Consider the following 72,089-nt stretch of genomic DNA (forward strand, 5'->3'; position numbering starts at 1 on the left):
GTGTTGATAGAACGGGACTGATTTCCCCCTGGACTGGACCAAGATCACAAGCAGCTTCTGGGTTGTGATTCAAGGGACAAAAGAGTTAACAAGGCAGGTTCATGAGCAAATGTGTCCCCAGACCAATCCCCCTGAGCAAAGGGAGACAGGGCAGCCATCCCCATGGGACCAGAGCAGTGACTGTCCCGGTCACCTGCCAGCCTTCTGGCCGGGAGTTGGTACCCCCAAGCAGCCTCTTTGGCTTAGTAAAACTCTCCACTTCTAGATCCAGAAGCCACAGAAGCAACTTTGTGTTTGGCAAAGGGAAACCAGGTGGGGTTTCTCCCCTTCCTGTTAGAGATGTAATTATGACAGGGACAGTGGTCACTGCTTAAAAAGCCTATCTTTAGATAATTGACTGAGTGCTTAATTTCATGCGTTTCATGACCTTGATAGCTAAATGGTGATTGAATGAAAGATGTTTAAATGCTGTTACTTCATATTCAAGAAGCATAGGGAAATGTATCCTTCAGATGCCCATCTCCACGGGGAAGTGGGGAGAATTTCTGAACAGCCATCTGAATGACTAGGGAGTCTAATCACAGCCCAGGGACGTCACATTTCAGCACTAACTGAACAAAGAGCTAGATTATGCAGCTCATTAGCATCACACATCCAAATAGATCCCAGCCGTCCAAATCTGCTTTCGTTCAAAATTGCTGTTTGTGTAACGTAAATAATACCATAGGACTTACTGATATAAACATCCTATTTGGTAGAAAAGCATTCATAGAAACAAAAGCCCAATGCTGAGACTGAGAAACATCCAAGAAACACCTTGCCGTATTTGGATGCTCTCATGGACCCTTGCTGGACAGCTGACAGCTGCTGGGCTCTGTCTCGCTTTGATGGCGATTCAGCAGGCAGAACTCCTAGACACCTAGGAGTGAGCAGCAGATGGCTTTCTCCCGGAGAATAGATAATACAATACATTGGTCAATAGGACACGTGCTGTTAGGATTTAAAAACAGCACACACACACACACACATACACACACTTGTGGGTGTTTTCAAGTTGAAAGGGATCTTTGATGACCATCTAGTTCAACCCAAGACCCACCTTGGGCCACACAGTTAGTTAGAGGCAGACCCAGAACATGAAACCAGCTTTCCTGGACTGCTGAATCAGCTCTTTCCAGTTTGTTGAGCTGTCACTTAGGGAACAGATTTTAATCACCTGATTTTTTTGTTGTTGTTGTTTTGTTTTGTTTTTTTAATCAACAGACGCATTCAACTTGCTTCACACTTGTGACAGGCGTCTCTCAAGTACAAGATGGAAAAGCCACCATCTTTCAGAGCTCCACCCACTCCAGGCTCCAGGATGGAGTTACTGTTGATCCATGATGGAGGGTGGGTGAGGGGGCAGGCAGGATTTTGAAAAATCTGAAAGACAACCTGGAAACGACTCTAGAATGTCCTAGTGATCACAAGAGCTCCAGGAAGCATTACGGGTTTGTGGCCCACAGGCTTTAGTGACTGAGTGATCAGGAGAAGACATTTTGGTTGGGGACAGAATGGGGGAGAAACACTCCCTTCATCAGGGGAAATCCACAGAAAAGGGAAGTCTGGGAGTGTGTTTAATTATGCCTAGTGTTCCATTATTAGAATGCTAAGCATGTGGGAGGTATTTATATCCTGCTCAAAGTCATCACCAAGGTCTGATGTTTCACACGTCTGCAATTCAAAATATTGCAACCTCCGGCATAAATGGGTTAACTACATTGCAGACACCTACTGAGTATTGACTCTATGGAATGCATTGTGTCTTTTCATGAAAAGGATGATAAAGGGAGGTGTGGGTGCATAGGAGTGGGGATTGCAGAGTAGGGATGGTGCTTAGAATTAAAGTCACTTGCCTTGGGGTTCTATGTCAGGTACGCTGGTAGACTCAGAATGAGAATAGAGCAGGGTCAAGGTACCGGATCTCAGATGCAGAGAATAGACAGACCACCTTCCTTTTCATTTTCAATTATAAGTTATTAAGGACAAGGAACATGAGCATGTTGTCTACTTCTTAGAATTCCCCACAACTTCTAGAAAAGTATCCTGTATATACCAGATGCATAGTAAATATTTGTTGAGAAAGGAAATAATGAATCGGGTTAAAGAGTGATTCATTTATTTGGACTCTTTGGGGGATATTAGTCATGTCCCTCTCTTCTTAAATATGTTGCTGGACATAATTTTACCTTTTTTGAGATGTAGCATTGATTATTTTACTGTGTACACTGTGCAACTTTGAAGTTTTTGACGTGTGAGCTGTTTGCCCCTACAGATAGGGGATTTTTTTTTTTTACTCTTGAGTTTTTTCTGTTTCCATCCTTAACTTGCCCATCACCCTGAGTGTGAAGCAGACATGCTCTAGGGGCCTGGAAACAACAGTGAACAAGACTGATGTGTTTCTTTCCTTACGGGGCTTCCAGTCTAATCTGGAACGCAAACAAACCAAGTGAATCATTACCACCTGAGCCAGTTCTATGAAGAAAACTGCTAAGATAGAGATAATATTCAAGGATAATATTCATCTCTACAAAAAATTTAATTAGCTGGGCATACTGGCGCATTCGTGTAATCCCAGCTACTCAGGAGGCTGAGATGGGAGGATGGCTTGAGCTTGGGAAGTCGAGGCTGCAGTGAGCCGTGATTGTGCCACTGCACTCCAGCCTGGGCAACAGAGTAAGATCCTGTCTCAAAAAATAAAAAATAAAAAAGGACTAAAGGCTGCCAACAAATATCAGAAACAACCATTTGTTATAAACTGCCACTGACTGGAAGCCTTACTGATAATATAAACAGTTGATGAACTTTGTATGTTACTGTATTATATACTATATTCTTACAATAAAGTAAGCTAGAGAAAAGAAAATGTTAAGGAAATCATAAGGAAGAGACAATGGATTTACTATTTATTAAGTGGAAATGGATTATCATAAAGGTCGTCATCCTCATTGTCTTTGCATGAGTAGGCTGCAGAGGAGGAAGAGGGGTTGCTTCTGCTGTGCCAGGGGTGACAGCAGTGGAGGAGTTGGAGGAAGTGGAAGGGGAGGCAGGAGAGACAGGCACACTCCGTGTTGTAACTTTTACTGAGAAAATATTGTGGTTGCAGCAGTTCAACCCCGTGTTGTTCAAGGTTAAGTGTAATTAATCAGGAATCCTGTCTCCTTTCATCTTGTGATGCTGGCCTCTATCTAATTAGGTGAAGAGAGGACTGGAGGCTCATTTGAGAAATTTTAAAAGGCCAATCCTGGAAGATGGTTACAATCACTTCTACCCCATCACATCAGTCAGAACCCAAACACACAGCCTCCAACTAACCTCGAGGAAGACTAGGAAGTGATGTCTCCCTGTGTGTCCAGGAAGAGGAAAGCAGATTGCTGGAGATATAGCTGGTTTCCATCCTAGGAAGCTCTTCATTTAGTGGCCCAGAAAGATCAGCAGATGCAAAAGTATGTTTATTATTAGGAGGACCAACTGTAAAAAATTGTTAGAGAGGCAGAAACAAAGATGGGAGCCCGCAGAGATGAGATTGATTAATTCTGATTAATCAGTAGGGGATAGCGGACACAGGGAGGTTGCTAGAGGAACTGGGTTTGATCAGGGTGTTAATGCATTAATAGATATTTAAATGGTGGACATAAAGTACTGCAGTTAGACAAAGGCACAGATGTCAGCACTTCATACCAGGCAGAAATAGTGAAGGACTTGGTAAGACTGGAGGAAACAGGAGTGGAGGACAAATAGGGGTCAGATTCCCAACCAAGGGAATCTTGAGTGTTTTTAAAAACAGCTTGGATTTCGTCCTGCAGGCAATGTGACACCATGAAAGCTTTTTGAATACGTAGTGACATCATCAGATTTATGTTTTAAAAAGAGATTTTCTTTTCCATGCATTTGATTGTTGGCTGAGGTTGGTGGGAAGCTTAATGGCTGATAATTAGGGATGTTGCTGTTTCATAACAGGCAAATCTTGTCTTCCAAGAATTTAAAACACTTTGCATGCATTGCAGAAACTCATTAATCTTCAAAGGCTTCAGGAGTGGCACAGATGAATCCAATATTCCTATATGACCTACTTTACTGAACTGGAAAAACTGCATGCTGACAGCACAAATGATCTGTAAGAAGAGATGCAGGTTGTGTATGTCAGCCTCGCAGAGAACTCTTTCCAAATACCACTGGGAGAACCAGAGCAACATGACAACTCCACGGTATAGCCCAAAATACTGAAATTAGATTGCAGGGATGTGCAGAAACCCCTTGTGAATGTTGTCATTGGCACCTTTGAATTCTAACTTCAGCTTGTTACTGATCAGCTAATAATAGCCCGTATCTTAAACTATAACCAAAAGGTAAATATCCATTTATTCATGGATTCTCAATCCTTCTGCTGCTTTATAGTATTGAGAGTTAAATGCATTTGTTACAGTACTTGTCTAAATACTTGGAAATTTAGCTTAAGTCCTAACATAGATGAAGCTATTTTAGTTTCTTCTGTGCCTCCTCAACTAAGGTCCCAAACCAATGGTTTTCTTCCCCACACCCCCAGTCCGGAGGACAGTAGAAAATACGGCAACATGAAAATCCAGATTTTATATGATCTTTTTTCAGAGAAGTTTAGCACACTTCACTTGGATGAAGTTACACTTGGTTCTCCACCCAGTGGCCACTTCTTTCCTTCCTCCTTACAGTCAAGAGTCCTGATTTTGTCCAGATGTTCACTTTTTTCTAACCTGACTCAGGAGCAAACCCAAATTAGTCTAATCTTCTCATGACTACCCCGTGCCCCTTGTCAGCAATGAGTTTGGGGTGATCTCATCCTGGTCACTTGGGCGTGAGTAGCCCAACTCTGGGTCTGATCCTGCAAATGACGTTCTGGTGTAGCCCAACTCTGGGTCTGGTTACATCAGTGGCTTCACAATGTCATCGGGACCGTGGGCTCCTGTCTTCCTGCCCTGTCACCTTCAAGATACTAGCATTGCTTCCACTGGGCCCTCCAGGGCTGCAAGGTGGCCACTATGGTTCTAGGCACCATATCTTGACACAATAACAACCAATGGAAAAAGAGGAACAAATGTTTGCATTACTGCTCTTCAAAATCAAGGTAACATTTCCAAGATGGTCCCCAACAGGCCACTGCTCACGCAGTGATCTGGGCTACACTAGAACCTCCTGGCACTCCAGCCTGGGGAACAGAGTAAGATCCTGTCTCAAAAAATAAAAAATAAAAAAGGACTAAAGCCTGCCAACAAATATCAGAAACAACCATTTGTTTTAAACTGCCACTGACTGGAAGCCTTACTGATAATATAAACAGTTGATGAACACACACTTTGTATGTTACTGTATTATATACTATATTCTTACAATAAAGTAAGCTAGAGAAAAGAAAATGTTTAGGAAATCATAAGGAAGAGACAATGGATTTACTATTTATTAAGTGGAAATGGATTATCATAAAGGTCTTCATCCTCATTGTCTCTCTTTCTCTCTTTTTCTTTCTCTCTTTCTCTTTCTCTTTGTTTCTCTTTCTCTTTCTCCCTCTCTCCCTTTCTTTCTCTCTCTCTTTCTCTGTCTTTCTCTCTCTCTCTTTCTCTCTCTCTTTTTCTTTTCTCTTTCTCTCTTTTTCTCCGTTTTTCTCTCTCTTTCTCTTTCTCTCTTTCTCTTTCTCTCTCTTTCTCTTTCTCTCTCTTTTTCTCTCTCTTGCTCTCTCTTGCTCTCTTTCTCTTTCTCTCTCTTTCTCTTTCTCTTTCTCTCTCTTTCTCTCTCTTTCTCTTTCTCTCTCTTTCTCTCTTTCTTTCTCTCTCTTTCTCTCTTTCTCTCTCTTTCTCTCTCTCTCTTTCTCTCTCTCCTTTTATAAACTGTCCAGTTGGGAGTTTCGTTACTTGAAACAGAAACATCATAACCAACCACAATGGTAATTTTCACCATTTTTTTGCATCCCAATGAGAAAAGCAGATGGTGAAAGCAGAGCTCTCGCATTATAAAACTCTAGGATAGATCATCACCGGTACCCCCCGGAGTTTCACAAAGCAGGTTCCAGAAAGCAGTGAGCAAATGGCTTGCTGCAGGCCACAAAATGGATCAGCGCCAAAGCCAGAATCAAGCTGAGACAGTGTTTTCTCTAGAGGGCCAGCTAGAGTTTGGAGCCCGCCACACCAGGCTCGGGTTCTTTTTGGTTATGACTTTGACCACTGAGCATCTTTAAGCTTTAGCTTTTCTCATCTGTAAAATATACACCTCACGGGTTGTGAAAATACTAAATAATGCATGCTGAATTATCTAGCATAATGCTTACTGGTCCTTTCAGGAAAGGGCAGCTTTTATTTTATTTTATTTTATTTATGTATTTTTCTTTGTTTTTTGAGACTGGGTCTCACTTTGTCACCCAGGCTGGAGTGTAGTGGCGTGAACTGCAGCCTCAACCTCCCGGGCTGAATTGATTCTCCGGCCTCGGCCCCCAGAAGTAGCTGAGACTGCAGGCACACACCACCGAAACCGGCTAATTTTTGTATTTTTTTTGTAGAGATGGGGTTTTACCATCTTGCCCAGGCTGGTCTCTAACTCCTGAACTCTAGTGATCTGCCAGCCTCAGCCTTCCAAGGTGCTGGAATTACAGGTGTGAGCCACTGCACCTGGCCAGCAGCTTTTATTTTAATGACTGCAGTGATTCGTAGACTTTTTCTCCCTCAGACCCTTGATGGCAGCAAAGAACCTCTGGTCCATTTACCCTCCTATTGTCACTTGATACCATGAATTCACAGGACAGAAGGGAAGGATATGACTCCTTGGATGAGACTCAATTGAAAGCTATTGTTAGTAAGTCATTAATTCGTGCTTAAACACCCAAGTTTATACACCACCATATCATATCTGGGAAAGCTCAGATGATCAGAAAAGTTCCTGCAACCATACCTGAGAATATATTCTCTCAAGCTATACTGTCACTTACAAACTTAGAGGAAAAACTAGCTTTGTTAGTCATTTCGAGTACTGTGCTCCTTTCTACACATACCCCCTGTTAATTTTTTTCCTAACTACTAGTTAGCCTCCAGTTTGAGAGGAGGATAAAAAAACCCTGGACTGTTCTTGCTTTGAATGATAATTGTTAATTAGAACCCCATTTTATTATAATTGTACAATCATTATGCTGGGCACTTCATTAGAAGCATTGTAAAAATTCTGACAACTTGAATATGTTACACTGAATATAGAAATGAATCCGATTTAGAGCTCCACTGTTTCTTGAGGGTACTTTCTAATTAATATACATCTGAGAAGTCAGAAAAGGGAGAGTCTCCATATTTTATTCTGGGGGTCATGACTGGGGATGTGCTGTTTTTTTTTTTAAAGCAAAATTATTTTGAAATAGGGAGCTTTCTTTAGAACAGAAAGAAAAAACATGACCCATAAACCTGAAATAGTCACAATGAGGCCACATCTGTCTTTACAAACACAAGCAGCTCAGCATTATCAGCAACTAGTACTCAACCAAATCTTTTTAGAGGACTTTTGGGTAAAATCCTGTGAAGGACTTTGGGTAAAGACAGAAGATTGACTACTTTCATTTATCTCCTTTTCCTCTTGAAAGCCAACAAAAATAACAGCAATGGGGCTTAAACAGAGCATACGCCCACAAGGACAAAGAAAATGATGGAGGAGACAAGAACAACACAGTCCTGGAAGCTGGAGGGAGGAGGACACATTCAGCTGACTTTGCAGATCCAAAAATGCAGACTTCTTCTCAGCTGGTAGAGTGGGAGGTGAAAAGCAAACCTATTACACTGCAGAACACCCCAAATACTCAGGAATTGATGGTTCCAGGAATTGCAGGCAAAGGTGGGGCTATAAAAATTCAGCTGGGAGTCTGCTTAGGAAGCATTTGTCTTCCGTTTTCTCTTTCATCCTGCACAGCTGAGGCCCTGCCCATCATCCACACTGACACGAGTTGAGAGGTTTCTAATCTCTGGAGAGGGTGAAGCAGAGTTTCTCTGGACTGGGGAGACTCTAGAATTAGCTGATGGCAAAGATACCATAACAGGGCGATCAAATGGACATTTACATATTTAATGATAAGACCTACAAGCCCTCTTAGGTTACAAAAATACTGGCAGCCAGGCCTAGACCCTAAGCATGAGATAGCGAGAGCGGCCTTTGAGGAATCTGACCAGCCCAAGGAGAAGTACCGGAAGATACTGTTCTCAGGAAGTCCTTAAGAATTCAGCTGGTCAGAGCAATGGTTCTGGTTGAGTGGTTTTCTGATCTTTAGTATTATCATCACCTGGGACCTTGTTAAACATGAACATTCTTGCCCCCTGCTCCAGACTGACTGAATCTGAAACACTGAGGGTGGCAGCCTGAGATTTAGGTTTGGCAAGACCCCCAAGTACACACTGTAGTTTGAGAACCACTGCTCATCAGCAAAGCTTACTATGAATGCAAAGTTTCCTTGAAGTGTATGTCTTACATATATTGATTGATGTCTTATGTTTCCTTAAGTTGTATAAAACCACATTGTGGGGCCGGGTGCTGTGGCTCGTGCCTGTAATCCCAGTACTTTGGGAGGCCGAGACTGGTGGATCACCTGAAGTCTGGAGTTTGAGACTAGCCTGGCCAACGTGGCAAAACTCTGCCTCTACTAAAAATACAAAAATTAGCCAGGTGTAGTGGCAGGCACCTGTAATCCCAGCTACTCGGGAGGCTGAGGCAGCAGAATAGCTTGAACCTGGGAGGTGGAGGCTGCAGTGAGCTGAGATCAAGCCATTGCTCTCCAACCCGGGTGACAGAGCAAGACTCCATCTCAAAAAAAAAAAAAAAAGTTGTGGCCCGGCCACTTTTGGCACATGTTCTCAGGATCTCCTGAGGGCTGTGTCACAGGCCATTGGTCACTCATAGTGTGCTCAGAATAAATTTCTTCAAATATTTTACAGAGTTTGGCTCTTTTTGTTGACACATCCAATGTGGAGATGGAATAAACATAATCAAAGGTGAGGGTAAAATAAAGACATTTGGAAACATGCTGGGGTTTCAGAACTCTTGGATTGAGGGGCTAAATGTTGTCGAAAGACTTGGACAGTGCTCACTGTCATGGTATCAAGTGCCAGTTCACAGGGGCACTGATCAAAGAAGTGCATGAAGCAAAGACTTTGACCCTTTAGTCACTCTTTTGTCCCTCTTGTCTATTCTCACCTCGCTTCCATCCATGCTTCATCTTGTAACCAGAGAGTTCTTTCTAAACCACAGATTCAGTGAGGCCTGGGCCTTGCTTAAAGCCCTTTCACAGCTCTCCATTGCATTCAAGGTAAAGTTCAACATGGTGCACAACGGCTTTCCTAATCCACCCCTTCAGTGTTATCTCCTGCTAGTCTCCTCTAGGCAACCTTCACACCCACTTGTGGCAGGCTGGTAGCTCCTTACAGTGTGCTGTGGTTTCATGAGGCCACACCTTCACATATGCAGTTCTCTGTGCTCGGAACTTTCTCTTGTGCCCTAACCCAGCTGATGTAACAATAGGTCATTGTTATGTTGTAACCGCGTTTCCCACTCAGCTCTGGAGTCATCTCCCCTCTAGAGGCCTCTTTCTGCCTTTCAGTCAGATTGAGCTGCTGTTCCTCTGTGTCCCCCATGCATCCAGGGCTCTACCACAACACACCGATTGTAGCACAGCAATCGTTAGCTGTTTGTCTTCTCGACTCACATGTGAGATTCTTGAGGATAAGAAATGTTTTACGTTTCTTATGTAGACATCCTGAGGAATAGCATCCTTGGGATATGCCAGGGTCCCTGGGAAAGAGTAGGTGCCCAGTCTAAGTCTGTTGAATGAATGCCTATCAATACGCTTCTCTAATGGAGACATTGGGAACAATTCGTATGTCATGTCATTGTTAGAATTTAACTCATCAGTGCCCTGGGCTTAAGGGCAAATGGGGCAATGACACAGGGTATGTTGGGCCTACTATGAAGAGTGCCTATTGCCCTGTACTGTGTATGGCAGCAGGACACCAAGGAGAACCAGCAAGGTAGATAGAAGCAGGGATCTGATATTTTTTCACTGCCAACAGCACAATGTGGGATGTACAGAAGATGGCACTAAACATCAGCTCTGGAAAGCATGTCTCCACAATGAAAAAGTTTGAGGCCGGGTGCCGTGGCTCACGCCTGTAATCCCAGCACTTTGGGAAGCTGAGGCAGGCCGATCATGAGGTCAAGAGATCAAGACCATCAGCCAACATGATGAAACCCCATCTCTACTAAAAATACAAAAATTAGCTGGACATGGTGGTGTGCACCTGTAGTCCCAGCTACTCGGGAGACTGAGTGAGGAGAGTCGCTTGAACCCGGGAGGCAGAGGTTGCAGTGAGCCAAGATTGCACCACTGCACTCCAGCGTGGTGACAGAGCGAGACTCTGTCTCCAAAAAAAAAAAGGTTGCAGATCCAATCCAATAAACCCAGTTTATTAATTAGGAGTATTCTCTTTCCGTTGAATAAAGAAGTTTCCAAAACTGACACACCTTCGTTGAGTTTGCCAAATTTGGTTAGTGCCGCTCTTGATTACCAGAGCTACTCTTTTTCCAGAGTTTATTAGTCCCTGATTTCTGTTGGCCTACTGTAATATTAAGGAACATTAGAGTTGGTGACTGGAGGTCCCCATAACCTCACATTATTTTCTCCACTGGATGAAGACATTCCTCTAAGAGCCAAATCCGTAGTCATTATGAATCAGAGCCACGGACATCAATATATCGTGGAGCACAGCATGCTGGTCTCTGTTTAGAGAAACACTTGCATATTGTGCATTGCAGCAGATTCTCCCATCTCTTAAAGTTATATGCCAGTCTTTCTTTTAGTGTCTTACCTTGTTTCCAAGGATCTTCTGAACACCTTTAATGGCCTCATTTAGATTTCTGGAATTAAAAGACTTATAGATAATCTATTGCCCTGTAGTATTTACACTTCTCCCGTTGAAAGAGATGAGTTACCAACCTGTAAGACCTGAATGCAGGCTCTGATCACTGGGATCTCCTCCCCTGAGCACCGGGTCTGTAGACAAGTTATATGTCTCCTGGTTCTCACTCGTCCTGCCTTGGGCTGTGCCACTCATGGCTGACTCTCCCCTTGGATTCAACAAAAGCCATACCTAGGTAAGGTCAATTCAGAGATTATCCTCTCCCTCCACATGAGAAGGGGAGGGGAGAGAACACAGCAGAGTCAAACATCCATATAAAAGACTAGAAGTGCAATCTAGAAAATACACTGGCATCAGCACACAGGGCCTTATTTCTAACTCCATATCCGTGTACATCCTTCCCAAACATTTCTCTTAATGTTCTGTTCATCCTGTTCTTGCCTTTATTTTTAAAAGGCTGGTCTGGAGAATTGAAGAAAATCAACCCTTCAACCCGGCAGGGTCCCTGGAGAGTGGCTAGAGAGAGGTTAACCCTAAGATAAGACATCATGGGGGAACCTACTGCAAGCACAGAGCATCCAGACCAGACACTGTCACTTCAAGATGTCTTTTCAATATTTACACTTAGTTGCTGCCATGATCTTATTTCCCCTAGTTTGCATAGCAGACCATATCTCTGCTTGGGTGCCCAGTGTGCCATATATATATATATATATATATATATATATATATATATATATTTTTTTTTTTTTTTTTTTTGAGATGGAGTCTTGCTCTGTCACCCAGGCTGGAGTGCAATGGCTTGATCTCAGCTCACTGCAACCTCCGCCTCCCAGGTTCAAGCCATTCTCCTGCTCCTGCCTCAGCCTCCTGAGTAGTTGGGATTAGCGGGACAGGCCACCACACCCAGCTAATTTTTGTACTTTTAGTAGAGATGGAGTTTCACCATGTTGGTCAGCCTGGTCAGGAACTCCTGACCTCTTGGCCCACCTGCCTCAGCATCCCAAATTGCTGGGATTACAGGTGTGACCCACCACTCCTGGCTGCCCCATATTCTTAAGACACCAAGCAAAGCTTTCTGTTCTTCATGTTCTTCATCTTGGCTCAGTTCTAGGATTTCTATATAGCATTGACTTGGGGGATGGGCCAGGGGTCTGTCTGAAAGCTGAGTTTGCAAAGTAAGCAGCCTCTTAAAAACTTGTGTAGCAAAGTTATGGAATCAGCCTAGGTGCCCATCAGTGGTGGATTGGATACAGAAAATATATATACACACTGTGGAATACTATGCAGTCATGAAAAAGAATGAAATTATATCCTCTGCTGCAATGTGGATGCAGCTGGGGGCCATTATCCTAAGTGCATTAATGCAGGAACAGAAAACCTAATACTACGTGTTCTCACTTATAAGTGGGAGCTAAACATTGAGCACATATAGGAACAATAGACACTGGTGACTACTAGAGAGGGGAGGGAGGGAGAGAGGCAAGGGCTGAAAAACTACCTATTGGGTACCATGCTCAGTACCTGGGTGACAGGATCATTCTTACCCCAAACCTCAGCATCACACAATATACCCAGGTAACACACCTGCACATAAACCCTCTGAATCTAAAAGGAACATTGAAATAAAAAACCTAATGTTTGATACCATTTTCAATAATATTTTTCAAGACTTATTTACTCTAAATGTAAGATTAAATATTACTTGCTCCTATAAAATGTTATTTTTATCATTTTTATTTGGAGTGATTTGAAGGATTGAGGGAGATCAGGGCTGTGGGCCGCGGTTGGCCCTACTTGCTGGGGAGATGACAGGACAGAGGCATTCTTGGCAATGGGTAACCTTGGAGGCTACGTATAAGCCATTTCAGCTGCCTCTCAGTGAGTCCCCCGTTAGAAACTGCTCCCAGAAACTACCCAGTTGGGCCCTTTAAAGCAATTGTGTTGCAACACTACTTTGTCAAAGCCCTGCTCTTAAAGAGATTTATCAGAGATTACCCAGTCCTTCTGACCTCCTTTAGAGATCCCTAAATTTGCCAGAGTAGGTATTCTGAAAATAACACAATGATGCACTCCTATTTTCTTTCTCAGTTTCATTGGGCTGAGCCTTAAGACAGGACATAGATCCACTGGCTTTTTTGTAAACATGTATAGCGTGGTGGTTAGGAGCCTGGGCCTTGGGGTGAGATAAAAATAGGCTCAGAGCCTGTCTGTGCTACATGCCAAGTAGGTGATCTTGGGAAAGCCATCCAGAGAATGGGATAAACTAATCTATCTCAACTAACAGTTGTGAGGATTGGATGAGATAATGTACGCAGTGATTAAGCACATTAAATTCTCAATCAATGACTGATTATTGATAAAACTAACCAGAGACTTTCTAAGAGTTTCCTCCTAGAATAAGGCAGTGAAGATTTTTTTCCCTCTGAGCTTATGTATCTGGGAAACAAGGCAAAAATTCCTCGATTCCTTTGTTTATATTTTCCCATTCGCTACCTCCCATATTGGTCTGGAGACACATCTACAAACAGTTCAGTTTCAGCAAAAGCCTTAAATACTCATGGCATGAATTGGAAGAAAACGGGCACTGATAGATGGTTAAAGAAAATTTAAAAGACCAATCAAAATGCAAATATAAAGCATTTTCATGCAGAAATGGTCCCTAATCTGTCTCTTTCACCAGCCATAGAGTGATAAGAATGACAATAGGCATTATTTAGTTGAGTGCTAACCTCTGCTAGGGCCTTTTCTCAGCAGATTACTAAGGCTTTCTTATTTAATCCTCATGGGAATCCTAGGAGTTAGGTACATTTGATATTCTCCCTTTGAAGATAAGAAAATTGGAGCCTAGAGATAGTAACTAAGCTATGAGGGCAGACAGCAGCTCAATGTATGGGAGAACAGACCAACAGTTTGGGTTCTTGAAAATATCAGCCTCATATATTAGAGACTTTCCACCTTTTTTGTCCTCTACGGCTTCTAGAAAAAGGTTGGGAAATGGTTAGCTGCCTTCTTAGTCCCAGGTAGCTAATAGAAATCTATATCACAGGGATATTTCTCTACATAGCAGTAGTTGGACCATGAGTACACTGAGCCAGAGAACACGGGAGGCCAGTAGAACGCTCTGATTTGGCTCTAGTGTTTGTCTTCCATCCCTCAAACCTTCAAAGCCAAGGACTTCACTTCAGGTTCTCTTATTTTTCCCAAAAGGACTGCAGAGCAAAGCAACTATTCTAGGCCTGCCACTCACATTTATTCACTTCTTAAAAAAAAAAGAACTTTCAGTTCCCTCTTTATGAAATTATTCCCAACAGATACATCAGGAAGAAGCCTGAATTTAGATGATGTGCAAAGTCCTAACCAACTCTGAAATTCTGGGATTCTGTGATTATGTAAGTTATTGTTATATAAAAGATAAATGCATCACAGATTTTAAGGGAATCCAGAAATGTCATTGACTATTAGTACCTTCCTGAAATCCCTTTTAGGAATTGACAGTTGGAGTTGCATTTCCATTAAGCTGAGGGGACATTAGAAGGGAATGACGCTGAACTGGCTCCTTTGGGTGGCCCCATGGTTGGCCCAGCACTCTTCTTTGACTGCTGCCATTGGGCCCACAGGGAGTGCCTAGAGAGAGGGTTCACCTGAGAGAAGACATCGTGGGGAAAGCAGGAGCTAGAAAAAGAAACCTGCCAGGGGTCAGTTCTCAGCTCTGTGACTGACTCATACCACCACCCTAACCTCTCAGTTTTCTCCTCTGCAAAGTGGAGAAAACACCATCCTCTTCACAGGGCTGCTGTGGGAATGAGGGGATCCACTTAGGTGCCAGCACACACACAATGCCCATCTCGTGGTAAGCACTGTGTCATCGGTAGCTGTTAATAGTAGCATTGCTCACAAAGTCAAATTGCCCTGCCTGTTGGAAAGGCTCACAGTGTAGAAAGCAGGGTTGGTGGTGACTTTCATAGCCATGGGATTTCACTTTTATAAGCGGTGACTTCCATGGATTTGCAGGAACCAAACTAGGGTGTAGTTAGGGCTATCCCTACTGTCATTTCAAAAATCATATTTAATTTTTTAAATTGAATTTATTATCAATTGGAGTTATTGGTTATTGCCAATTAGAAAGAATTTTCCGAGAGGTAAAGTTAACCCAGGATGGACTGGTTATCTCAGTGGTGTCGGTTCATTCCTAAGGCAAGTAGCTTAAGGATAAGATGCTGGAACATTGCAGAAAAGACAGAAGGACTGGACATCGATGATGCACATCAGTGACTTTAAGTTTCCTGAGATTCCAAACAAGGACAGATCTGGGATCCCAAATATGCATCACAGATCTCTAAGCAGCCCTGGAAGTTTATAATTTTTGCTTTAAATTTCTCTGATCTTACAGATTATCCATTGAGTAATTGATAATCTACAAACAAATATTAGAAATAAGCCCCCTGTAATTTATTAACCTACAAGTTTTCCTTGGTGAGTTTTCTTAAAACTTGGTTCCTGTAATTTTATTCATGCAGCTCCCTGGGAAAGACCTAGCCCCTGGTTTTTGCGAGGAAAGCAAATGCTTCCTAACTCATCCCTGTGGCTGCAAATTCTAGGCAAGGAGGCAGCAGTGCTACTTATAGATAAGAGTCAGCATTTGCAAAGTTAATGTGTCAAACCCACAAAATTCAAAAAATTTCCATGCAAGGAAGAAGGAGGAGGACAAATGCCTGCCAGGCCAGTGCATTCATGGAATCGATGCCAATTCTGGACCTCAGAGTACTGGACACTCATACACTTCATTGGGATTGCTCAAGTATTGACATAGCCTTGTAAGCTGAGATCCTTCAAAGGAGCGAAAAGAAAAAAGAAGTTTAGAGGAACGTTTGCAGGGAGATTTCCCTTGGGTCCCAGTTGCCCAGTCAAATTAGCATCAAACCCTTGCCCTGGAATAGGGTTGTGAGAGTTGAGTTTCTCAGCCTCACACAATGATTGCAGTCAATATGGAGACTGCCTGGCTTTCATTTGGAAGAAATTTACATTTGATCTCACCCTTAACCCTGAACTTCCACCCTCCAACCAACTTAACTCTTATCATTCTGAGGCCCATGTATTCACAAAAATGCCTTCACTGTTCTTTACCCTGGCAACTTTACAATAAAGTTTCTCCTTCAATCTTTCTCCCATCCCAAGCAAAACCCTCCTTCCTGAGTTAAGGCTGGTATCAATAAGGGGTTTGGAGGAGAAGGCCCAGGAAATTAATTCACACTAAAAAGCAAGCAGCTGATAGATCTCTGAAGCAGTTTTAACACTTTTTAGAAACTCAAGCATCCCAGTTTCACAGTTTCAGGGTTGAAAATGTAATGTCTTGAAGGATGGCATTGACTTCACAAAGATCAAGGACAAAACAGAAATTTTCCATTGTGGTAGTTACCTCCATTTCCTGTGCTCCTTAAGCTGTACTTGGAAGGGGACTGTTTGATCGTAAGGAAATGTTGCATCTGGGAATAGCAGATCATACTGTTAATCCCCAAATATTCAGAGCTCCACAATCAGAATGGACAAGAATTCTGGAAGCCTCAGGATGGAAATGCAAGAAAGAGACTGTGAGCCCACTCAGGGCCCTTTCTTTCCCAGGGCCTGTCCTGGGACCTGCTGGACATCCCTTCCCAGGTTCTCAGGGATGGGCCTCCTGCTCCTATCCATTCTACATTTTCCCCTCCTCCCTACTCTCAGCGCCAACTTGCGAGCTTTTTTTATCCTTTGTGAGTGTGAGGGAGAGGAGTACCCCTTGATGATGGAATTTTGACATTGGAATAGTAAATATTAAAATTTATTGAAGGCTTGCCATGTATTGCTACTGCTGTAAATGATTTATTTCATTCATTCAACAAGTATTTCTGGAGTGCTTCCCATGTGCCTGCCACTGCTAAGTGATATTTATTCATTCGTTCATCTAGTGCTTGACCTCTTGTGTGTGAAGTCTTGCTATAAATACTTTTCATTCGTTAATTCACCCAGCAAGAATCAGTTGAGTCTTTCCTATGTTTTTTTGTTTTGTTTGGTTTTGTTTTTTGAGACGGGGTCTTGCTCTGTCACCCAGGCTGCAGTGCAGTGGCGTGATCTCGGCTCACTGCAAGCTCTGCCTCCGGGCTTCACGCCATTCTCTTGGCTCAGCCTCCCAAATAGCTGGGACTACAGGCTCCCACCACCACACCCAGCTAATTTTTTTGAATTTTTTAGTAGAGACGGGATTTCATCGTGTTAGCCAGGATGGTCTCAATATCCTGACCTCATGATCTGCCTGCCTCGGCCTCCCAAAGTGCTAGGATTATAGGTGTGAGCCACCGCACCCAGCCCCTATGTTTTAAATACTATTTTTTCATTCATTCATTCATGTATTTTTCTGAAAGCCTTCTGTATGCCAAGCACAGATTTAGGCTCTGGGGATATAGCGATGACCCACACAGAACCTCTCTCTTTGTGGAGATGATGCTTTACTGGGGGTTTCCAGGCAAAGCACAAATAAACAAGAAAACAGGTAGAACATCAGGTAGTATTGAGTCATATGGAGAAAAAGAAAGCAGTTGAGGGGAACAGATGATGCAGGGGGTAGATATTACTGTAATTAGCCATCATTGATGAGGTGGCATTTGAGCAGGGGCCTGAAGGAAGTGTACAACCCAGGACAAAATCAGCCAGAGGAAACCAAGACCCCAAGGTGTGAGCAGCTTTGCATACTTGAGAAAAAGGAAGGAAAGGAAGGAAGGGGGGAAGGAGGGAAGAGGGGGAAGAAGGGGGGGAGGGGAGGGGTGGGGGGGAAGGAGAGTGGTGTATGAGACCAGAGGTAGCTGGGAGAGAAAGTTCGTGTGGGACCTTGCAGGGCTCTAGGAGGGCATAGGCTTTTACCCTGAGTTGGACAGGGAGCACAGCAGAGAATTGTGAGCATAGGCATGACGTGTTTTAAAAGCCTCCTCTAGTGATAGATATGGTAATTAGCTCAACTTAATCATTCCACGATGTCTACATATATTAAAACATCACATTGTACCCCACAAATAGACACAATTATTTGTCAATAAAAATAAAATGGAAGCATCCTCTGGCTGCTGGGTTGAAAATAGACTGGGACATCAGGGTGAACATCAGGGGGCCAATTAAATGGCTACTGCAATTATCCAGGCAGGAGGTGATTGTGGCTCTTGCCTTGTGGTATTAACAGTGGAAGTGGTGAGAAGGGGTTGGTACCTGGTTACATTTTGAAGGTAGATCCCACAGGATCTGCTGATGGATTGGATGTGGTACACAAGAGGAAGACAGAAGTCAGTGACGTTTCCAAGGACTTTTTCCTGAGCAACTAGAGTAATAGAGTTGATTTTTACTGAAATGGGAGAAATTGCCCAAGAGGCTATTTAGAGAAGGGGTGAAATGGGAGTTTGGGTTTGCATATTATTAAGTTTGAGATGCTTATGACAGATCTAACTTGAGAACTTGAGGGAAGCATTGGGTTAGTCTGCAGTCCATGGGAGAGTGCAGCCTAGGAATACAAAGGTGGGCTTAGATGGCATTTCATATCACAAGACCAGACAGATGAACTGAGTGTTGAGTGAGGTTGGAAGAGAAGTCCCAGCACTGAGCTCTGGGGCATGCTGATGTCTAGAAAATGAGGAGGAATCATAAAGAAAAAGAGATCAGGATACAACTAGTGAGGCAGAAGGAAAACCAGAATACACTGTTATTGTGAGAGCCAAGCAAAGCAGTGCTCCAAAAAAGGGACAATCAACTACGTCAAGTGCTGTGGATAAGCCAAATAAGATGAGGCCTAACAAATTTCCTTTGGGATATTACAGCAGCCTTAATAAGAGCTGTTCAGATGAGTGATTATTGGGGGAACCCACCCCCGATAATTCAATGTTATTTCACGTAGTTTCTTTTCTATTTCCCTAAGTGTCTGCCGGTCTGAGAAATAAAGGGAAAGAGTACAAAAGAGAGAAATTTTAAAGCTGGGTATCCAGGGGAGACATCACATGTCGGCAGGTTCCATGATGCCCCCTGAGCCGTAAAACCAGCATGTTTTTATTAGCAATTTTCAAAGGGGAGGGAGTGTACGAATAGGGTGTGGGTCACAGAGATCACATGCTTCAAGGGCAACAAAAGATCACAAGGCAGGAGGTCAGGGTGAAACTAGAATCACTAATGAACTTCCATGTCCCACTGTCCATGCATTGTCAGGGTTCAAGAGCAGAGAACTGGTCTAACTGGAATTTGCCAGGTTGGAATTTCCTAATCCTAGCAAGCCTGGGGGTGCTGCAGGAGACTAGGGCGTGTTTCATCACTATCTACATCTGCATAAGGCAGACATTCCTAGGGCAGCCATTTTAGAGTCCCCCCCTGGGAATGCATTCTTTTCCCAGGGCTGTTAATTATTAATATTCCTTACTGGGGAAATAATTCAGTGATACTTCTCTTACCTGTTTTCAGTAATAAGAGAAATATGGCTCTGTCCTGTCCAGCCCGCAGGCAGCCAGACTTTAAGGTTATCTCCCTTGTTCCTGAACATCGCTGTCATCCTGTTCTTTTTTCAAGGTGCCCACATTTCATATTGTTTAAACAATTTGTGCAGTTAACGCAATCATCACAGGGTCCTGAGGCAACATACATCCTCAGCTTACAAAGATGATGGGATTAAGAGATTAAAGACAGGCGTAGGAAATCACAAGAGTATTGATTGGTGACGTGATAAATGTCCATGAAATCTTCACAATTTATGTTCAGACACTGCAGTAAAGACAGGCATAAGAAATTATAAAAGCATTAATTTGGGGAACTAATAAATGTCCATGAAATCTTCACAGTTGATGTTCTTCTGCCATGGCTTCAGCTGGTCCCTCCATTCGGTGTCCCTGACTTCCCGCAACAAGTGATGAGAAGACAAGATTGATTAGGGCATGGCAGGAAATAACGATATTTATGTATTTAATTCCATGAGGGATGTTGCATTGTTATTACTGTTTTACAGTTGAGAGAACTGAGGCACACGAAGGGTTGAACTCAGCTGGGACTGGAAGGCAGATATCTGGCTCTAGCTGGCATGCCCATCAAAATGCTATGTGCTTTGAACCTGAACACTCTCAGAATCGCCAATGGTAGTTTAGAGAAGGCCCTGGCGTCTTAGGACAACTATAGCTAGTTAGAGGGAACAAGGGAAGGAGAGAGAATGTGGCTCCCCCATTCGTCGTTGCTTCTGTAGAGGGATGCTGGTTAAGAAAGCCACAGGAGCTAGAGATGAAACATACACTTGTCTTTCTCCATAGCATTTTATAATTCTAGACGTTAATTCAGAATCTTTGTAATATGCTGAATGTTCTTCCAAAAAGGCATGGCATTAAATTGTCGTTGATAAAGATGATGCCAGTGAGTCACGTTTGGCACTTATGTGGAAGTGTCTTGTGAACTCTGTGCTCACAAAATTTATCCTTGACCTTGTGCAGTCTCTGTGTGATGAGCAGCAGCACACTCACAGTTTGGGTTTTTTTGTTTGTTTGTTTGCTTAATGAACTTGCTTGGAAGTTGTGTTTCCACGTACTTGAACAGAATTTCAAATTGTGACGTGTTTTGGAGGAGAGAATGCAGAGGGCTGGTCACCCCACGGCAGGCCAGCTGGACTGGAAGTTTTGCGCATCACAATGACCTTGCAGTCTTTTTTGGGGCAGGGCAGAGAGAGAGGGGGCCAAGGGAAATCTTCCCGTCTTTTGCCTTTTGCTCCAACTTCATAGCTTCCTTCCTTCGAAGCTGAAAGGGTGCTCCCTGGCAGCTACTCTCTAAACTCTTACGAGATAACCTTGAGTTCCCATTCACTTGGGGTTGGTATGTAGCAGGAGGAATCTGGATTCTCGTCCATATGTTAGGAAGACAATTAGGTGGCTAATGGGGAAAGTGGTAGGGGGTGTTAAGAGTCAGCGGGAGGAACCCCAAAGATGAGCTTCCCTAGTTCACAGTTTCTTTCCAGGCTGGTCTTTCCAGCCAGGCAGATGGCATAGCTGGAGTCCTGACTGAAATCTACAGTGACTGCAGTGACCCCCCTTCTCAGAGGGGGAGGCATCTCCTGCCAGAGCCCCAAAGAGCTCTTTTTCTTCTGCTCCTTTGGAAGCCTTTCCCATCTGGCCTCCCTGGGAGCCAGGGTAAGGCAGGACTGCCCAGCATACAAGTGGTTATTTGTACTTTCCAGGCTTGAGAGAGAGGAATCAGCTGGACAGAAACCTAGGTCCCCAGCTCCAGTGAGCTGACATCCTGGAATCAGCGAGCTCTCTTTGGTGTTGAACTTTCAGTCTGGGAATTTTGAGCAATTTAAAAAAGGTCTCATAATGGTGGATACATGTCATATATCCAAATCTATAGAATGTACAACACCAGCCAGGCGCAGTGGCTCACACCAGTTATCTCAGCACTTTGGGAGGCCGAGGTGGGCAAATCCGGATCACTTGAGGTCAGGAGTACGAGACCAGCCTGACCAGCAGGACGAAACCCCATCTCTACTACAAACACAAAAATTAACTGGCATTGTGGCAGGCACCTGTAATCCCAGCTACTTGGGAGGCTAAGGCAAGAGAATCACTTGAACCCAGGAGGCGGAGGTTGCAATGAGCCGAGATCACATCACTGCACTCCAGCCTGGGCAACAGAGTGAGACTCTGTCTCAAAAAAAAAAAAAAAAAAAAAAGAGAATGTACAACACCAGGAGTGAACCCTAATGAGCACGCTGGACTTCATGTGATAATGATGTCAATATAGGTTCACTGATTTTAACAAATGTGCCACCTGGGGGGAGATTTTGATAATCCAGGAAGTTGTGGGATTAGGGGGTGAGGGTATATGGTATCTGTGTACCTTACGCTCAATTTTCCTGGGAATCTAAAACTACTCTAGGGTAGGTGTGGTAGCTCATGCCTGTAATCCCAACACTTTGGAAGGCCAAAGTAGAAAGATCGCTTGAGGCTGGGAGTTTGAGACCAGTCTGGGCAACATAGCAAGACCCCATCTCTACAAAAAATAAAAAACAAATAAGCCAGGCATGATGGCATGTGCCTGTAGTTCCAGCTACTTGGGAGGCTGAGGAAGAAGGATCTCTTGAGCCTAAAAGTTCAAGGTTATGGTGAACCATAATCATGCCACTGTACTCCGACCTGGGTGACAGAGCAAGACCCCATCTCTATTGAATGAATGAATAAATAAATAAAAGTACTCTAAAACTAAATTCTATTTTAAAAGGGATCTCCCAGTGGTTATACAAATGTTCTCTGTATAACTGTATGTTCAACTTTAATAATTTTTCTCTGTGTGGATTACACACGCACATACACACTTGAAGTATCTCTCCTTTCTTCCACTATCTCCTTCAAAAGAAAACTTTTCTGGAAGGGGACACAATTTTCAACATTAATGATTCAAAGCTGAGTACACAGGCCATTTTTGCAAGGTTCAGAGTCAGTCTAAAGCCAGAACTTCATTGTAGCCATCAGAACTCTTCTACCAAGCTTTCTCTTACCTGTCCTTATCTGCAAACCCAAGCATTTTCATTGTCACAAGGAGGGTCCTCTACAGGGGCATCCCAAACCAGTGCACTGTAATGCCCTAGCACACAGGACGAGTCAGTGATTCTGTTAAGCCCGTCATCATAACACTCTGTTGACAAAGAACGAAGCCGAGGCTTGGAGAAGTAGCATGACTGGCTTTCTCTCACACAGATGTTTTTAGGAAAAACCAGTTCTCCTCATTCTGAGAAATTTACTCTTGCTACCGTGCCCCCAAATGAATACCCGACTGTTTCCTATGTAGAAGTGATGAATTCATGGAAGAGGGAAAAGTTCAAGCCACCAACATCAAAGGGATGAGAGTTGACATGTAAATCCAGGGAATCTTATAGGACTGAAAACATTTGAAGATATAATTTCTGGGGGTAAAGAGAAATGAAGAGCTTGTTTAGACTGTGAAGAAAATGTGAATCTAATCACATCTGAAGCAAGCAGAATTGGGAGCTGAACTGGCCGAGGGCCAGGGGAAGCTCCACTGCCTTCCCTGATGAACTGATGCTGTCAGAGAAACCTGTTGCAGGTATGGAATAGCTTCCAGCTATTTAGAATTCCTTCGTTATTTCTTCTAAAATATATTGGTTCTATGGTGGATTATAAATATTTGAACCTCATATCTTAAAGATTTATTGCTTATGACATATCCAGTGTATTTTAGGTACTCAAGATTTTGTTGAATGAATGAAGATGACTTGTGCTAAACTAATACATCAGTGATACATTTAAGTTAAAAAAATCTGGCAGGGCGCAGTGGCTCACGCCTGTAATCCCAGCACTTTGGGAGGCCGAGGCGGGTGGATCACGAGGTCAGGAGATGGAGACCATCCTGGCTAACATGGTGAAACCCTGTCTCTACTAAAAATACAAAAAATTAGCCAGGCGTGGTGGCGGGCACCTGTAGTCCCAGCTACTCGGGAGACTGAGGCAGGAGAATGGCGTGAACCCGGGAGGCAGAGCTTGCAGTGAGCCAAGATTGTGCCACTGCACTCCAGCCTGGGTAACAGAAAAAGACTCTGTCCTCCCCCAAAAAAAAAAAATTAGCTGATGTGTTAAGCTAAAATTAAGAAGTGAAATGCAACAGAAATTAATTTCTAGCCATTTATTCTATTCCTAGGAATTCAATAGGGACAAGATGAAGAACACTTGTTTCAATAGCAGTTCAAATGAAAAAGACTGGAGAGCTTCAGCTTACAAACTCAGTCAGTGCCAGACGTATGAAGCTCATACTACAGAAATGGTACAATTTCCGTCTGTTTTAATAGAGGAAGAGTTTCTAGATCAAGGCTGGACATCATTACCTTGTGCTTTTAAGTGATTACACCTTACCTGGAGAATTGGAGTTGATAATTAGCTGTCAAATCTTAAGGGCAACACTGGTAAACTAGGCCATGTTCATGGATAGACAGAAGGTTAAAGATCTAAATGCCATAACATATTATGGCTTGAAAGAACCCGGTATGTTTAGCTAGAAGGGATAATTGATTGTGACATGGAGAATGATTGACACCTTGAATATCATCAGAATTTTATGACTATGAAGCAATATCCATAATATACCACCAGAAGAGCTGGAAGAGTAAAAGGTAGTATCTGCAGCATGAAACTCCCTGCTCTCATCACCTAAGAGGACTTAAGGTTTAAATAAAAATGTTCTACAAACCACTGTTCTCCATAAACAAGGAACCAAGTTACTCTTACCCACAAATAAAGGTCATACACGTTACTAACCCAAATAACCATGGTCTTGGCAAAAATGTTAGATAATTCCACCAGGATTTTTTTCTATTGTTTTGAATCATTAATAAGAATTTTAATGGCAGTGAAAGCAATAAATAGAGAAATAAATAAATGTTCCTTTCCTTTGGACAATGATTTATTAATATTCATTCACAGTACAGCTTATTCTCTTTGGGTGTGAGTTTTTAATCACTTAGGAATTTTCCAAACCGTATTTCATTCAACTTGTGTATTTCTACCTGTTTTTAAGGAACTTTTTCAAATTTGCTTTGTTCTGTGAATTCCCTTAACATGCTAGGATACTAACACTATGAAGCAAATGAGATTAGTATTGCACCCATAAAAAAATGAATATTTGTTTTTGTGGACTCTCAGATTCTTTTCTTTCTTTTTTTTTTTTAATTTTAGAGATGGGGTGTTTCTCTGTTGCCCAGGCTACGGTGCCATGGCACATTCATGGCTCACTGCAGTCTCCAACTTCTGAGGTTAAGCCATCCTCCTGCCTCAGCCTCCCAAAGAGTTGAGATTACAGGTCTGAGCCACTACCCCCAGCCTAGATGTTTTCTTACCATTTTTTTTAACCCTCTGAAGTGGTATTTTCTTTCTAAGCACCTTTGTTTTACCCCTTTCATTATGGACAATTTTTTTCTCATTAGGGGAGAATATTGAAGAAAAATTGAAGTTGATTAATTCTGTTGTTTACTAGTCATGTAACCTTGGACACACTGCTTAACCCTATTTCATAGGATTCAATTTTCTCATGTATAAAATCCTTCCTTTGTCTAAGTTTATGTAGTTGTGACTATATCATCTTAGTCCCCTTAACAGTTCTCTTTCTCTGCATGAATTCAACTGAAGGCAGTTACCGTTCCCTTCCTACTTCCCTCCCTCCCTCCCTTCCTTCCTTTTTCCCTCACTTCCTACCTTCCTTCCCTTGCATCTTTCTTTAAAAATCTCTCGTGACTCACTCACTTTCATATCCTATATGGCCAACCTTGTACTTTAGATTATATTCTTGGTCCTACCTCATCACTGGAACTCAAAATCTTGGGTAATCTTGTGCTTCCTGGACATCCTTGGCCAAGAACTTGGGTGCGAGTACCCTGTGCTTTCTACCCTACAACCTCAGGCCATCCCTGCTCACTCCTATTCTGGCTTTTCCTGCGCAGGCTGGACAAGAACAAGGAAGGACAGAGAGTGACATTCAACCTGCCATAGTGCCAGCGAGAGCACTTGAAGAAACTTAAAGCCTGTCATCAGCTCTGTCATTACAAACTAATCTCCATCCTAAGATGTGATGTATTTTAAGACAGCATAAATTTTAAAAATGTCTTTGGAGGAAAAATAATAAATGTGAACTTAGATTTATAGGGCATTGAATTTCAGAAACATCAAAATGTTCTCTTTAAAGAAAATTGTGCCTTAGAACTGGGGAAATGCAGTTACCTGTTAGCATTCTGCTACCCACCCACCTGCCTGCTGCTTCCTTGTGCACCTGGTGACAGAAAAGACTGGTTTGCTCGGCAACATCAGGAAGTAGCCTTGAGTTTCTCCATCATGGCCTCTCGACAGCTGATTGAGCTGTCCCTTCACTACAGCTTGGTTACATCTTAGGCAGATCTTAAAGAGGTCTGGTCAACTTTCAGATATCAGCAAGTGCAGTATAATCCAAACCAAAACTTCGCTCTCTCACCCAATAGAAGTTTTTCCCTTCTCTCCCCGCACCACATTTCCTGCCTCTAACCTACTCTCTGCAGCTCCTGGTTTGGTCCAGGGACCTGTGGTTCAGCTGTGGTTTGCTCTGAGCTGTGTAATGCTTTCTCTCATTGCCTATGTACACATATTGGAAATTTCCCATTGGTCCCTTTTGTGGATTCTTTAGGGACACCTCCCCACCTCCTGACGAACAACTCTCTCAGATCCAGGTGGCGGTGCATAAGGACACCATCCTTGACAGGGGCCATGGGCTTTTAGATGATTTCTTAGGGTGCCCCTGAGCTGTCCCTGCCTATAGTCTGCTTCCAGGCTCCTTCCCCTCTTGCAGGCATCCCACTTGGCTCTGGTTTTTTTCAAACTGGGGGATTGCAGGGCACTCCCTTGGCTGCCCACTCTTCTCTCCCTGCCTAGTGGGGGCTTCAGCCACCTCTCTGCCGTTGGGCTGCTTCAGTCCCCAGTTTCAGGACCCTCAAACCCAAGGGCCATGTTTCAAGCTCTCCCGGGGACCCTCCTGTGCCCTGTGCAGCCACAGCCTGGGGGAGGCTCAGCCCACACTTGGCCAGCGAGTGAGTGCCAGCTTCCCCTTCCAGAAAACAGCCCCCATCTGGTGGTTCTCCAAGGCCCTTGTTCACTTACCTTTAGTGGGGTTGGAGGCAGGGAGGAGGAGAAAGGCAACACTGCTCTGTCTAGTTCTATACATTCTCTTCAAAGACCTCTTTCTTCTCTTCCAAGAGCCACTAGCCTCATCAGAGGCATAGGTGGTTGCTGGACCCACGTGTTCCAGACCCTTGTGTTCCACTCTGTGTAGATTTAAGCTGACCATGGCTGACCCTTCTCTTCAGAATATGGAGGGCACTTATCATCCGTGAACCTCAGTTTGGAGGCTTTGGCAAAAATAAGACACAGGAGGAGTCTCATTCCACCAGACCCGCTTGTTCAACTCCACAAACTCGAAGCGTTTGCCACACACCAAGCATGGAGCTACATGCTGGGATTACAGAGATGAGCAAAGCATAAGCCATGCTCTCAGAGGCTCAGAGACCTGGTAGAGACCAGAATGGACCAATGCACAGAAAAGCAGCAAGGCAATAGTTAAGGGCAGTTTCTGAGGCCTGAGGTCCCCGGTTTGAATTCTGGCTTAGCCTCTTCCCAGCTGCCCAACTTTGGACAAGATATTTTAATTCTCTGCGCCTCTATTTCTTTTCTTTTCTTTTTTTTTTGAGACAGAGTCTTGCTCTGTCACCCAGGCTGGAGTGCAGTGGTGCGATCTCGGCTCACTGCAACCTCCACTTTCCGGGTTCAAGCGATTCTCCTGCCTCAGCCTCCTGAGTAGGTGGGATTACAGGTGCCTGCCACCAATGCCAAGCTAATTATTGTATTTTTTTTTTTTTTTTTTTTTTTTTTTTTAGTAGAGATGGGGTTTCACCATGTTGGTCAGGCTGGTCTTGAACTCCTGACCTCAGGTGATCCACCTTCCTCGGCCTCCCAACGTCCTGGGATTACAGACGTTAGCCACTGCGCCCAGCCTGCACCTCCATTTCTTCACCTGTAAAATAAGGATAATAATATCATCGAGGTATTGTGACGATCAAACAAGTTCAAATGGAAGGCTCAGGACAGAGCCCGGTACAGAGCGTAGTTATTTCACTGAACACCAGCCACTGTGCCGTCTGTCCTGTCTTGCAGGCTTCAGCTCTTCCTGGGCCCGGGCTTTCCTTCCGCCTTCCTTCCAGGCTCTGGCTGCCCCTTCGCTTGTGTCTCTGGCTGTGCTCTGCTTTTTCTAGCTCATGCGCATGGGCTGAGAGCACCCAGCTCAACAGCACATACAACCGCGTGGCTTTTCCCGAAGACCTGCTCCTTTTCCTTTTTTATTAGAATATTTGTTGTAATTCTGCATTTATGAGTGCCTCATACCCCATCTTCCCTTTTAGTTTCTCCCTGTGGGTGCATTTGAAATGCACCCTTCACCCTTTGATATCTCCTTTCTTAAAATATGAGATGCACATCTGATTATGCCTTCTGTTCCCTTCAAAGCACTTATATTAGGTTCAGAGCAGCATCTTTTGTGTCAATTCCTCTCTCTCCCGAGAAATAAATTTAAGAGTAAAATGAGTCAAAATTTAGCGTGATTACATTTTAGAAGCTCTCCATCCAAAAGTGACTTTTCAACACTATAGAGGTTGTTTAGGAAACAGTAACTGTAATGGGATATTAAGATGATACTCTTCTGTGTTGAAATTTGGGTGACGCCCCCAAAGCCGAAAACTACCTCAAAGGGGAATCTAGATCATCTTTGTGGGGGTAGCCCAAAACTTGTTCTGGTCACCTCCTTCAATAATGCAAAAAAGAAGACTAGGAGTTTAGGAGGAGGTTGAAGCAACCAGTGGCAAGGATTGGTTTGAAGAGCATTGGTAGAAGCTGGGCATTCCCACCACCTGTACCCCAGCCCCTGGCGTGGAGGAAGGGGTGTGGGTATTTTCTTCTCACTCTAGACGAAGGAAGAGAGGCCTCAGAGACCACTCAGAAAGATTTACCTGTGTGGCTCAGAACTGGTGGGTACAGACACTGGTATCTGCCTTCCAGTTGTAAAGCCCAAAGAGAAGATTGTGATTGGAGCCTCCCTTGCCAGGGAGCAGTGAAGAGACAGGGCTGGAGAGATGAAGGCATCCCCACGGACAGAAGGGAGTACCAGGGGCTGCAGGGGTTGGCAGGTGAGTAGGCAGATAGATACTTTGCCTGTTTTATTTATTTATTTTAAAACATTTATTTATTTATTTTTTAGAGACAGGGTCTCACTCTGTCACCCAGGCTGGAGTGCACGGGTGCAATCATAGCTCACTGGAGCCTCCAACTCCTGGTTTCAAGTGATCCTCCCACCTCAGCCTCCTGAGTAGCTGAGACTACAGGTGCTCACCGCCATGCCTGGGTAATTTATAAATTTTTTTTTTAGAAACAGGGTCTCGCTACCATCCTGGCTAACATGGTGAAACCCCGTCTCTACTAAAAATACGAAAAAAAATTAGCCGTGTGTGGTGGCGGGCGCCTGTAGTCCCAGCTACTCAGGAGGCTGAGGCAGGAGAATGGCGTGAACCAGGGAGGTGGAGCTTGCAGTGAGCTGAGATAGCGCCACTGCACTCCAGCCTGGGCGACTGAGCAAGACTCCATCTTAAAAAAAAAAAAAAAAAGAGAAGAAAAGAAACAGGGTCTCACTATATTGCCCAGGTTGGTCCCAAACTCCTGGGCTCACGTGATCCTCCACGTCGGCCTCTCAAAGTGCTGGGATTACAAGCACGAGCCACAGTGTCCAGCCATTGCCTGCTTTAGAATTGCAGGTTGGAGATTCCCATGATGTTTAGTGAGATGTCAAAGGAAGACTCCAACGAACGCAGAAGAGTGCTGCACAGGAGAAAGGATCAGCCTAACACCAAACTCATGGTGACAACCAGGGGAGCCCTTTCTTGTGTCTTTCCTTTCTTCTTTCCATCCTTCTCCAGTTTTGGGGGAGCAGAATGAGGGAGGAGGGGTGGAAATAGTGATCTAGCCAACCACGATGCTACCCCACTCTTGGCTCCCAATCTTGTATCAGGTCCAACTTGGTGGGAAGAAAAGAGTTTAAATTGTATGACAAATTTCAATTTTGAATTAAACTGGACATTTTTATTATCTGAGAAGTGAGGCTATTTGGTAATTCTATAAGACCTGCCTGGGATTTCATCCAGGAGCAAAGCTGAAGCGTGCAACTTAATACACAAAAAAGTAATTGCTTTCTGCTTGTACTCTATTGAGTCCAACTCATTTAATGAAACAGTGACTTGGTAATAAGAAAGCAGAGCCCATGGCCTGTGTCTGGAGGGCCTGCAGACACACAGGAAGGTTTAGTTGTGGTATTGCAAACATGATTTTCACATTAAGAAGTTCCTTTACGGTAGCAACCCACCCGCAGAGTGATGGCTCTTTAATTCTCTTTACTTTTAGTTTCAGCCCAATGCTTTGGTCATCCACCATTATGAATAAAAGATGCTGTTGGGCCAAGGTAAATTCCTCTTGCCACACTCAGCAAAGGGCCAAGCACATGGACATGACAGACGTAGGAGAAATTGCCACAAGGGTAAACTTCAGCTAAGAGGAAAGCTGAGCTATCCAAGGCTAGAGACGGGACTCTGCAGTGGGGAGTATCCTGCCTATAAATTTGGCACTTCAAGATGGGGGGCTGGGGAGAGGCACAGAAGTAAGCATGTGAACAACAGCTCAGGGGAGACCAGTAGGGGGGCCCTGTGGGATCTGAAAGGCTGGAGCAAGTAGAAGGGGGATAATGGGAGGAGAGAGAGGGTGGAAGTGGAGGCCGGTATAGACAGGAGGTCTGAGAATGTTCGAAGGGCTCTGCTGTAGGATTGTCAGACCTAGCAAATAAAAAAAGAAACACCCAGTCCTTTCTTCTACCCGGCCACCCTACTCTAGAGGGTCTGTTGGACCACAGGAGTGAGAAGCAGTATCTGTAGCATTTGCTATTGTGGCCAGAGTCTCCAAAAATTAAATAGAGTGAAACTGTGTGGAAAGAGATCATTCTTCATACGAATCTGAAAGTCCAAACTTTAGCAATATTAAGATGGATCAATTGTTATTACCAGGAAAGAAAGTTATACTGAAGAAATATTGTGTGCTTTGGTAATGTCAAGAACACTAGAGATAGCAAATGTATATGACTCGCTGTAAAGAAATATGGCTTGGATAGAAATGACTAAGGGACATCCCACAACAATGTAAAAAGCCTATTACAAACTAAGTGCATCCAGTCTTTAATTTAATTTTGACTCAAATAATAGGGTACATTTATTCTTCATGCAACACATAATTTTAAACTTTTATTACACAAAGCTGACAATTCAATTTAAATTGTGAGAGTATGTTTGCTTGGCACAGTTAATTCTGGTGATATTTACTGTTGGCAAGATCTCCCAAAAGGCAGAACATCTTGAAAAATGTGTTCCGGTGATTTCAAACCACTTTCAGATCCTTGCTAGTAAGCAAGAGTCGGCCTCCCATCATCCAGAGGTTTTTGAAACACTGACAGACACAAGTCCTGATTTGGTGGCAGTATCAGAAGCGTGATTTTCATATGAACAAACCCATGTGCAAAAGAAAGTTCTTGCTGCCACCTCGAGGGTCCCCATCATGGGCACTTCCCAGCTTTAGTCATGTGATGCCAGCACTAGACATGACTCTAGCCTGTTTGAAGGCCTAAAGCACTGGATGATTTAGCATAAAGCCTTAGTTACTCTGCCTTCCCCCATACCACCCCTGGCTCAGATGAGCTGTCAGCATCCTGAGGAATGATGCTCTGCATACTCTAGGATAACAGGTGACAGGACATCGATGAATAAATCAAGAAGCATTTCAGAATGCAAATGCACACTGCTGGAATGAAGGCAAGAGTTGAAATGTATCATGGGGATCTAAAGGGAAAACTCAACGTCCAGATGGATGAAGTCATTTTCTCAGGATCAACCCGACGGTACTAGAGAGGTGTTCCTGAAACCCAGACTGTAAACATTAAATTTGTATTCAGTATACTCTTAACATCCAGCTTCAAAGTCCAGGTTTTGTTTTTTTTTTTTTTAGTTGGGTTTATTTAAACTGAAATGCATCTTTTATTTGTGTTGTCTCAGAGCCTTAAATTATAGCTTTTCCTGCATGGAAAAAAAGGTGATTTCTCTAGAAGTTTCTCTCATCAGGAGTCCAAAACTGTTAGCCATTCATAATCCCAAAGCCATCATTTTGGGAGCTGAGGTAGGTCGCGGTGCTGATTTGCTTTCTCCCTCAGTGCCTGACTTTGGGCTTCTCATGTGCCTGGAGCGCTTTCTTTTTAGGATTGCAGACGTCCTAAAAGCAGAGGGGCAGCTTGGGAGGTCAAATAGCTAATCTCTGTCTCCCCATTTGCGCTCCGAAGTGCTCTTCTGAGGAGCGGAACAAGCCCTTCTCCTCCCTCCTGCCTGGGCTCACTGAGAGGGAGCTGGTCTCAGCACAAAGCATCAGCAAAGTGAGCAGGGCCAGGGCCAGGAGAGCTGGGCGCCCACTGAGTGCACCACCCATGAAGCCAAGAGAGGAAGAGCCATCTCTTCCAGCAGAAGACCAAGAGCCCTCTCTTCCAGGACAACTAAGGATGGATTTGCCTTTTTGAAAATTTGAGGTTGGACTTGCAATAAAAAATAAGAGAATTTGTTATTGAATTGGGAACTTAGGTATGGGAAGGAAAAAAGCAGCCCCCGAGCTCAAGGCTGCACACAGTGGGCTTGGCTCTCCAGAAAGGAGAGCTCTAAGTGGGCAAAGGTAACCGCTCGCCTGCACTGCTCACAGGCTCCCAGCCAGACCTCCCTACCAGACTTTCGAGAGTAAGTCACTCATGCATACTGCAGTACGCAATTCCTTTCCTTTCCTTTCCTTTCCTTTCCTTTCCTTTCCTTCCTTCCCCTCCCTCCCTCCCTCCCTCCCTTCCTTCCTTCCTTCCTTCCTTCTTTCATTCCTCATTTTTACAATCAGTTTAAATTGTGTGTTCTTTTAGAAAATATAATACAAACATATGAGAAAAATATAAACAGGGCAAAAGGAATACAGCAAAAATTATCTTCCTTCCATCCCTGTGTTCCTACAAAAGTTCCCTTTGGTAGAGCTAACCACTGCTACCAGTTTCTACAGTATCTTTCCAGAGATACTACAGGTGAAAGTGTCTATTTATCTATGTCCTGCATAAATGCAAGCATATATGCATCTTCTGCACCTTGCTGTTTAAAAAACACTTTTTAAAACACTACCCACTTAAAATACTTTAATAGATCCTGGTTCTCTGCAAAATAAAGCCCAAACTTTTTCTGGTATGAAACATCCTTTATAACTCCCCGAATGAGTATCTCCTTCCAGTTCAGTGAACCCCTCCTTCCTTCCAGCTTCTTCCTCTCCCTCCCACCCCACCCCAGGTTTCAACAGCATAGAGCTCCAGGCCTGGGAGCCTCACTCCTGTTGGTCCTTTGGTCTGGAGACTCTTGCTTTTTCTCCTCTGCTTGTCAAAATTGTTCTCATCATTTAAGACCCAGCACATCTGTCGCTTCTGCTGTGAAGGTTTCTCCAAATTTCTCAGTCATATTGACCATTTCCTCTAAGTACCCTTCTCAGCAAGTTCTGTATTCCTCAATGGGTGCTTTACTTATTTTCTGAACACTCTTGAAATACCATGTTGGACAAGAGAGACCATAAGAAACAACACGGTCTCTGCCCTCAAGGAACTTAAGGTCTAGCAGGGAAAAGTCGACAAGCCATGGCAGTAGTGAGTGATCATTGCTGGTTTTGGGAACACGGGAAAGAGGATGCACATGCAGACTGGGAAGGCCAGTTGGAGAAGTTCTTGGGAGAGACGGAACATAAGCTGCTAGCTGAGATCTAGAAGGGACTCACAATAAAAAATAAGAGAATTTGCCATTTAATTGGGAACTTGTGTAGGGGAAGGGGAAAAGGAGCCCCCAAGCTCAAGGGTGCACACAGTGGGCTTGGCTCTCCGGAAAGGAGAGCTCTAGGTGGGCAAAGGTAACCACTCACCTGCACTGCTCGTGGGATCCTAGCCAGACCTCCCTAGCAGACTTTAGGGCGTAAGTCACTCATTCACACTGCGGCATGCAATTCTTTTATTTCTTTCCTTCCTTCCTTTCTTTCATTCCTCATTTTTACAGTTTATAATCGGTTAGATTTTTACAGTTTCTAATCGGCTAGAGCCACGTGAAGAGTTACGGAAAATGGAAAAGGTCAAAATGTTCCCAGGTGGCCATGCTACACAAAGAGAAGGGCATATGCAAAAGTTGAGAGAGCACCAGAATTCATGAGACCTTAGAGATGAATCAATATGGCACGAGGCTAGAGATTTGCCAGGGTAGAGTCATCAGAGAAAGTCTTCTGTAAATTACAAAGTCATCTTCAAATGACAAGTGTGGAGGTAAATGACTCAAAACTTTCACAACTGGAGATTTGTAATCTTTAACCTCCAAGTTGCTGCAGTCTCTAAAGATTTAAGAGGATTTGGGGAAGGCCAAGGGATGTCACTCAACATAATTGCTTTTGAGTATTAAAGCCGTGGATTTTGACAAGCACTGCCAGGGAATGTCTGAGGGTTTGCATTTTAGTGAATTACTCTGTAAATCAAGATATATATTAATAATACTAAGAGTGGTAGTAATTAACCTATACTGAGCTCTTACCCAACTTCCAGCACTATTTTTAGGACTTTGCATATTAGAATCTATTTAATCCCAACTACTTACAGGGTGAGTATGCTATTATTATCTCCATTTTTTAGATGAGGAAACCAGGTATTGAGAAGTTAAGAGGCTTTCTCAGTGTCACAGAACTTGCTTGTGGTGGAGTTAGGATTGAAACCCCAGTGGTCTGGTTTACAGCCCGTATTCCTAACCACAAGGCTCCACTGCCTCTCCTCAGCTTCAGTGGGCAGTGTTTGGGCGAGAACACTGCCCGGCCTGGAAACCCAACATTTGCTGTTCCAGAGAAGCATTCTGCAAATCCAGGGCAGATGGTCAGTAGGTGGAGTCTGCTTAACCCACTCTTGGCATCTCAAGGCAGTCACTTCCTGGAAATAACAATTCAGGGAGTTTAATTAACAGCACACCGCAGGAATGCCAAGAAAAATGGGAAATCCATGAGTGGATGCCTTGGGGTTGAAAATCAGAATTGAAGGGCCTTCCCTGCCATCTTTCAAGCTGCCATGGATTGCAACAGGCAGAGCTGCACTTGCTTGGTTTAGGCAGAAGAGTCTAGATTAATTACACAGATGGATGACTTTGCTCAGAAAAAGCCAGTGGATGGTTTGATGTAGTGACTTCTGCAACCATAAAATTGGGACATATATGGTTATCTCTGTACTAAATGGGGCCCTGAAGAGATTAACCTCACATACAAAGTGAAAACTATATGAATGAATTTCACCAGGTGGGGAAGACTCCTCGTCATACTTGCAAATACCACTTTCATGCCAAGGATGCTGGCTTCAAATGTGAAACTATGGAAAAGTTTTCTTGAGAGAGTGCCATGGGGCTGCGAGAGAAGTACTGGTTTTGAACATGCAGAAGATTAAAATTTGAGGTCAGTGCCTTAAGAAGATCCCTGAATACATAAAGCTTTAAGCGGGGAGTGGTGGGGGTTCTGTTTATTTTATGGTCAAGATGTATTTTTGAAGGGAATGCATTTCATGCTGTCAACGCAATAGTAGACTTTATCACCCTCCCCAGGAAGGGGAGGGTGAGAGTAAGGCCAGGTGTGGGGTGCAGGCTGTCCTGTCCTTGGGGCCAGCACACATCGCCAGCTCACTAGCCTTTCTCTCTGGTACTAGGAATGAGCTTCATTTCTGCAATCTGCATGGTAACCACTGTAGGAAGGTGACTGTGCAGAAACTGAAAAAGCACAGTATTTTGAGTGTAGAGAAATGTGTTCAAGTCACAGCTCTGCTACTGACTAGTGATAAGGCGTTGGGTGAGTCAACATCTCTGAGCCTCACTTAGTCATTTGTGAATAGGCTTATAATCCCATCCCTGAGAGATGCTTTAAGGATAGAGACAGTGGTATACCAGGGTACCTGGAAGCTACAAAGCAACATGAAATGCTGGCTAATGGAGTTAGCAGAATTTTAAGGCATCATTTACTTACCTGATATTTGTCTCCTGTCTTCAGCCTCTCAAATATTGCATTTGCTTTTTTGCTTGGTTTTACTATTTTATTATGCTAAAATATATATACAGAATATTTTACCCCAATAACCATTTTTTAAGTTGTATTTGTAAATTGTATTTAACGGCCCTAGATTGTACACTTAAAAATGGATACAACTTATATGTAAGTGCTGAGTATTTTATTCAGAGTTTCAGTAAAGTCATTTCTTAGAATTCTTTTTTTTTAAGGGTGCAGAAAAAATAATTTTGTGAAAATAGATTCAGGTTGTACTTGTGCAGGTTTGTTGCATGGATATATTGTGTAATGGTGAGATTTGGACTTCTAGTGTGCCCATCAACTAGAATAATGAAGACTGTACCGAGTAGATCATTTTTCAACCCTCAGTTCCCTCCATCTTCCCCCTCCTTGGAGTCCCTAGTGTCTACTATTTCCCTCTGTATGTCCATGTGTACCCATTGTACACACTGTTTAGTCCCCACTTATAAGTGAGAACTTGCAGTATTTGATTTTCTGTTCCTGGGTTATTTCACTTAGGATAATGGCCTCCAGCCCCATCCAGGTTGCTGCAAAAGACAGGAAAATATATATATATAAATATCTTTATAGTTATAGTTATAGTTTGTTTGTTTTTTGCGACCGAGTCTCACTGTGTTGCCCAGGTTGGAGTGTAGTGGCACGGTCTCGGCTCACTCACTGCAACCTCCGACTCCGGGGTTCAAGAGATTATCCTGCCTCAGCCTCCCAAGTAGCTGGGACTACAGGCACACGCCACCACGCCTGGCTAATTTTTATATTTTTAATACAGACAGGGTTTCACCATGTTGGCCAGGCTTGTCTCAAGCTCCTGGCCTCAACTAATCCACCCGCCTCAGCCTCCTAGAGTGCTAGGATTACAGGCATGAGCCACTGTGCCCAGCTGATTTCTTTTTTTTTTTTTTTAAATATAGCATGCTTCACGAATATGCATGTCATCCTGGCACAGGGGCCATGCTAATTTTTTCCGTATCATTCCAATTTTAGTATATGTGCTGCTGAAGCAAGAACTGGAACCATTCTTAAATGTACATCCAGGGGCATTAATTGCATTAACAATGTCATACAACCATTGCGATGATCCCTCTCCAGTACTTTTTCATCATCCCAGATTGAGACTGTACCCATGAAACAATAACTCACCATCCCCCTGTTCCCCTACATCTGGTAACCTATGGTATACTTTCTGTGTCTAAGAATTTGCCTGTGAGGTACCTCACATTGGTGGAGTGAAACAGTACATATTTGTCCTTTTATGTTCAGTTTATTTCACGTAATAAAATGTTTTCAAGATTTATCCATGTTATAGCAGGTATCAGAAGTCTTTCTTCTTAAGGCGAGATAATATTTCATTGCATACATTTATACTCATTTTGTGTATCTATTCATCCGTTGATGAATATTTTGCATGTTTCTATATTTTGGCTATTGTGGATGATACTGCTATGAATATGGTGTACAAATATCTATTTGAGTTCTACTTTTATTATTATTATTTTTTGAGACAGGGTCTGGTTCTCTTGCCCAGGGTGGAGTGTAATAGTGCAGTCTCCGCTCGCTGCAACCTCCATCTCCCAGGCTCAAACCATCTTCCTACTTCAGCCTCCAGAGTAGCTGCAACTACAGATGTGTACCACCACGCCCAGCTATTTTTTTTTTTTTTTTTTTTTGACAGAGTTTCACTCTGTCGCCCAGGCTTGGGTGCAGCTACGCAGTCTTGGCTCACTGCAACCTCTGCTGCCAGGCTTCAAGCGATTCTCCTACCTCAGCCTCCCAAAGTGCTGGGATTATAGGCATGAGCCACCATGCCTGTCCCATTTTTTTGTATTTTTGGTAGAAATGATGTTTTGCCATGTTGCCCAGGCTGGTCTCAAGCTCCTGAACTCAAGAGATCCTCTTGCCTCGGCCTCCCAAAGTGCTGGAATTACAGGTGTGAGCCACTGCACCCGGCCTGAGTTCTGCTCTTAATTCTTTTGGGTATATCCCTAGAAGTGGAATTGCTGAATCACATGTTTATGGTTTATTGCTAGATTCTTTTTTTTTTTTTTTAACTTTTTTATTTCCATAGGTTTTTGGGGAACTGGTGGTATTTGGTTGCGTGAGTAAGTTCTTTAGTGGTGATTTGTGAGATTTTGGTGAACCCATCACCCGAGCAGTGTACACTAAACCAATTTTGTAGTCTTTTATACCTCACTCCCTTCCCAAGCTTTCTTCCCAAGTCCCCAAAGTCCAATGTGTCATTCTTATGCCTTTGCATCCTCAGAGTTTAACTCCCACTTATGAGAGTATACGATGTTTGGTTTTCCATTCCTGAGGTACTTCACTTACAATAATAGTCTCCAATCCCATTCAGGTTGCTGTGAATGCCATTAATTCATTCATTTTTGTGGCTGAGTAGTGAGTATACACACACACACACACACACACACACACACACATACACACACACACACATACACATCACAATTCCTTTATCCACTCATTGACTGATGGGCATTCGGGCTGGTTCCATATTGTTGCAATTGTGAATCGTGTTGCTATAAACAGGCATCTACAAGGGTCTTTTTCGTATAATGACTTTTTTTCCTCTGGATAGATACCCAGTAGTGGGATTGCTGGATCAAATGGCAGTTCTACTTTTAGTTCTTTAAAAAATCTCCACACTGTTTTCCACAGTGATTGTACTTGTTTACATTCCCACCAGCAGTGTAGAAGGGTTCCCTTTTCACCACATCCATGCCAACATCTATTTTTTTTTATTATGGCCATTCTTGAAGGAGTAAAGTGGTATCACATTGTGGTTTTGATTTGCATTTCCCTGATCATTAGTGATGTTGAGCATTTTTTCATGTTTGTTGGCCATTTGTATATCTTCTTTTGAGAACTATTTATGTACTTAGCCCTCTTTTTGGTGAGATTATTTTTTTTCTTGCTAATTTGTTTGAGTTCATTGTAGATGCTGGATATTAGTCCTTTGTCAGATGTATAGATGATGAAGATTTTCTCCCACTCTGGGTTGTCTACTATGCTGACTGTTCCTTTTGCCATGCAAAAGCTCTTTAGTTTAATTAAGTCCCAGCTATTTATCTTTGTTTTTATTGCATTTGCTTTTGGGTTCTTGGTCATGAAATCCTTGCTTAAGCCAATGTCTAGTAGAGTTTTTCCAGTGTTATCCTCTAGAATTTTTATAGTTTCAGGTCTTAGATTTCAGTCCTTGATCCATCTTGAATTGATTTTTGTCTAAGGTGAGAGATGAGGATCCAGTTTCATTCTCCTACGTGTGGCTTGCCAATTATCCCGGCACTATTTGTTGAAAAGGGTGTCCTTTCCCCACTTAGTGTTTTTGTTTTCCTTGTTGAAGATCAGTTGGCTGTAAGTATTTGGGTTTACTTCTGGGTTCTCTATTCTGTTTCATTGGTCTATATGCCTATTTTTATGCCAGTACCATACCATTTTGGTGACTATAGCCTTAGAATATAATTTGAAATCAGGCAATGTGATGCCTCTAGATTTGTTCTTTTTGCTTAGTCTTTTTTTTGGCTATGTGGGCTCTTTTTTGGTTCCATATGAATTTTAGGATTGTTTTTCTAGTTCTGTGAAGAATGATTGTGGTATTTTGATGGGAATTGAATTGAATTTGTAGATTGATTTTGGCAGTATGGTCATTTTCACAATATTGATTCTACCCATCCATGAGTATGGGGTGTGTTTCCATTTGTTTGTGTCATTTATCATTTCTTTCAGCAGTGTTTTATAGTTTTCCTTGTAGAGGTCTTTCACTTCCTTGCTTAGGTACATTCCTAAGTATTGTATTGTTTGGCAGTTATTATAAAAGCAATTGAGTTCTTGGTTTTATTCTCAGCTTGGTCGCTGTTGGTGTATGGAGAGCTACTGATTTGTGTACGTTTATTTTGTATCCTGAAACTTTGCTGAATTCTTTTATCAGTTCTAGGAGCTTTTGGAGCAGTCTTTGGGATTTTCTAGATATACAATCATATCATCAGCAAACAGCAACAGTTTGATTTCCTCTTTATCAATATGGACACCCTTTATTTCTTTCTGTTGTCTGATTGCTATGGGTAGGACTTCCAGTACTATGTTGAATAGAAATGGTGAGAGTGGGCTTCCTTGTTATGTTCCAGTTCTCAGAGGGAATGTTTTCAACTTTTCCCTATTCAGTATTATGTTGGCTGTGAGTTTGTCATGGATGACTTTTAGTACATGGAGGTATGTCCCTTCTATGCTGATTTTGCTGAGAGTTTTAATCATAAAGTGTTGTTGGATTTTGTCAAATGCTTTTTCTGCATCTGTTGACATGATCATGTGACTTTTGTTTTTAATTCTGTTTATGTGGTGTCTCACATTTATTGACTTGTGTATGTTAAACCATCCCTGCATCTTTGGTATGAAACCCACTTGATCATGGTGGGTTATCTTTTTGATACGTTGTTGGATTTGGTTAGCTAGCATTTAGTTAAGGGTTTCTGCATCTATGTTCATCAGGGATAATGGTCTGTAGTTTTCTTTTTTGGTTATGTCCTTTCCTGGTTATTGCTGGATTCTACGTGTAACTTTTTGAGGAAGCACCACTGTTTTTCATAGCAACTGCACCTTTTTGCATTCCCACCAACAATCATAATAGTTCCAAAGTATCCACATTCTCATGAACACTTGTCCATTTCCATTTTTGATAACAGCCATCCTAATGAGTGTGAAGTGGTAACCCCATTGTTTTGAAGGATGTCAGTTACATATTCATGTGGCAAGAAACCCAAGAGTATATAAGGTTGCCTTCCTACCACTGGAGCTCTGGCATATCAAAGAGCATATCTGGCACCAGGAGTCTTTTTTTTTTTTTTTTTGCAAGAGTTTTTATCCAAAGCAAAATGGCTTTCCAGGACAGAACTGGGAAGAGGACTTGATGTCCTCAGAGTTACCTGATGATTCTATTTATTCATTTATTCACTCACTCACTCATTCATTTATTCCATAATTAAATACTTATTTTGGTGGTAAGGAGCAGGAAGGAATTGTGCTAGATGCTGCAGCAATTATATTTTAGTGTCTACAAAGGGACCTTAAGAATCATCTTATCCAAAAACCTACCCCATTCAGGAATAGTTTCTAAAACTAGAGAGATAAGACTAAGGCCCAGGTTTCCAAGGTAGTGATCAGTCAGGCTGGATGAGGCAACACTCCTCTAACTTGTGGGAGAATGGGTTTAAAACAAGGACAGGCATTTGCAAGGAAGCTCTCCTTCCTTACAGCTCACTAAACAGTCCAGTCACTTGATCAGCCTGTGAGAATTGAACACAATAAAACAAGTGTCCAGAAAACCTGATTAGATAAGCTCTGAGTACTCAGACAGTCCTTATATTGTGATACTCTCCCGCAAAAGTGTCACATACAGGCTGTGTGCAAGGAGAGATACTGCTGATTTGGAACTTGAGAGCCAGGCAGGAGTGTGAGTGTTTGATTTCAATCTGGGAAAATTCCAGAGGACTAAATTTGGAAGATTTATGAACACGGTAATGTCCATGCAATTGGATTTCACTGAGAAACACAGACTTTTTTTCTAGCTCATACTGGGACATTTCAACTATATTAAAGGGCAAAGAGCAAGAGATGGAAATACTGGCTACAATGCAATTCACAGATACAATTTCCACATGTATGTTTATTCTACTGTGGTTGATGCTGAAGCCGCCACAGTTCAGAAGTAAACAAGACTCAGAGAGAACATCATTTCCTAAAGTCAGGTTCACTTCTGTTGCCTGGGTACCCTCCAATGTCACACCAAGAGGCAAGACCAAACTCATCTCATTAATCAGGGAGAGTAGCATTTTCTAGATCTGGGTAAAGACTTGCAAAAAGAGCTTCCCAGTCTTTGTATATGTCATCATAACATGGGCCGAAAATAAGATTAAATATGATTGCACTAAACTCTCCATAACTTGATTGCCAATAACCTTATATTCCCTTCCATGTATATTAAATGAGGTGGTGCACTCCATTTAATATCTTACTTCCATTTTTATGCACATAGAAGTACTTTGCAGAATAATATCTTAACTATACATAAGGGCTTTTTGCGTAAGAATTGTAATGTTCAGAATTATTGTGTTGAGTGTTGCAAGACCTTTGGCTGTGTCCAGTTTCTCCTGCTCATACAGCAGGATGCCAGGATCTTGAAGGGAGGTAGAGGTTAGAGACTAACAACCACCCTGCAACCCCTGTAAGTGAAGAGGGGTCATTTGGTGCTTGAAACATCTCTGTTCTCTATTGGCCCCTGACTGTCTTCTATTTTTGACCCTGAGCCATAAGCAAAATCACTCCCAACTCTGACATCTTCTCTTCTTGCCCATGGCTTACCTTAGCAAGCTGGACCTGTTCTTCCATGTTCTGGATCTGGCTTCTGGCTGCAACCCCCACCATCATCTGAATATTCAACCTCATCTCATTAGCCTAGTCCCATTCAGATTAATCCGACTGCCATTCTCAGCAGGGAGAGCCTAAACTTCTTCTTTTAATACACATATAGAGCTCGCATACTTTAGAAAGATTTTTTTAATATCCCAGGCATTTTAAAAGAATGAGTAAGGCACCAGTTAAGCTTAAGATTAAATTAAACATAATCCTGCCACAAAGCATCTAGCTAATTGAGATGATGGTTTCAAAAAAATTCAGGATTCAGTGCAGTTACTAAAGGAGTTTGTGGAGGACAGAAGCTATGTAAGTTACTATCTAAAGGGATTGTTGAGGGAATTTTTCAGGGGTAGGAGATTGGACAAGGTGACCTTCCAACTGTGCATTTAATGGTTGCAATAGCCGTCAAGGTCAGAGTTGATAGGAACAATCCAAGTTAATATCTAGGTCTGCCAGTTTTCAGTCCCATGTGGATGGAGAAAAAAATCATGGAACCATTGCTGAGCCACACCGAAGATGAACAGGGCCAATTCTGAGAAAGATCATACACGTGCCCTCCTCTCAAGGCACTTGCATTTCTATCTGGACAGAAGTACGTCAAAAACTCGGGGAATGTAAGAAGCCCAGGGAGGTTTTGGGGGTGCCCTCTTGACCTATAGGCACATCTCCTCTTCTGACCCCATTCTCATACATCATCACTGTGATATATAAGCCTCTCTGGGTCCGTAAACTAAGCCTTGCAACAGCAATACCTGTGCACATCTTGGAAGTCTATGGGATATTCATAGAGACACCTGATTTCTCGTCAGTTTACATCAATCACAAATGAGGAAAACCTTATAGTGCAATATAGATTCTAGTTGTTCCTTCATGTTGGCATAGAACTTCTTAAGGGTTAGGAGAACTTCTTCCCCATGGGTGTGTGCTTCCATGAAGAGGAACCTCTTTTAAGGTACTTTCCCCTACCTTAGCCTCCATTCACCCCCACACTCTCAGGAGAGAGAAAGTCATCAGGCTGGTGACTGGGAGAAGAATCTGGGCCTGTGTGACACAGCTTTTCTTCGTTCATTCTTGCTCCAGATCTGTCTGCAGGCAACACCGACCCATCCTGGTGCCTCCATCCTTTCAGAGGGACCCAGCTCTGTGGGGAAGGCCTGGTAAGCTCTGGCCTCACCTGGAACTGGGAGGGTCCATAGGGATAAAGTGCTGGCACAATGCTTAGGCTGCAGGTATAAGACCACACCTGCTCACCAGCGTGTTAGTAACACAGCTGACCTGCTGATCTCCATCAGTGGACCGCCTGCATCTTCCTCTCTCTGGATTGGGAATTCAGGTGGAGAAAATTGGTGTTATGTGTGAACTTCCTAAATCCAAAACAACTTCAATATTCAGAGGAAACCCTTTACCCCTCTTTATTCTAAGTATCCTTCAACATGCGTGCATGTGCACGCACGCACACACACACACACACACACTTTCCTCCCTGTTTGAAATTTCCCAACCTCTGCTCTCTTCCTCTAGAGATCTTGGACCCCTACTGTGTCAAGCTGGACTGTCCAGCCTGGGAGGGCACCTGGCTTCCTTCCACTGAGAGAAAACATCACTAATGAGGCTGCCATGGACTCACCTGGTATATTAGTCCATTTTCACACTGCTGATAAAGGCATACCAAAGACTGGGCAATTTACAAAAGAAAGAGGTTTAACGGACTCACGATTCCACATGGCTGGGGAGGCCTCACAATTATGGCGGAAAGTGAAAGGAAGGTCTCACATGGCGGCAGACAAGAGAAGAGTGAGAGCCAAGAGAAAGGGGTTTCCTCTTATGAAACCATCAGATATCGTGAGACTGATTCACCACCACGAGAACAGTATGGGGGAAACTGCCCCCGTGATTCAGTTATCTCCCACTGGGTCCCTCCCATAACATGAGGGAATTATGGGAGCTACAATTCAAGATGAGATTTGGGTAGGGACAAAACCAAACCATATCACCTGGAGAGAGAGATTTCATGGAACCTCATCTTCTGCAGAAACCCCAGAGCTCTCAGTACTCACTTGCTCTTAGTCAGGTGCCTGTCCTCATTTCCATTCAAGATTTCTGGGGCTGTGACTCAAGCCTTGACACTAGGAGCCCCCATCTGCCCAGGAGGATTGGCCACTTATTTACAAAACAGAAGAATTTTCTGGCGTGAAACTCACCACCAAGGAAATAAGACTGTCTTCAAAATCAGGTCAATGTTGGGTCAGAAAAACCACAGCCTGGAGTTTTAAATTATCTCCGGTAGCTGGTTCCACAATCTTGTCCATTTCGTGTGCTAGGCTGGGGAGGCTGATGATATTCTGACAGCTGCCAGAACCTGGAGCTGTGTGAAAGATAGCGTGGGAATGCCAACTATGCCGCCCCATGATGGTAGTGAAGGGGAATCACTCCCCCTCTATGTGTGGTTCCTGAGGCCAGGGGCTACACTCTTGCAGCTGCTGGAGCCCAAGAGGGGCCAAAAGTAGGCCCTGATTTAACTCTCCTTGCTCCCTAGCACTAGGAATGGCTGAGGACCTTTGGAATATATTCATTGATGCTTAAATGGGAACTCATTGAAGAGGCTGCATAGGTTGCCAGTGCATTTGTCCAGGGGGTGCTAGGTGATGACCCCCTAGAGTATGCAGTGCATAACCAGTGAGGGACGTGCAACAGCCCAGGGGTCACATGGGGAAGCCAGCGGCTGACAAACACAGCTCCATGGAGTGGCTGTATTGGGTGGTTTTGCCACAGCCTGGGCCTGAACATCAGTTTTGGAGGTTTAGCCACCTCATTTGTGAGGGGAATAGAGGCCTCTATCAGGGAAGAACCCACCTTAGTGGTGCTCACAGATTAGAAGCAAGACATAGACCAGCCACTCGGAATGGACAACTGGGTTGGGATCCATTCTTCCTGGTTAGTGCTGAGATGAGTATAGTCAATGTTGACCCCATGAGGTTCCTAGTTTGGGAGCTGACTATCTCTTTTTCTGATGGCCATATTCTTTCTTTAGAGATGGAGAAATGACGCTTCTAATTTTTTGTAAGGCTGGAGGCATTTCCCATTTGATGATTTGGCCTCTCTTGCTTTTATCCACCATATGCATGTTTTATAGTTTAACTCATAGGATAGCAACCTTAATTCCAAATTATTTGGGTAGCTTTAAGGGACTCAGTTTACCCCAGCCCCCAAATATGGAAGATGTCTCTGAGGTTTGCCACCATCCCTGATGGCTCCACTGCTCACCAGCCCATGAGCACCCACGTTCTCTCCCTGTTCTGTGCATTTACTGACTTTATATCCTCCATCTCACTGCTGCATCTTCCAAGGCATGTCTCAAGTCCTTCCTCCTGCATGAAGCCTTTCCTGACCACCCTACCCCGTACTGACCTCTGAAACTCCGCTGTACTCAGAGAGAATAGAACCTAACTTAGCCATTAACTGGATACTGGCTAGTATTTATCGTCACCATCTCCTGTAGGTCCTATTTCACTGACTAGACTATCAGCCATTTACAACTAGAAAATGAATTTCCTATTTCTTTAGCCTCCCCCATCATGTTTAGCACATTGCAAACATTTGCAGGTAATGGAGAAAAAGATGCATATTAAATAATCCTTTGCTTCCTCAAATATCACCCATATTTTCTATGCCTGTCAAATCCTATTTCTCCAGGAAACCTTCCCCAACCACTGACTCACATTGATTTTTTTCTGCCCCTCCTGACCACCCATTGTCGCCTGAGCCGTGCATTTTGTCATTCAGTTATGTTGTCTGAATTTGTACTTTGGCTTAAGGTATGAGAGTCCTGTCTGCATAACTGCAGCCAGGGTTTGGGTGATGTTAGCTCCAGTCTGAGGTGGCACCAGGCAAGATCCTATATCAGGGTCTGAATCAAACAGTCTTCAGCCAATGTTTGTTGTTGCCTTGAAGATTAACAACTCTCCAACAACTAAACGTCTTCCCCAGCCAGGCCACTGTTCTCTGCATTAGGTAGACCTGGGCGTGAATCTTAGTGTTATCACTTCAGAGGCGTCACTGTAGGAAACATCTCCTAAGCTCTCTAGGCCTCCATTTTATTTCCTTATCTCTAAGAAGGGGGATGGAGCTGTTGTGAGCCTGAAGTACCATCAAGCACTGAAAACATCAGGCATGTAGAGGAGGGGTTAAAAGCGGCTCCTCTGCAATCACATCACATGACCTTGGCCAAGTGACGTAATTCCCTAATCTACCTTCTCCTTATCTGTACAGTAAGCATGTGAACCTCATGGGCTTCTTGTGGGGATTATGTGAGATGACATGTCTAGGTACTTACTTGTTGGTAATAGTAGTGATGACAGTGGTAGTAGTAGTAGTAAGAAACTGTTATCACAGGCTTGGAGTGGTGGCTCACGCCTTTAATCCCAGCACTGTGGAAGGTCAAGTCAAGAGGATTGCTTGAGCCCAGTGGTTGGAGACAAGCCTGGGTAACAAAGCAAGACCTTGTCTCTACAGAAAATCAAAAAATTACTCAGGTGTAATGTTGTGCACCCATAGTCCCCACTACTCAGGAGGCTGATGGGGGAGGATCGATTGAGTCTTACAGGTCAAGGCTGCACTAAGCTGTGATCATGCCACTGCATGCCTGGGCAACACAGCAAGATCCTGAGAAAGAAGGAAAGAGGGAGAGAGAAAACAAGAGACAGAAGGAAACAAGAAAGAAAGGAAGAGAGAGAGGGAGGAAGGGAGTGAGGGAGGGAGGGAAAGGAACGGAACGGAAAGGAAAGGAAACTGATCACAGTAATCGGCCCTTGGAAAGTGCTCAGTGAATGTGGCCTTCTACCATGCTGGGGACTGGTGGTCTCCATTGCCCTCCCAGGTACCGGAGTAGATCCACTGGCCCCTTTTCCAGCTCTGCTGTTTACACAGCTCAAAGCAGGGCTTGCAGCCTTGTCACATTTTTATGATATCTGCCAAAGCAGGCCTAGGGAAGCAGGGGCCTTGGTATCCCTAGCTACACAGCTTTCTCTCAGCCCCCACCACAAGAGTTATCATGCACCTCCATCCCCTTATCCTACAGAAGAGTCGAGATAAATTCTTTCTCGAGGTGACATGCAACAATTTATAGCATAATAAAATCTACAAGATTCTTCCTTGAGCAGAGATTTTGACAACAGCTCTTTTCCCTAAGGACAGCACAGAGGATGTCTGTGCTAGGGAAAAATTAAACTCTCCGGGAGAAAAATCGCTGTCAACCCCACAAAGCACTGGCCAATCAGAACTTTCAGGAGCTTGGCTGAGTGTTTTGAACCCTGTGGCCACCAGCTGTTTCATGTCCCAGCTGTCAGCCTACCACATTTGTGCAGGATTATCCAGGTAATTCCTCAGAAGATGGCTACCTTCTCCTCTCTGATCCTGAACTGATGCTAAAAAGCTCTCCAACCTCCCAGTTGCTTATTGTGTATGGCTAACACTGGAGTCTACAAATTAGGGCACTGTGCTTGAAGCCCGGGCCAAGTTGAGTTCTTAAGCATGTTTAACTTCTGACTTCTCCCTTCACTTTCTGTCTCTTCTGGCATATTACTTAACTACCACCTAAATCTTTTAAGTCATGATTTTCATGTAACTAAGCAGGTGCCATAATTTACCCCTCCAAGGGGCCTGATTTTCTGTAATGATAAAGAGATTCACTATATTCCCAGTTAATCATATCAGCTTAAATGTGTGTGGGGCCTCCAGGTGAGAAAAGAGGATAGATATGTAGCATTGCTATTGTTCATTTTTACTGTAGCTCATTCTCTCCCATTAACTACTGGATTTCAGAAAATCAAGACCATTTAATTATGATAAGAGCACAGCAGGAAAACTGCAAAGAGGCTATAATTGACTTGGGGGGAAGAAGTAAGTTCAGATATAACAAGGGATGGTTCTAAGACGCTTCACCATTGCTGAATGTAATGCACTACAAATCTGGGAGGAAGAACTAAAAACGCAACCCAGACTGAATTAAAGGCATGATTAGCTGATGGGTCAGGGGAGGGGTCAAGATAATACTAAAGCCACTGGTAACTTAGAAACACATTTACACTTGCCTATGAAATACAGCCATGTCCATAAACACATGCCTGGGTCCTCAGAGCTACAGAGTAACATATGCATATTCAAAGGCTCCCTGTCAACCAGTCATACATCAATGACCCAGAATCAGTCTTGGTGGGGGTATGGAGAAGATCGATTCAGAATGTCTGGAGTGGGGCCCCCATTCTGAATTTTAGCAGATACCCCAGGAGGTTCTGATGCAGGTGGTTGGTGGACCACACTTTGAGAAGTTCTGGAATAGATGACTCCAGGATTTTTCAGCTGTGTAATATATATACAACCTCGAAACATTCCATTCTTTGTATATTTTATGCATTCATAGCCTGTGTGTATACATGCAGGGAGAAACTGTACACCCTCTGTCTCTCTCCACTGTGTATGAATTCCACATGTGCCTCTTTTATAATAGAACAACTGAATTTTATAAGTTTTCAGCAAAATCAAATAAACAGTGTGTGGATTTGAGTATTTTCTTTCCTTATTTGACCCAGAAGAGGAATTTAATTTATAAAAGAAGACTAGAATCACAAACATGGCTCCACATTTTCTGAGAACTAAACATAGACATGTCTATGTGGCTTCAGTGGTTTAGGGACGATTTCAAATAAATGTGGGGATCTCATCTTTGCTATCCTGATGGCTTCTCACTCTTTTCAGTCTTAAACCTGGGTCTTGAGCTCCAAAATTTGATGCCTCATAGAGGCCTCCAGAGACAGAAAATTAGTCAATTTGCCCTGCCCTGCCCTGCTCTGCCTTGACCAAGTGAAAATAATTTTTTTCCCCTCTGTTAATCACTCACCTTTAGAGATGGCAAATAGGTTTCAACTCATGATCATTTTGCAGAGGCTGAACAAAGGAGTGGGCAGAGAAGGACTCAGAGGCTTTATATGGACCCCAAGCAAATGAGTGTAATCTACAGCCTTTTGGGGATAGGGTGGGGTGCCTTTTTAAATCACTATTTGCCAGTCCAGCCCTGGCTTTCTCTTGCAATACCTACTCTTTTTATACATAATTTTAGAACTTTTAAATTTGATAGCTAAGGGTTAGAACTTCTGTCTCCTGATTCCAAATTCCATGTTCTTCCCAATAACCTAGTTCATAATAAATCATCCACATTAGTGGAGGACACTAATCCAGACAAGTTTTGCTCTCAGTAGTGAGAGGTAGTTAGCAAAAAATCTGACCTCAATCTTCTCTTGAATGGGTGGGTTGTAGCTGTTTTTGCCTTTCTGTTTATCAGCTTTGAACTGAGCAGAAGGTACAAACTCATTGGCCCACAAAAAAATATGAGGTGGTAGTGAATCTGTTCTTTGTGTATAGGTTTACCAGCTAGAAAAAAATTTGAGAACTGCTGCAGTCTTCATTAGTTAACCTTAAACCTTTACCTCAAAGAAAGGTATCACTTGAAGACCAACTGTATTAGACTGTTTTCATGCTGCTGATAGACATAACCAAAGCTAGGAACAAAAAGTGGTTTAAGGGCGGGAGCAGTGGTTCATGCCTGTAATCTCAGCACTTTGGAAGGCCAAGGTGGGCGGATCACAAGGTCAGGAGATCGAGACCATCCTGGCTAGCACGGTGAAACCCCGTCTCTACTACAAATACAAAAAATTAGCCGGGCCTGGTGGCTGGTGCCTGTAGTCCCAGCTGCTGGGGAGGCTGAGGCAGGAGAATGGCGTGAGCCGAGATCGCGCCACTGCGCTCCAGCCTGGATGACAGAGCGAGACTCCGTCTGAAAAAAAAAAAAAAGTGGTTTAATTGGACTTACAGTTCCGCATGGCTGGGGACGAATGAGAATCGTGGCGGGAAGTGAAAGGCACTTCTTTCATGGCAGTGGCAAGAGAAAATGAGGAGGAAGCAAAAGCAGAAACCCCTGATAAACCGATCAGATCTAGTGAGACTTACTATCACGAGAATAGCATGGGAAAGACTGACCCCCATGATTCAATTACCTCCCCCTGGGTCCATCCCACAGCACATGGGAGTTCTGGGGGATACAATTAAAGTAGAGATTTGGGTGAGGATACAGCCAAACCATATCACCAACATAGAAAATCCATGCAAGTTTCACTAACAGGAATGATTTGGGGCTGAATGTGAGGAAAGTGTAATCCCATGCTGGGTTGCTGGGGGCTCTTGAGGGAGGGCAGATCTTGCCTATTTCAGTGTTTCTTCCTCTTTCTGAGTGGCATTCTCAAGCCTCTGGTAGTTAACAGAGGTGCCCTGCATTGGTTGGTTTACTCTACCTCCTAAGTAAATCTACTGATTTGTCAAATTTGCTGATTCTACGGCTATATAATGCTCATGAACACACAAACAACAAATCGCTTTTACTCACCGTGAAGTGTATGATCCTTCTTACAGCTGGGAGGAAGCTTATTGGGAAAGGTTTTCCCTAGAGCTCTTGCTGTACACGATTGGGATCCATTGGATTTATTTCGGCAGAGGGAGAGAGAGACATTGAATAGAATGTAAATAAATATTACCCACACCCAGCGTTTAACTTCTTTGATATTAAGGCTGATTTAGAGGTCAGAATCCAGGTGACGGGGTGGAAAGTAGCATGAAAGACAAGAAGGAGGAGAAGCAAGCTAGAATTGAATGAAGCTGAGAGAAGCAGTGAGTTACTGGGTAGCAATCCTATTCCCATTGCATTTCTGTTGCATTGTTTCGTTGTAAAGAAGAATCAATAGAAAGAGGATGCTCGAGGTTTTAATTTAGTGAATCTCATCTGGGACATGGTACATCTGACAGTAGCCTTTTTAAAATGCAAACACTGTGCTCAGATTTATTAATTTTTATGTTATGAATATTTAAATATGCCCATCTCAATGGAATCATTTCATGGGAAGCTAATGCACTTACATTTTTAATGAAATGAGTAGTCAACCATTAAAAATAAAATATGGATATGAATTGTTAGGCTAATTGATTGGGGGAAGAAAGTTATTGTGCAGGCAATCAGAGAATTTAGAAAAATGAGGAGAAATCAAATGACCCAATTATCGTCAGCCTTTGACATTCAGAAAGATGCTGTCCAGTATATCTCTTTCTTTCTTTTTTTTTTTTTAAATGAACAGTCACTTTTTAAAATGTCTAAAGAAAATTATCACTGTAAATCAATCCTCAGGTAGGAAGAGAGCCAGAAAGGGTTGTGATGTTCAGGAGCTAGTACTTAACTGCTAGTTCCTGCTACAATAAAGAGAGTGAGGAATCAGAGAATTTTCTGTATAATTCAGGTCCCAACCCTGCTTTTTCCTGGATTCCCCATAGAATACGGCAACTGAAACTAAGGATAAGTCTCCCCTCTCCCCTGAATTTCAAGATACCTGTGCGGTTATCAATATGTAAATAAATGTAATTTGAAAGTCACTTTAAAGATTACTAGTTTAAAGTCCCTTTGAAGTTTTTTTTTTTTTTTTTTTTTTTTTTTAAGTGGAAGAATTATTGTTTAATGCAAACCCTAGCATTCCTTTTTCTAAGTATGATTTTCTCTGTTGGTCTTCAAATGATTATCTTTTTTTGAGTTAAAGGTTTAATCTTAACTAATGAAGACTGCTATAGTTCTCAAATTGTTTTTTAGCTGGTAAATCTATAAGCAGAGAATAGATTCATTGCCACCTTTTTTGTTGGCCAATTAATTCCTACTGTTCAGTTAGAAGTGTGTTGATAAACAGAAATACTAAAAGAGCTATAACCCTTTCAAGAGAAAACTGAGGTCAGATTTCTTGCTAACCACCTCTTACAGGGCAATTTGATGAGCAAGGTGTGTATTGATTCAACAGCACAGGAGGCCTTGCTGTGTATTGGTAGCACTGCAAGTGCCAAAGGCTCAAGGAAGAACAAGGAAAGAGTTGAGAAGGTGAATCGCTGGCATTTTGTAGGCAGGGATAGAGAGACTAGAAGAGTGGGAGGATTGAGGATACTGGAAAAAAATGGCTAAAGTGGTGCACTAGGGAGAGAAAAGGAAGGAAAAGGCGGGTAAGAGCCAGGTATAGGGGAAGCAAAATCCGTGGGCCATGTGAGGAAGAAAGATAAAGAATTTGGCAATCAAAGTCACTTAGTGCAGTGCTTCTCTAACTTCAGTGTGCACACGAATCATCTGGGGATCTTGTGAAAATTCAGGTTCTGATTTAGCAGGTCTAGGGCCAGGCCTGCAATTCTGTATTCCTCCCAAGCTCCCAGAAGATGCCCAAGCAGGTGCTGGTCTAGCCCACCCATGAGTAGCAAGACCAGAGGATCCCAGTTTCATCTGATGGAATGTGAAGAATGTCAGTACCAATGAGTGAATTCCTTATTGTCAGTTGTGTACTTTGCACTCTGCTAAGTACCCTGAAGAGTTTTTAAAAAGAGGAGATAAGACATGCAAACATGAAACCACTAGAGTAAAACAGAAGAGTGTGTGCGTTACGGAGCCTACGTGGGGCTGGAAGGCTTCGGGAACAGAGAGGATCTGTCTAAGCATGTTGGAGCTTACACAGGCAGAAAGGAGGGGGAGTGGCCTCAAGCTGAAATGAACATAGAGGGGTAGAGTGTGGAATGCCAGTGCCGAAGAACTGCGGAGACCTCTGTGGGGTCTTAAAGCTCCACTGCAACCCCAGAAAGTGACCATCTCTAGAGTTGAAAGGCTAAGTGTTGTGGTGGCTGGCTGAGTTTAGCTGAAAAGGCAGGTGTGTCTCCTTTAGTCTTTTCTTTCTTTTCTTTTTTTAGAGACAGGGTCTTGTTCTGTCACCCAGGCTGGAGTACAGTGGTGCAGTCATAGCTCACTGCAGCTTTGAACTCCTGGACTCAAGCAATCCTCTCACCCCAGCCTCCCGAGTAGCTGGGACCACAGGCACACTTCCACCATGCCCAGCTAAGTTTTTTATTTTTTGTAGCGATGCGGGGGGATCTCATTATGTTGCCCAGGCTGGTCTCGAACTCCTGGCCTCAAGTAATCCTCCTGCCTCAGCCTCCTGAAATGCTGGGATTAGAGGCATTAGCTATCGCACTCAGCCTCATTCAGTCTCCAGAGCACCTGGCACATTGCTGGACACATTAATGGCCACTGAGGAAGTGGCTGACTCATGCCAGGGCCATTCAATGAATCACGGAGCAGCCAGCATGCATAGTAACTAATACACCTTAACTTCGAGGTTCAAAGGTGAAAAACGAAAATGAATTCTCATTATAATAGCGGAAGAAAAACATAAATAATGATCGTTGCATGACAGTCTATTTAAGATATTCATTTCTTATTTGCTTTTGCTGCGAAATGGGACACAAAAAAATAAAGATCACATTTTCCTTCTCACTTTCTACTTAGAAGAACGACCACACTTTTGCATTAAGGTTAAGACTCTCTGAGTTTCTGAAGCCTTGCAGAAGTAATCTTTGCCTAGCTTTGGGAAGATCTGACCCACTACAGATTATGTTAGAGGTGCCAGAGGAGGAAGACTTCCTGTACCCGTCTGTTATGGAGCTAAATCACATCGGTCACACTGTGAGATGTGATGAAAAACATGGGCGCCATAGTAAGTCAGCCAGAGCCCAGAGCAATGAGTGTGCCTGGAAGGAGGAGACTGCACCAAAGCTAACATGTGGGCTGTGCCTTGAAGGATGAGGAGGAAGCTGCCAGTGACATGGGGGAAGGTCTAGAAGGAGGCTGCAGCTCTGGCAGGGCCATGGTGAAGTCCCTGCAGGCGGAGAACAATGCACTGTGGATTGAGTGGAAGCCTGGAGTCCATGAGGGGCTGTGACAGCAGGTTAGCACGGGCAGGGAGGCTGAGGCTGAGCTCAGAGACCTCTTGAATACCAGGTAGGGGGTTTAGACTTTGTCCTACACACGGTGCTACCTATTTATGACTTTCTCACCTTACTTGGATAAAATAAGCTTATACATACATAATACTGGCAGTTGACTTTGGACCACAGTTAGGAAAACAATTACATCTTTGCCTAAGCTTCCATTTGAAATATTTGTCTTCACTCAGCTAGTTCTTTATTTTTTACTTTTTTGTTTTTTTGAGATGGAGTCTCATTCTGTTGACCAGGATGGAGTGCAGTAACGGATCTCGGCTCACTGCAATCTCCACCTCTTGGTTTCAAGCAATTCTCATGCCTCAGCCTCCTGAGTAGCTGGGATTACAGGTGTGCGCCACCACACTGGGCTAATTTTTGTATTTTTAGTAGAGACAGGGTTTCACCATGTTGGCTAGGCTGGCCTTGAACTCAAGTGATCTGGCTGCCTTGGCCTCCCAAAGCACTGGGAACTAGCTTCATTCAGCTAGTTCTTCAATGATGTACAATGGAGGGGTGAACCAGACAAGTAAGGCAGAGGGGATTTGTTTCATTACTAATCTACTGTGTAATTTTTGTCAAGGGGCAAATTCCTTGAGCCTCAGTTTCCCTTTCTGGACTATGAGTAATGAACATTTTGGCACACCAAACTTAGCAGTTCTCACAATGCTAGTTCCTGGGGACTTCCCGTGTGCCTGTTATATACATTATCTTTTTAACCCTCCAACTACAGCATAGGATAGGCTCTTCTGTCAGCCTTTTTACAGATGAAGAAACTAAGGCTCAAGGAATTTGAATAATTGGCCTAAGGACACATATGGCTAACAATTAGCAAAGCTGGATTTGATCTGATCCCAAACTCAGCCTAATCTCATTTATGCAGCACCCCTTACCCCAAAGATGGTTATTTTAACTATCACCATTTTGAAGAATACCTCAAACTGAAAAATTGTTTCAAAGTACCTGTAGCATGTGACTTCATTATCCTCACACTGCTGGGAAGAAATATAGAATCATCCAATACTGGACTGAAAACACCTGAAAAACCACTCTAGCTTTTGCTTCTGTTTTTGCAGAAGAGGAGATTGGTGTGCAGCAAAGGTGTGGAATGACTCAAAGTCACATAGAACATTCTAGTAATAGCTGTTTCTCTTATATTTTAGTGTGTTTAAAGTACGGTGGGGGCTCTGACAAATACAGTTTAGGATTTTTTCTGCACTCACCTATTTTCTCTTCCTTATACTAAAGAGCCATTCACTCTGCTTCCTTTATAATTCCACGTTTCGATGTTGAAAATAAGTATCATAGGGGCCTGGCAGAGGCCTAGGGTCAGGCAGGTGTTCACTAAATTGATTGATAGCTCAGGACAAACGTGTGGATTCTAATGTTTCTTGGGTGGAGGTTTTGGAATAAGTTGTTTCAGGAAAAGTGTTAGAAAACTTGAAGTTTTCTCATGATTAAAATGAATATGATATTCTTTAAGGGAAAAGGTGGTGATTTTAAGTCACAAAATGTGGTTGAAAAATTAAGACCAAGATGGTGTCAAAAATTAAATGGTATCAAGAATCTTAAAATTATTCAGGCTCTTTAATTTAGTAATTCACTTCTAGGAATGTACTTTAAGGAAATAATCTGAAATTTCCAGGGATATATACACACAAATGTTCATCTCAGCATTGCTAATAATATTTAAAAAAAAATAAAACTAGAAACAACCTATCTGTTCAACCTTAGGACAAAACCCACAAAATAAAATATTGTGGTGCTATTAAAATATTATTTATCAGTGACTTCAGTGACATGAGGAAATGGTTATCATACAATTTTCAGTGGGAAGAAAGGATGAAATAGTATAAATAGCATGATTTCAACAATGTAAAAAACTGCAGAGGAAATTGAGAATACACCAAAATACTAACAAAATTTCTCCTTGGTAGAATTACGGGATTAAGAATGATTTTACCCTCTTCTCTAAACTTAACTTAGCTTTCCAAATTTTGTACAAAAGAATGAGTCCCTTTTGTAATTGAAAAACAAACTTAAAACAGAAGCATAGAAAATCTTTCATAAATAGCCAAGATGTTCTCTTATGCAACACCTATTTTTTTTTCTCACGGGGAGCTGTCATCCTACCTTGACTCAGAATGGACAAGATCAGCTCAGCAACATCAGGAACTGGCTGTGAAGACCTTTCCCAGAGTTGTGGCTTCGAAAAGGAAATCTAGCTTCTAAGATGAATGATCAAGGGTTTGGCTAAAATCCAGGTTCATGAAACTGAAGAAGTAGCTTCACAATATCCGGGACAGAATGGGAGAGAGGGGCAGGAGACAGGCAGGTATCTTGCCTGAAGATTGAAGTGATTCTCACTGGAGAAATAAAAGAAATTCCAAGAACCATCACTTTTGCTTTAAGAGGAGCCTTAGAGCTGAGTGAGGACAACAGCCCCATTTTAGACAAGAAGAAACTGAGTCCAAGGAGGTTGAGTGACTCTGTTAATATCACACAGTGAGTGACCAAGACTCCCATCTTGCAGTCCAGTTGTTTTCTACTGTCTTTACTTTGAAATAAATGTTGGGATGCTCTAAATAGTCGTCTGCAGCTTATCATTATCACGGAAACTGTGAGTCGCCTCTGTTCTTCTACCAGGGATTTCATGCCTGATCCCAGCAACAAGCCTAGGATACCAAATGCAATCAGCGCCAGTTTGAAATAATACCCCTCCCACTCTCTGCTAATTTTCTCGGAAATGGTTAGATCCCCGATGGCCCCGGACCAGAATGGCAATGACTCCAGAGGTTGTGCAGGGTCTTTGGAGGAAATATCCATTTCTGGAATTGATGAACATTAAAGAGAGAATATTAATAACATCCAACTTGTGCCACTTTCAGAAACTTGGTTCAGTGCCCTGGGATAGTGAGAATGTTCTTAGCCTACTTTGTGTAAATTGCTCAACTCCTTTCTGGCCTTGCAATGAGATCAATGAGATGATTGCACTTGGAAATGCAACAGTGAAAAGTCGGGAGCGAGGGTGCTAACAAGGAGCTCAAATAAACAGAAAAACAAATCTATGGAAACCATGCAGGAAATCCTATTAGGATGGAAATGTTCAATGTAGTATGCAGTGGGGAGATGGGTGGGGGGTTGAAGGCAGACGGGAACTCCCTCAGATTGGCAGAGATGGGGACCCACCTTACTCCTCCAGGAAAGTGGGAAAAAGTGCCTGAAGCTTTCTCAGCTGAGCACAGTCTCAACATCAGACGCTTTTTGCCCTGTACCCTGCCCTGCCCTGTCTTGCCCCTGGATGTGCCTACTTCATTCCAGTTCTGTTGATTCCTGGAATCCCAAAGCAGCAGTAGCAATGCCTAGAAGAGATATCATGTTGGTGGAGACAGCAACACTGAGATGAAAATGGAGACCGAAAGAACAGATGATCAGAGAGCAGGGAAGGAGTTTCTTCCAAGGATTGAGGTACGGAGTAATCTAATGGTGACATTAGAGGTGACAAATGGTGACGTTAGGGTTACCAATGTTTTCATCTACCACAAGGAGAATTTGCGAGTTTCCTTTACGTTCTACCTGAGCATCAAAAAGGAAGAGAGACAGCCAGGATTGCAATAATAATTATACTGGAGAATACTTGGAACAGCACCTGCCAGCAATCTGCTGGGACTCATGAAAGTCATGAAGATGAATTCAGCATGTGTTCCATGGCACGTGTGATATGGGCTGCATGGTGAAGGATCAGCATCATGCAAGAAAAGACATTTGTATTCTCATGGGATTTAAAAATCCAAGAGAAGACAGAGAGTGAACAATTATTTATAAGTGTGACAGGTATCACAATGAAGAAGTAAAGGACACTTTAATATCATATCACACCTATCACTTCTCGGCCTTTTGGCTAAGATCAAGTGAAGATTATTTCACATCTATGTGAACTTACGGGAGGAATCCAGATTAAATGAGATACTATGCATGAAGTGTGCAGCATGGTACCTAGCACATGAGTGCCCAGTAAACGGTAGCTGCTATTACTAAAGGTCTAAAGAACATGGTTCAAGGAGGCAGATCTTTTTTTTTTATTTCAATAGTTTTGGGGGTACAGTTGGTTTTTGGTTACATGGTTAATTCCTTAGTAGTGAATTCTGAGATTTTATTGCACCCATTACCAAGCAGTGTACACTGCATCCTGGTTTTTTTGGGGTTTTTTTGTTTTTTTTGTTTTTGAGACGGAGTCTCGCTCTGTCGCCCAGGCTGGAAGGCAGTGGCACGATCTTGGCTCACGCCATTCTCTTGCCTCAGCCTCCCGAGTAGCTGGGACTACAGGCGCCCGCCACCACGCCTGGCTAAATTTTTTGTATTTTTTTTAGTAGAGACTGGGTTTCACCATGTTAGCCAAGATGGTCCCGATCTCCTGACCTTGTGATCCGCCCACCTTGGCCTCCCAAAGTGCTGGTATTACAGGTATGAGCCACTGCGCCTGGCCCCCAATATATTGTTTTTTATCCCTCACTCCCCTCCCAACCTCTCCCCTAGCAGAGTCCCCACAGTCCACTAAATCTCTCTGTATGGTTTTGCATCTTCATAGCTTAGCTCCCACTTATAATTGAGAACATACGGTATTTAGTTTTCTATTCCTGACTTACTTCACCTAGAATAATGTGAGGCAAAATTTTTTTGTGGACATATGTATTGGGAAGAAAAGCCTATGATCCGTATGTCATTTAATCATTCATTTTTTCACTTCATAGACCATTTTTTACCTTATAGGTGTAAGGTGCTGTACTCAATGATAGAGCACAAAAACAGGTAAAGGTCTCTACTCTCAATGGGGTTCAAATTATAATAGGCAAGAAAGACATAGGCCGGGCATGGTGGCTCACGCCTGTAATCCCAGCACTTTGGGAGGCCAAGGCGGGCGGATCACGAAGGCAGGAGTTTGAGACCAGCCTGGCCAAAATGGTGAAACCCGGTCTCTACTAAAAATACACAAAAAATTAGCTGGGCGTGGTGACACACACCTGTAATCCCAGCTACTCAGGAAGTTGAGAGGCAGGAGAATTGCTTGAACCCTGGAGGTGGAGGTTGCAGTGAGCCGAGATCGCCCCACTGCACTCCAGCCTGGGTGACAAAGTGAGACTCCATCTCAAAACAACAACAACAACAACCAGAAAAGAAAAAAGACACAAACAAATCACTGCAAAATGGTGCAATAAGAAATATATTATGTCACACAGAGGCCAGCAGTCTCAATCCTGCCTTACATGGTCCAAGAAGCCTATGCTGAACAGGGAAGGTGAGTTCAGTCTAGAAGGAGAAGTAGTTGTATAGGGCCCTTGTTTTATTGACATTTTTTTTGGTTTTTTGTTTTTTTCTGGGTGTGGTGAGCTTGGCAAGGTGTGACTTTTATATTTTCCTGTTCCTATCTCCACGTTTTATCTCTCAGTTCAATCACCTGATGCATTGCAAAACAAAAAACAAAACAAAAAGGTGCTGGGAGGGGTTCATTGCCATGCTATAGCGACATTTTTGGCCAGGAGAACAAACTCAGAACATGTGCTTTTTATATAGAGGAAATCACTTCCAAAATATCCGTAAAATGGCCTATCTCCACCAGAACCACTACTGGAAAAAAAAGTGTGATTTGATCAAAGTCTCAGAGAGTGCTCTGATTATCTGTGTGTCCGAGAAAGTGAGAGATTGTGTCTCCTCGTCCCTCGGATAGTCAGCAAATGATGATAAGAGTAGGGGGCCTGGCCCTGCAAAGTTCCATTTTTCAAGCTGTCACTCACAGGCAGAATCCTTCTGCCCCCTCTCTGCACCCTCCCTACCTGGGACCCACAAACTCAGTATCTGGGTGGCAGAGTTTGTCTAAAATGTCTTACATGGGGATGAAGGAGAGAAGCATAAACATTTAAGAAAAAGTCCAAAGTCTTCCTCAGGAAAGCAGTGTGATGGTTTTCTTTCTTTCAACCTGTGCATGGCTGGGAGATTGAGGCCTTCCCCTCTCTTCAGCCTCTTTGCTGCCAGGAGCTTGGGCCAAGTCAAAAGCAAAGCATAGACTTGGAGAGTTGACTGATGGCCCAGAAAAGCACGGGGTCATCTGATGCCTTCACACAGGCCCCTCACATGGACGGAGAAACTGGGTCTGCCAGGTGCACGCCTTCGGAGAGTTCTCTTGTCTCTGACCCTGTGGGTCACCCCACACAGTAGAAGGCAAAGTTAGCTCCTGCTAACTCTCCCTGGCTCAGCAGTCAACTGAAAAAGAGATAAACTCGTCTCTTTTCTAATTCACGTCCAAACAAGCCAACGAATGCAACTGTTGCAAAATGGAAAAATGAAAAAGTGCTTGTTCCTAAAGGGAAGAAGGGTGGGAGGACAGAAATTCCATGAGTGCCGTCTCTCAGCTTTGCATATCTGTCCTCTGCCCTCTCTTTCCAACCCAGGAGCTGTATATTCCATGAAGAGCCCTTCTCCCATAAAAGGAGACTAGATGGGTAGTGTCTTACTTGGGAGGCTGTCCCAACTGTGAAATGTCCATTTCATAAACTAGTAAATCTGACTTTCCATATTCCCACACTCTAATCCAGAGAGAGAAAAGATTCCAGAAGAATCTGCAGTAGAGGGTCCTTCTCTGCAAAGGGACTCAGGATGCTGCCTTATGGATGAAGCCTTAGGGATGTACCTCCACCATAAGATGCTCTAGAAGCCAGGAGCAGGAAAAGTAGAGCAGCAAGGGGCAATGCTGAGTAAAACTATTTACCCAGACTAATTTCTCTTTCACTAAAGCCCTGGTTGGGGCTGCAACAGAAAGGGATGAATATTGCCCTTTAACTTGATTGCCTACCTTTGGCATAATGGCTCCCAGAGGAGTGAAGACTCCAAGATAAAAGCACAGACGAACCCCCTCTGGGAATTCCACATGGAGCAGGAAGAGTTGGTTGACTTGGGAAGAATTTCCATCAGCATGTTAACAGTGAGTACCTCTGAGACACAAGATTTTATGAAGTTTTCCTTTCCTTTTTATATTTTTCTTGATTGCTTGTATTTTTTGTTTATAATAAACCTAAACTATGTTATAATCAAGAAAGAAATAAAATACACATATGACCATGGTTTACTCCTCCCTCCAGAGACATAAAATAAAAACATGGGAATAAACTCATAACAGTCGAGGTAATGGGAGGAAACAGTGGGGGAGAGATCCCCGTACAATTTCAAGAGAGGTAAAGAGAGTAGAAACCAGCTGACAAGTTGGAGAATCAGAACATGGGAGCCATATTCCAGCATGGTGGAGGAGGCGGAGGGGTGGGGTTGCAGAAAAGATCATTCATTATCTGGGGAAGAACTGGCCTCTTGGTGGGGAGGCATCTTCTCACACATCCCTGAGTCTGGAGGTGTGGCAGCCATCTCCAGGCACAAACGGAGCTCCCTTCCGTAGAGACAAACATTCTTTCTGAGAATTGGGGCTTCTAGATCCCTGTGTAAGTGGTGTCCTGGCCAGATTCCTCTGTCTGCTTAAGCCAAAGTGAAGCCCTGCCAGATGGTGACATGCTGCCGGGACACTGCCGGAATGTGATGAAGAGAAGCCGCTGCACCTAGGGCACATGACTCCTGCCTCATGACCCCTGTCTGGTAATCCAAGCTCAGCACCTGCCTCAATATTTATGAAAAGGACTCATATATCAATGACTTCAGATTTATAATAACAGAAATAGTGTTTATTGGTTTTTAACCTTGAGAATCAGTCTCGTAGGACACAGAAGATTAAATACGGTTATAGAAGAAAATGTGATATGATCAGCTTCCCAGTGTAAAAGCAAATTCCAGCTGTCAGAAAGTGAGAAAGGTATGGGAGGAAGAAGAGGGGCCCTCATGTCTTCATCTAATTGAGGTGAAAATCAAGAAATACTTTCTAAAATGGATGTAATATGAAATATATGCTTACATTATTATTCAGAGGTAATACACAGTAGGGCAAAAGTGTCAAAAATTAGGAAGAAGAAAAGAGGGAGGTTAAGGTGAGTTAAATCGTTAGCTTTCTGTAGGTATGAGTGACTTCATAATGTCTTAAGTTAATAAGTCAGGAAATAGCATATACATTAGTTATCGTCAAGGAGGGAGCTTCCAGAATTAAGAGCAGAAACCATTTGCCTTGGGGAACAGAAACTACATGGGGAAGAATGGGGTGGGTGGTGACTATAGGTTTTCATTGCAATTTCTTCTGTTGATTTCTTTTCTTTTTTTTTTCTTTTTTCTTTTTCTTTCTTTCTTTTTTTTTTTTTAGACAGGGTCTTGCTCTGTCACCCAGGCTGGAGTGCAGTGGTGCAATCTCAGCTCATTGTAGCCTCAACCTCCCGGGCCCAAGCAATCCTCCTGCCTTCACCTCTTGAGTCACTGGTACCACAGGCATGCACCACCACACCCAGCTAATCTTTGTATTTTTTGTAGAGATGGGAGTCTCACCATGTTGCCCAGGCTGTTCCTGAACTCCTGAGCTGAAGGGATCCTCCTGCCTTGGCCTCCCAAAGTTGTGAGATTACAGGTGTGAGCCACCACATCCAGCCCCTTTTCTTTTCTTTCTTTTCATTATTATTTTTTTTTCTTCTTACAATGCTCATGATAAACATTAGGGGGAAATGACTGGAGAAAGGAGACAGAGAGAGCATGCCATCAGGAGAGTACTTCTAGCCACAGATGTTCTGTTAATACCAGCCAGCACAAGGTGTTACATCTAACAGTATAAAATCAGTCTAATTGGTTGGTTGGTTTTTCCATCTCCTCTGAAAAAGACTTGACTCTCTGGCAGTCAGTGCTTTTGGGTTGGACTATGGCCTGCAACAGCCCCTAAGCACATTCAGGTTGTGTGACCTGGGCCTGCTCCCTGCCTCTCCTGGCCATTGCCTCTCAGGTTCCACCTGCTCCTGCCTCTTACAGGCTCACCCAGCTTGGACCCAGGGCTCCGGCTGGACCTTCAGCTCCTGGGTCTTGTTGATCTTCACACCAGGCTCTGCATCCTGGCCTTGTCTCTCCTTATTTTGGCCTTCAACCTGGTCAACCCAAGATTGAGCCAGGGCTTCTGGGCCCAAGGGGCATAAGAGAATAAAGCATTCTTGTTTAGCATGGACAGCCTGGGAGATGGGCAACCCAAGAAAACCCACTGGCAAGGAAGACTGCTCAGGAACGAAGAATCACACAGTGTATAGTGGATACACCATGGGCTTTGCGGTCAAGCCAAATTGCTCAGATCCTAGATCTGCTGCTAATTGTGTCATCTTGGCCAGAATATTGAAAGCCTCTGAGCTTCTTTTCCTTATCTGTAACGTGAGGACAACATAATCTCCCACATGGATTTATTGGGAGGATTAAATGAGAGCTTGTATATAAAAGTCCTTGCATACACCTGATTTGTGGTAGGTACGTAATGTTAGGCCCCCTATCACCTCATCTATCCTTTCTTCTTCCTTTTATCTTATGTATATGTAGGCATAAAGTGAAAAGCAATGAAATGCTTTGCATATAATCACATGTAAGGTTAAGTAGTGCTAGGATGAATAATACTGCTGCTTTGCTGTGAGTGTCTGTTATAGCTTGGGGTACAGACTCATTTTCCTTAGGAAAAAGTCCCTCTTCCAGGCAGCTTGCCTCTGGGATAGAGGAGGAACCTGGGATCCATTAGGACTTCAGGCCATAAAATTTAAACATATTAGAATGCATAGGACGTTAGAGGGTTAGTCAGCAGCCAGCCATCATTTTTGCAGAGGAGACCCAGAACTTGAGACCTAGAGAAGTTAAGTTGCCTGGTTTAATGTCACAGATCAGATCTACTGAACTCCCACCTCCTGCTTCTCTGAAATGAAAGATACCTCGAGAAGGTTGTTGTGTTTCTGTGTCAAAAGAATATAAGTGATGCAACAAAACATGGTCATACCTATGACCAGTATGAAAAAATATGCATGATAAAAAACACTAAACCAAAAAGAGGACAGGTATTTTTAAAGGCTTTTAAAAAAAACTGAATCTGTTAAAGTGATGCTGTAGTTAAATGCCACTATATCTTAAGAGAAAATTCTGCGTGGGCGTCAATAGCACTGACAGATGGTGAGTTTACACAAGAGTGTCTATTGAATGCAACAGACATTACGTATCCCAAACAGAAACAACCAGAAATTCTGTTGCAGTGTGTGTTGAAGGTATGGCTAAGAATCCATAGCACAACTTACGTAAGAAAGGTAAATAATTACTAGTGTTTTCTTGCTGTAGCTGGTAAGTTAGTATATTTGTTCATGGAGTTGATGAGGGTTGATGGGCTAAGAGGTCATTTGGATATATCAGTATGACAGACATAATATCAGGAAATGAACTATTTAGGGGTGCCAGGAGAGTCTTGATGGTTTGAGCAGACAGTAGACCAGTCAATATCAGACAGCGTGGTTACAGGCTGTGGCAGGTGACCTGTTAGTGTTAATTTCAGACTTATTAGAAAATGTAGCAAGGCAACATTTGTAAGGACAGAGAACTTCAGCCCATTCATTACATTATTCACCAGCAATTGCTTAGCACTAAAAGGTTAGAATTGGAAAATGTCAGGGACATTGCAATTAGCACTGAGTACGGAATATGATTCTGTGCCTTGAACTGCTGAAAGTACAATGATTTTCATGACCCTCTTGAAACAGAACACCATATTCAGCTGTATTTCATGGAGTCTGGGGAGATCCATCGAGGGGGTTTAAAACTGGAAAGATATTTTGTTTTGTTTTGTTTTGTTGAGACAGAGTCTTGCTCTGTCACCTATGCTGGAGTGCAGTGGTGCTATCTCGGCTCACTGCAACCTCTGCCTCCCAGGTTCAAGCGATTCTCCTGCCTCAGCCTCCCAAGTAGCTGGGATCACATGTGTGTGCCACCACGCCCGGCTCATTTTTGTATTCTGAGTAGAGACAAAATTTCACCATGTTGGCCAGGCTGATCTCAAACTCCTGACCTCAAGTGATCTGCCCGCCTCGGCCTCCCAAAGTGCTGGGATTACAGACATGAACCACTGCGCCTGGCCAGAAAGAGTTTTTTTGAATTGTTGAAATAAATTGACTTGCTCATTGATCCAAAGAAAAATTTCCATGCCTTCTCACCAAAGACTAGGCCATCAGAAACAAAATCTGGAATATTTGTTTTGAAGGGTGTCTGTGCGTGAGATACCTAGACACTGTAGTTAAGAAATATAAGATGCAATGCACTCATTTCTAAAGAAATTACATCTGAGAAACTCATTTCATGGAGAATTATCTGACCCACTTAACTACACTGGAATGAGTTTCCAGAAATGAAAGTGACAGACGGAACTATATTCTTAAAATTGTCCATTTGAAGACCAGACTCCAAAAAATTGTATTTCAAACGTAATGAAAATGAAATAACATTGTTGAGTTTGCTTTCCTTAATTAATCTTGATAGGATAAAGGAAGCACTATAAATTGATATGCTTGAACTATAGGGAAAAATAGTACTAAAAATTTAACATAACTATATTGAAGTCCCAGAAATCTGAAGGTGTAACTCTTCTAGGAATCCATGTCCAGAAGACAAAACAGAAGAGGCATTGACATTTTGATCTAGAAACAGCAGTGCCTGGTTTCCAGAGTTATATTAAAGAAGAAATGAATTATTTAAAAAGTGTATTTATTAAGCATTCCTTATTCTCTACTTGCATTTTATACATAGAAAATCTACTCAATATTACATATATTTACATATAACCTGCTAACATTCAAGTTTAATAAAAAATAAATCTGGCTGGGTGTGGTGGCCCATGACTATAATCTCAGCACTTTCGGCAGTTAAGGCAGGAGGATTGCTTGAGCCCAAGAGTTTGAGACCAGCCTGGACGACATGACAAGGCCCCATCTCTACAAAATATTTAAAAAATGAGTTGAGCCTGGTGGTACATGCCTGTGGTCCCAGCTACTTGGGAGGCTGAGGTGGGAGGATTGCTTGAGCCTAGGAGTTCGAGGCTGCAGTGAGCTATGACTGTGCCACTGCACTGCAGCCTGGGTGACAGAGTGAGATTCTGTCTGAAAATAATAATGATAATAATAATATAATAATAAAATAAGAATAAAGTGTATATGCCAACTTTTCTTAAACTTTGGCCACTTCGCTCATTTCTGTTATCTGCCTGCTGTATAGGCATGTGACTTTCAATCCCTGGCCTGAGAGTCCCTGAACTTGAGGGAAGATTTGTTTCTGCACATCATGTGGCTGCTGCTGGCGGCTGCATATCTGAGCTCAGGAGCGGAACACCACTTGGCCTGGGCAGAAACCCAGAGTATTGCCACAGAGAGGGCAAGCATCCAGGGACTGATCACATGAAGCTCCATCCACAATACTGTGTGGCACAGCCATGCAAGAGATACAGTTAACTACTAACAGTTTTCAGCTTCCAGATGCCTGGCCTTGACACCAGAGCTGATCATCAGCCCCTTTGTGCTGAGCCAGACTGGAATGGAAGAGTATTTTCTTGAATGAGAAGTGGAGGTCCCCAGAGGGAGATACTTGACTTCCTGGGACAAGTAGGGGCCTATGGGATTGATTAAAACAATAAAAGATAGACTCATTTATATTTTTGTTTTTAATTGACCTCAGGTGGATAGAATTAGATTAATTAGAACTCGATTTGTAACACACTCTCATCATGGCCTTCTTTGAGCGTGTGAGTGATTGCATTTGTTTAATTATTCAAAGAGATGAATGCATTCAAAGTCCAAATTTTATACTGAAGAATACTGTGCACCACAGGAACCCTACTCATATGAGATCTGAAAAGCCCACAGAATGGACAACCAGTATTTATTGAGCATCTATTTGACTCCAAGTCATATGCCGGGCCCTTTGCAAACATTATCTATTTAATTCTCCCCAAACTGTCCCTGGGTAACTGCTTCTTATCCTCCCTGCCTCACTCCCTCCTGCTACTGTAAACTGGCTGGTCAGAAATAGAATTGCTGTGAGCGACAACAACATTGCAGTGCAATATTCTCAGGTGGTTGGGTTGTTTCCTATTGGGTGACTTTCAGTTTTCACAGCCAAACTTTAAAATCTCATTAAAACAGTTTTTTGTTGCTGTTTGCTGAGTTTACATCAGAAGTGATTCAGCAAATAAGCAGACACAGCAGATTGCCTGTCTTGGCAGGTCTAATAAGAGACCTACAAAAAATGTGATTGCGAAGGAAAAACGTGATTTCGGAACTGAAGCCTGGTGAGCCCCTTGGTAAGAATTGTGTTCTATAAATCCTAAATGATCTTTACATGTGAATGACTTTGAAAGAAAATGAAGTCTCTTTCTTCTCCCCCATCATTGGACATGTTTGTATTGGCAGAAGTTTTGAATGGGTGATTGCTAAGGAGTTTGGAAATCTCTATTAGTGTCTGATGCAACCTGATGTCCTGAATAACATTAAATTTTTTAAAATCCTGAGCATGAAAAGAATCCTTCTTAGATTAGAGCAGCTATAAAGATCCCAGCTGGCCCTTCCCTAGGGTTTTAAAAGTTTTTCTTAGCATCTGGCTGGAAGAATCATGAGGAAATACTAAAATGGCTTGATATTTATTGCAGGTTCACCTGTGGGCAAAGGACTGTGCTTGGTGCCGGCTGAATCAGACAGGCTCTCCCTCAAGTTGCCCACAGTCTCATGATGGAAATAAGACAGGTCTCCAAAAATTGGAATTCAATGTAGAAAGAAAGAAGGGCCATAAAAAGTACAAGGCAGGGCCAAGACTTGCATAAGGAGCTGCAGATCCGTGTGATCTTTAAGATGAGAGTTGCTAGTGTGGAACCGGGTTGTGCAAAAGGTTCTCTGGGACAGCGAAAGACAGAGGATGGGGAAGCCATGGTGGGTGGAGATGAGAAGATGGCAGTGAGAACCCAGCGAGAAGGCTTCCTTATGTTTGAGCTGCTGTGAGAAGAGTGAAGATGAGGCAGAATTACAAAGGCAGCAAGGCCTAATACTGCTGTGCCCTCACCCTCACTGAGCCCCTTTGTTGACAGCTGCTGCCCAGATTCTCAGCACTCCCGCGCTATGGCTTGGTGTGCAGGGACTCTACCTCTGAGGGGCCCCACTCTTGCCTGTCTTCCTCCTTTTCCCCTCTCTGTTGTTCCTCCCTAGGGTCCAGGTCTCTACCTAGTAAGGGCTAAATTACTAACTTACTGATAGGATGAAATTAGTAATGACTCTGTATTTGTTTCTTAGAGGTCGATCTCTAAGAATGGCAATCTCCCTCCACACTGAGTCAAAAGGAAGGTATTTGAGGACTTGGATTTGTAAGTTCTTAGAAGAGCCTCTAAAGTCACCCTGCCCAGCCTCCTACTATCCTATCAAAGCTCCCTAAATCATCTCTGACAGGCAGATAGGCCTGGGTCTTGGCAGCCCCCGGTCCTGCCTGCCTGGGGAAGACTTAGGGACCATCCCCATGCACATCTTTATTCCAGGTCTCTGCTTGGTATCAGTCAAGTGCATTAGGCAGAAGCTGGTCTGAATTACGGGCACAAAGCCCCTCTTCAGCTCTAGGGCAGCAGGGAGGCCTGGGTTCGGGGAGACCTTGCTTAGGGCGGGGATAAGAACAAGCTGCTACTCAGCTGTGGGCTGTTTATGTCAGGGACATAGCAGCCCACGCCAGGTGCCCGTGGTTTGCCCGGGTCTGTGGCCGGCAAGCTGCCGACAGGCCGGGGCATCAGATAATGAGGGCATTCATTGACTCCGGCAGCTCCCTGCAGCACTCACTGGAGCAGAGGGGGTTGAATTCTGAACTAGGAGTACAAACAGCCCAGGGGTGCAAGCAGCCCTTTGCCACAAGTGCATTGCCACTGTCTTCAGGGGTTCCTTTGCAGGGTAGGGGGTGGGGGGCACTGTCAGCTTGGAGAGTTGAGACATCAGTTCAGGGTAATATGTGAACTTTTGTTGCCTGCCTTGCCTGAGTCTGTAATAAGACTAGTTAAAAATTGCTAGAATTTCCAAATCCTCTGTGACTTTTTCCCCCAGTGGGCTGCCTGCTAAGGAAGAGTAGACAGACCCAATGTCCTCAAATCAGTTTGGACTCAGTTCATCCTTCCTCTGGTACAGAAGAGCTGGGTCAGTCATTCTCTCTGTGATCTACTGATAAGAGTCCTGGACGGGGAATTCCAAGGCCATGGGTCTATTCCCAGCCTTGCCACTATGAATGTGACCTCCAGCAGTTATGTAACTGTTCTGGCCTTCTGTTTCCTCACCTTTAAAATGGACATAATAGCAACTGTCCTACCTCCCTTCCGGGATGGCTGTAAGGATGAAATGAGAAAGCAATCATAAATCATGTCATACACAAGAGGCCAGTAAGTCCTCAAGGCTAGATGTTGGCAAACTTTTATGCAAAGGGCCAGGTAGTAAATATTTTAGACTTTTTCTACTGTATCAGGCCTCTGTTGCCTATTCCTGTGTGTGTTTTACAACCCTTGAAAAATGTAAAACTAATTCTTAGCTCCTGGGTCACAGAAAAACAGGCCACAGGCTGGATCTGGCACACAGGTTGTAGTTTGCCAATGTCTGCTCAGAGCAAATCAGAGGTGAGGACTGGAGGTAGGGTCAGCAGTTGTGATAAGTCTAAATCTAAATAAACATTAAAAATACGTAATATATAAATCATATATAAATAGAAAGGAATTTACATATACACGTTTTTTCTGACTTGTGGCCTGCACTCATGTAATTATTTGAACCCCAGCCCATAGGCCATCTTGTCTGAGTACTCCTAGACTATTTTGCCATTCACTGAATTCTTCATTGCCTAGCCTAACCAAACGAAACAATCAATCATCCAGACGTGGCTCGGGGTCTGTCTGGCATCCCTCCTGGGCAAAACAGCATCTACTCTGAATTGCTTAGCAGTCTTATAACTAGAGGGCAGCCTTCAGCCTCAGCTTGGCTGGTTGTCACTCCTAAGAGGTTCATTGGGGCCTTACAGAAATGAAACCACTGGCAGACCATCTTGCCTACCTGGGCAGTGCTGCCTGGGCATAGCTCCTGCATGGCCTCCTTCTCAGGGAGAGTGGGACAAGGATCTTCATTTGGGGATCACTACTGCCCATGTAAAAACCAATTCGTGTTACCGGTGACAATGAGCATTCTGACAGTACTTTGTTGACTGTGTGTTTAAGCTGTTATTATTTTTCCCATAACACCCTAATGAGATAAGCTGGCATTATCACTGTCATTTGCAAACAAGGGAATTGTGATGACAGATATTTAAACAACGTTCTCAAGACACAAAAGTCAACTTTCCTGATGAGGTGGAGCAATGTTTCTGGTTTCTCATCTCTCCCATGAGATCCCTTTTCCCCTTTGCATGTCTCTTTCTCCTTTTCCCAGCCTCACTCTTCATTAGAAGATATCAGAGGAGCCACAGAATGAACCCCTTAATGAGAACAGCTGATAACAAAGAATGTTTATTTCCTTCTCTTCCCTTCCAAAGGATTTCCAAAGAAAAATGGCATGTCAGTAACACTTATCTACAGTAACGAAAGCAGCTAGATTTCAGATATACGCATACAAGAGGAAGTGCCGACCTAATCCATCTTACTTTTGTTGACAAGTGTGGAAATATGAAATAAATGCAACACTTTAGAATCAAGGTCTTAGCTAGCAACACCTAGTATCCTCCTTTGACAGAAGGGTATATGGAGAGACAGGGTATGAGCGTTTCAAGGAGATGGCTGGTGTTCCGAGCTGAGGCTGGTGCTCCTGTCTCTGACTTTGAGTCCAGTCCATCTTATGTATTTATATTTTTTGAAACGGAGTCTTGCTCTGTTACCCAGGCTGGAGTGCAGTGGCATGATCTCAGCTCACTGCAACCTCTGCCTCCTGGGTTCCAGCGATTCTCCTGCCTCAGCCTCCTGAGTAGCTGGGATTACAGGTGCTCACCACCATGCCTGGCTAGTTTTTGTATTTTTAGTAGAGACGGAGTTTCATCGTGTTGGTCTGGATGGTCTGGAACTCCTGACCTCCTGATCCGCCCGCTTCAGCCTCCCAAAGTGCTGGGACTACAGGAATGAGCCACCGTGCCTGGCTGTCCAGTCCATCTTCTATGACACCCTGCTGTTGCCCAGGTTGTCAGTACCTTGCTGGTCACATGCCTACACAGCTGCACCTCAGGCCTGTTGTTTCATTCTTATAATCTCTAACAGTCTTGTCCCTGTGCAGATGAGGATCTCTATCATTTCTAATTCCGTCCAACATTTTCCCTCTGGACGATTATTTCATTTTGTTAGCACATTAGGCTAAAAGCTCAAGGCTGCTGTTTCAGCACAGCACAGAGGACAACTCTATTCCACAAAAGAAGGTGCCAGTCCTCCAACACAGACCACACCTCCAAACGTGACCCAAGGAGCTTACAAATGCCTGGCCCTGTTCACAGGAGGGACAGAGCAGATAGCTCAGGGTCTGTCTAGCATCCCTTCTGGGCAAAACTGAAAGTCCCCATCATGAGGACAGTGGCCATCTGCACTATTTTCACAGATGAAGGGAAATACTTTAGAAGCAAAAACTTAGCCAAGAGCAGTGCGTGGCAACCATTAGGCACATAATAAAGGTGGATTAAATGAACGAAAACCCTTCTACAAAGATTTTTGAGGTGAAGCTTTTTAGAAGAGGAATTGCACATGCTAATGAACTTAAAAGATAAATGGCTTCTCTGGGAACACTGTTTAAACATCAATTTCTTAATAAAAGTGTGATAAAGGTAGAAGATGGATAGCGGTGTCTCCCACCCTGAAACTATGGCGAGCCAGAGATGAAAAATTCTTATCCTCCGATCTTGGTTTCATTAAACTACATGCATCTGTCATTGTGTTATATTTTACAACTTTGTTCTTTTACTAGAGTTTGGGTTGATTTATTCCTGACAATGTGCAAGAGATATGTCTTCATCTCATCACAAAGTCAACTTCTAGTGACCCCTGAAAAGCTTTTCCAATGACCACTAGTCCCAGTCATGCAGTGCAAGTTTTCCTTAGTTTTAGTTCAAACACTGGATGCTCTTG

The 72,089-nt window shown here is 43.2% G+C and overlaps 1 non-coding gene across 1 annotated transcript; it reads right to left on the reverse strand.

Annotated features, from left to right (window-relative positions):
• Positions 1-36,629: 36,629 nt before the first annotated feature.
• Positions 36,630-36,732, reverse strand: LOC112438839 (U6 spliceosomal RNA). Its single transcript, XR_003027159.1, has one exon. It is a non-coding gene; the product is annotated as a U6 spliceosomal RNA (small nuclear RNA).
• Positions 36,733-72,089: the final 35,357 nt, after the last annotated feature.

This window comes from Pan paniscus, chromosome 7, assembly GCF_029289425.2.
Source record: "Pan paniscus chromosome 7, NHGRI_mPanPan1-v2.0_pri, whole genome shotgun sequence".
NCBI classification, from domain to species: domain Eukaryota; kingdom Metazoa; phylum Chordata; class Mammalia; order Primates; family Hominidae; genus Pan; species Pan paniscus.